The 72,089-nt window shown below is 41.8% G+C and overlaps 1 protein-coding gene across 11 annotated transcripts; it reads left to right on the top strand.

Annotated features, from left to right (window-relative positions):
* Positions 1–40,054: 40,054 nt before the first annotated feature.
* On the top strand, positions 40,055–58,317 carry NR4A2 (nuclear receptor subfamily 4 group A member 2). Of its 11 annotated transcripts, none has more exons than XM_027131090.1 (8): positions 40,055–40,363; positions 51,943–52,066; positions 52,552–53,417; positions 54,213–54,342; positions 54,738–54,901; positions 55,800–56,002; positions 56,402–56,580; positions 56,731–58,314. In XM_027131090.1, the coding sequence occupies exons 3-8, from the start codon at positions 52,554–52,556 to the stop codon at positions 56,985–56,987; spliced, it is 1,797 nt and encodes a 598-aa protein (XP_026986891.1). In that variant the 5' UTR covers positions 40,055–40,363; positions 51,943–52,066; positions 52,552–52,553; the 3' UTR covers positions 56,988–58,314. The 11 variants fall into 11 exon arrangements, 9 of the variants coding, with proteins under 9 accessions (XP_026986891.1, XP_026986918.1, XP_026986896.1 ...); XM_027131117.1 differs by having other exon boundaries at positions 40,268–40,363; positions 52,569–53,417; XM_027131095.1 differs by lacking the exon at positions 40,055–40,363 and adding an exon at positions 48,449–48,545.
* Positions 58,318–72,089: the final 13,772 nt, after the last annotated feature.

The raw sequence follows: 72,089 nt of genomic DNA on the forward strand, positions 1-72,089 counted from the left end.
GGAACCCAGAGGTGTGGGGCGGAGCGTTCAGCCCGCCGCTTTGCTGCGGGGTGGAGCCCCGCCTACAACGCCGACTGAGGGGCCAGCGGGCGGGCAGAGCCACGGACGCTGCCCAGGGACCACAAGAGACGCTCCTGAAGCAGAGCGGTGGGGACCTTCTTTGCTCACCCAAAACCCTTTTGGATTTACCTGTACACCACCACGCCCCCCCCCCCCCCCCGCCCCGTCTCAGGAAAACGACGTGTTCACGCCAAATCCCCATAAACTGGGTTTTGTAGGGATTACAGCCAACTCTTGGAGGTAAAAATGACTTCACAATGTGTTCTTTGCGTGGGGCCCAAACTGAAAGAAACTGACACCGATACCCTCTTTGTAGCTTAATCTTGTACAAATGATAAAGTCGAGGCGAAGTACCTGCTCAAGATGCACTCTGCTCGCTGTTTGATATTTACACCTTGGGCCCATCTGACTATGTTGTGATAGGAATGTAAGTCACTTAACAGCTACTTTATTGTCCTCTGAACCCTTCCTAACTAACCGCACCTAACTTAATGCACCAGCCCCAAATGAAGAAATGTACCTCGAGTCCTGTTTCCTTGGAAATTGCCTCTCCAGTTGTTTGAGTGTTGGGTCATATGATGAGCTAACTTACATTATAATGAAATGATGTGTTTGACCCTTCCCAGTGCAGTTTAAACTGATACCACCCCATGGAAGTGAAGGCTGACAGAGAGAAGCCTCAGACACCCTGATGGGAAAGAGCAGGGGAGAGATTTGGTGTCAGGGGAGCTGGGCTGCCTTTCACTTCCAGCCGACCTGTAAGGCTGACCCAGCAGCAAACGGTGAGGGCCTAGAATTTCCACTGCTTTCCGTTGCAGCAGAGCACCCCTCGTAAATGGAATAGTCAGCAGGCCAAAAGCCAGAGCAGAAAAGCAGAAGTTTCAAAATAACTCTGGGTAAACCACAAGTTTCATAATCAAGTCCTAGATGAAAAATAAATGTTACTGTTTGCTTACAGTAATTTCAACAAATAATGGCTCATAATCAGATTTTGTTTTTAATGAGAACAAGCCACATACTGATCTAATACAGCTATAATACAGAATGTTAAAAAAAAAAAAAAAAATCCACGTCAGTGGACAGTCATTAAGGAGCTCTACTCCAAACCAAAACATTTCCAAACCAACCCCTGCTTTCCATCCAGAGGCACTAGAACATGAACACCTTCAGCTGACTCTGAGTCGGGAAACAGAGACAGAACCATTTTTCATCAACCAGCGTTTTCACCAGTGCAAATTACAACTGCAGTATTCAGTTAATTGTAAAGGAAGCACGTTTGCCTTTGGTGACCTCATCTTTGACATCCTCTTTAGGATCCCTTCCTCACATTATGGCTTATTTCTCCATCACCTGAGGCACTTCTTTTCTGGGACTTTGTTCTCAGGCAAGAACCTTTGTTCTTAAGGTTCAGAGCTAAGCCTAGAGAAGGCTTCTTTTAAATTGTTCACTCCTCCTACCAGTCCAGGGCCTAACTTGGTGCATTTGATAAAGAAAATGAAGCCAAGCTCTAAAACCAACAGAGAATGTGAAATCGATTTACTGGTCTGGCATAACCCAAGAGAAAGACGGCTTTTTCAGCCATTGTGGTCGATGGGAAAGGTGAAAGAGAAGGCACATTTTTGGATTAGGGAATACTTCTTGGATCCCATCTATTCTATATGCAAATAAAACTGCCCCAGCTCTGCTTGCAGATGAAGAGAGGCTGACCAAGTGTCCAAAATTATGAAGTATTAAAAAGTTCAGTTCTATCTTCCACCCTCAGCACATCTCTCTTGGTTGGGGACAAATTTCCCCAATTCTCAGTCTCTGTCTCTGTCACACACATCGTGCACACGTGCATATGCACACACACACACACACACACACACACACACACACACCATTCACAACGATTGATCTTACTTTGAGGCAGGTAACTTTTATCTCTGGTACTGCTTCCACATTTCCTTTCACGTTCTTGCTTCAGTTCATGGCAATCTTCGTCTAGCAGGTATACAGCATCTTTCCCTCTAAGCTGGCAACGAGTTAAGATGTTTATTCCCAGTTCAAGCAGTAGTTCTTACTCCTGTCTGCACATTAGAATTACTGAGAGGGCCTTTGAAAAATGCTGATACTTGCTTGAGCCCCCTCCCAAGCCAATTAAGTCACAATCGCTAGTCACAATCGCTAGGAGTGGGTCACGGCATCAGTATCTTTTTTTTTTTTTTTTTTTTGCGGTACGCGGACCTCTCACTGTTGTGGCCTCTCCCGTTGCGGAGCACAGGCTCAGCGGCTATAGCTCAGGGGCCTAGCCGCTCCGTGGCTTGTGGGATCTTCGCGGACCAGGGCACGAACCCATGTCCCCTGCCTCGGCAAGCGGACGCTCAACCACTGCGCCACCACGGAAGCCCATGCATCGGTATGTTTTTAAACTCCCCGGTTACCCCGGTGTGCAGCTAAGCCCGAGAGCCACTGCTTGAGGGCTATTTTCATGATAACAGCAGATGTCTAGTGATGATTGTTAACTGACCTCATTGTGTTAGTCATTTCACAAAATATACATATATCAAACCATGTTGTGCACCTTAAACTAATACAATATGTTAATTATGTTGCAATAAAACTGGGGGAAAAAAAACCCAAGAGATGTCTATCACCAGTCCAGTGGTTCTCAAATGTGGAAGCACCCAGCAAGCTTTAAAAAAATTCTGATGCTTGAATCCCATCCCTAAATATACTTATTTAATTGGTCTGAGGGTGGTCTGCACATAGGAGTTTTTAAAGGCTTCCCAGGTGACTGTAATATGCAGCCAAGGTAGAGAACCTAGCGTTCCAGTAGGTACTTTCTCAAGCTCTTCACCTAGTTATGTGAGCACCCAAGCCTACCAAAATTCTGACAATGGAGGACTCACTGCCCAGGGCCCTGCACATTGGGAAATTAGCATTGCTAGAGGATGAAAGAAGCTAACGCATTCCAACTTCTCCCTATTTTCCTTCATATAAAATAAAACTGGTGGAGGCAGGTGTTCACGTGCTGAAAACAAACATTTCTTAGCTTCACATATCCTGTCTCCTCTACCCCATCCCCACATTACATTAATGGGTTCCTCCAGTGAGCTGTCCCTGCTGACTTGCTGGCCGTTAGAAGGGCTCAAAATGAGACTAGGAAAGGATGGGAGCAGGGCAATCAGCACTTGGCACCTGGGAATGCCCTGTGCTTGTGACTTCCTGGATGAAAAAGGACTGAATTGCTTTACTCAACACTTAAAGGTACAGGCAGCTCTTTGAAATACATTATTTTGCTCCTCAGGGTCATAACTATTAGTAATTCTTCATCACCACAGTTAATTATTAATAACAACCCAAGGGCCAGAAAAGCTACTGGTTACATTTAATTCAAAGAAAGTTAATAAACATGACTCCTTTCACTAGTACCCCAAAGTGAAAAATTATAGTGATCAAAATTTGACGTATTTATTGAACAGTGTTAGAGTCTACTTGGAAAGATGCAAATTCTATAATTTAGATTCTGGTTACAAATAGATGGAAACAGAAGGAGGTACATATTTAAGATGACATTGAAGAGAGAAAAGATGTTACAAAAAGCCCATACTTCTGGAAACTATCAATGGTCCGTTTAAGAAAGAGTGTTGTAAGGCTGCAAGGAGAAAAAAAAAAAATCTATCTGTATGGGGTATGAAAGATTTTTCCCAATGTAGATTAACTGCTCAATGACAGGAGTCTCTGTAGTCTTATACTGGCCCATTCACAAAAGCGGGAAATAGGATCTATTTTCTCTTGTGTGGGTCTCTGACTGAGGTCTTATTTTACCAACTAGCTAGCCCCCTTGAGATTAGGTATTGTATTTTATTCTATTCCCCATAGCACCAAGCACTCACTGAGTTCTACTGAGGCATGTAATACATCCTGGCTTTACAATTTCAAGTGGGAAATTGGCTAAAAGGGTGTTTAAGGGTAAATGGACATAAAGGATTCTACTGCAGCGATGAAGATATTCTAAAAGATATTCTAAAACTGGATTATGGTGATGGTTGCACAACTCAGTAAAATTACCCAAAATTACTTAATTCGATAGTTAAAATGGGTGAGTTTTATGGTGTGTAAATTACCCTTCAATAAAGCTTCAAAAGAGGGGGATGTAAGGAAATGGAATGTGTTAACAATGGAATAGGATTAATGTGACAGTGAGAAGTTACACATGCAGATTGCACAACTGATCTGAAAAAGAAAACAAAATGATGCACAAAAGAGGAAAAGTGGAGAATGAATGATTTCCTGTGAATGTAGAAAGAAGCAAACAGTGGTTACATAGATAGGGAAACTACTGTTTCCAATAACTGTTACAAGAATAGGGAATGAAGAGCATTTAGATAAATGTGTGGAACTTCAGAAAAAATTCCATTGCTCTGCAAATATAGATGTATATATTGCATAAATACAATAATAATATATAACATATAATACATATATGTGTTAAGGGCTCTGTACATATTTGTTAATGTAAAACATCTCTGATATTAATTCAGTAACTATTGATTGACTTACGGAAATAGCGATTACAGGAGAAGGAGGTGTCCAAGATGATTCCCAGTATTCTGACTTAAACAATTACGTGCACCGTAGTGTCATTCAATGAAACAGAAAACACTGGAGGGAGAGGGAGCTTTATAGGTGGTTATTAATTCCATTTTTATTCTGTTCAATTTAGGGTGCATTGATCTCTCCAAACGGAGATCTTAAGTAGATACTTAGATGATGAATTTGGAGACAAGAAGAGAGGTTTGGTGTTGAAATATATATTTGAGAAGCACTGGTATAGAGAAAACAAAGTCATGGATTGGATGAGACTATTTAGGGAAAGAACAGGGAATGAGACAAGAAGGGACTGAGGGTTTAGCATGGAGGAACTCTAATACTTAAAGACTGAGAAAGGAGAATGAAAAGGAACAGCCAGGGAGACAGAAGGAAAACCAGAGTAAGATTTCAGGGATCCCAACTGGAAAAGAACGTTTCAACAGGGAGATAAGTTTAAAAACACTACCATCTGAGAAATCAGGTAAAATTTCGATGATTTAAAATGTCCCTTGGATTTAGTGACATGGAAGTCATTGTTTAATTTTAATAATGGTTATTTCACCACAAAATCAAATGTTAATTCTTCTAATATATGCCATGCAATTCAGTTATTCTCTCTGGGAAGTTTTTCTATCTTTCTTCTAGTGGAAGCTCTTTCATGCTCTCTACCTTTTAATACCTACCTTAAAGAAACTATTTCTTTTGAAGCAAATTCATCTGGAAATTAGTGAGAGCCAAGGAATCAAGAAAGGACAAGAGACACAACTACCTTTAATCACAGGAGAATTTGCAAATAGGAAAGATTCTTCTTTTTTAATTTTCTTGTCTTAAAAAAGGTCACATGTATTAATTTTACTCATTCATCTATTCAGTGAAGATCTGTTGATCACCTAACACATGCTAGGCACTGTGCTTGGAACTGGGGATAAAAAAGTGACAAAGTTAGTCCTGCCCCCAGCCTGACTGTACTTAGGGGTAAGCGAGGAAGCAGTGAATATAAAGAAAGCATTGATAGTACAGTAAAGGCTATGGTAGAAGGAACTAAGAGTTCCATGTGAACACCCAAGAGGAACACATACTCCAGACTAGGGGATCAGGGAAGGTTTCTGTGGAGACCTGAAGTATGAGTAGCAGTTAGCCTACTGAGGATGAATAGGGATAAGGATGAAGAAGAGCAAACTATGCAGCAAGAACAGAATATGCAATGACCTCGAAGCCAAGAAGATCATAAACCTCTCAGGAGTAAAATATATGTAGTGGGGTGTGTGTGCTGTGTTGTGGAATATGACAAGGAAGAGAGGAAGCTGGAAAGTAGACAAGGTCCAGTTTATGCAGGGTCTTGTAAATATCGTAAAAGCATATAGAGCTGCGAGAAACCATGCAGAGTTCTACAGAGGAAAAGAACGTGAGATTTTATTTTTAGAAAAAGCATTCTGGCTGAAATTTATAGAACATATGGAAGTAGGTCCCAACAGGAAGCAAGGAGACCACTGGAAGCTTCCTTCTGGCATCAAGCAAAGAAATGATGGGCTCAGGCAAGAGATGATGATTTAGAGGTGCACTATCAAATATGGTAGCCACTAGCAACGCATGTCTACTGAAATATGGCTAATCCAAATCGAGAAGGTAAAATACCTCATTAGTAGCTTTTTTTCATGATGACTACATGTTGAAATGATAATATTTTAATATATTGGATTAAATAAAATATATCGTTAAAATTAATTTCTCTTTCTGTTTACTTAACGTTAATAGAAATTTTTTAATTTTACACATGTGGCTCACATTATAGTTCTATTGGACCACACGGATTTAGAGACTTTGCATGGGAAATGGAGGAGAAGAAAATTGAATGAATAAAGAGATATTCAGGAAATGGGTTTGGCAGAGCTTTTGTATCAGTTGGATATGGGGGATAGGAAAAGAAAGGAGTAAATGATTCCAAAGCTTCTGACTTGAGCAACTAAATGAAAGAATGGTAGATTGAAGAGGGTCCAGGGATAAGAAACGTTTTTTGTTTTGTTTTTAATTTAAGGGAGAAGAAGATTCAATATGTTTGAATAAAAATATGGAGTCAGAAGAGAGGGTGACAACAAAGATATGTGAAGAATATCTTAAAAGTCTCCCTTAAAGAAGACACGTCTACCTTCTTGAAGCAAGAGAAAAGTGTGAACAGATGGGTTCTGGCATATAGTTAATTGTATAGTTTTGGAGGTAGTAAATTTAAGACATTTCCATGAAAAAAGCTTCTATTTCCTTTGCAAAGAAGAGAGTCCATCCACATGGCCTTATTAGACAAGTTATTGTGTGTAAAGGGTTGATGAAAATGGAAAAAGTCTAAAGGAGCTGGAAGGATTTCCAGGCAGCACTGAAACCCAGATGAGGTTAAAGAGAGAAACGTGGAGAGCCAGTGGTCAGTAGTAGGCACAGAGAAAGGGGAATGCCAGATTGCCTGGGTAGAGATTCTGAAGGTGCCCATGGTGAAAGGACAATGGGGCCAGGAATTTGGGAATCGACAAGAGTACAACTGAAGAGATGAACATACAATCTAAGATTTTCCTAAACAGTAATAAAGAGAGGAATGGGTTGACCAGATGCTTGAAGAATTCCTTGAGGTCAAATGAGAGAGCTGTGGTCAGTGGGATCTTTGGAACAAATATTTCAAAGATGGGGAAGTTCAGGGTGATGACATCGCCATGGGAATGGGTATCTAAGGTAGAGTGGAGGTGGTTAATAAAGATGAGATGATCAAGGAACTGAAAGGCTTGAGATATTCACAGGGACATTAATTCACCTCAGGAAGATGGTGGGGTCTGGGTGGAGCAGGCCATGAGCCCAATGCATGTCTTTAAGGAATGGAGACAGGGAGGGGTGGGGATTGGTGAGAGGAGAGAAGTAGATTTATAGTAATTATCCAATACATGTTCGTTTCTTTTAACAGTTCACCTACAAATTGATAATTCTATTTTGTAATTTCACATTAGAATAATATTCCATTCTTTCCACAAACATATGGAAACACCATATATCTACTTCCTCTCTCTCTCTCTCTCAACATACACACACATTCACAGATGCTCCCCACTGCTGATGTACATTAATCCAGTTTTTTAGACAAAACTGTTACAGAAATTGGGGGTAAATGTGTTAAGTTGTGCATTTTCTTTTTGTGATACAGATAGAAAAAAATGATGTACAGTTTCTTAGCATCATTAATAATAGAAACTTCATAAATGTGCTCAAACAATAGCTTCTAAAGGTTAGAGGCAGGCCATGCTGGTATATGCTGAGGAAGCATCTTTAGACAGATTTTTATAGTGAAAAGAATGCTGAACTAGGAGTCAGAAGACCTGGTATCCAAGCAGATTGTCAGTTATCAGTTAGGTGTTCGGGGCAAAACATTTACCCTTGCTGAATCTCCACCTTCTCATCTGTAGAAGACAGGTGGCTTTTACAGCTCCTGCAACTCAGTAGGGTTTTTGTGAGGATTCAGTAAGAAAATGTACTGAAAATTCCTTTGTGGCCTGATAAATACTCATATAAGTTATCTGAGAGGACTCCTGACCTAGTTCCAGTAAAAATTTATCATAGTTCCTACAGTACTGATAATATTCACATTCATAATGGGGAATTATGAATTGAATCAAATTCATGATTGCTGAAGGATGGTTATACTACTTGTTTACTGATTATTGATTATTCTGAACTTTTGTGGGATTTCTTTTCTTGTTTAGAGGAAGTACCAAAATGTAGCACCTCTTTTAGATTTCCCTAAAAGTGTGGACCTTGGGTCATCTCATTGGAGTCACCTGAAATGTTTGTTTAAAACACGGTTGCCTGGACTCAGCATCTAGAGATTCAGTCCTTTGGGCTAAGACTCAAGAACTGTATCCAGGTGTGACGCTACACACTATAAAAATTTTATAACAACTTTGTTGAGATATAATTCTCCCATTTATGGCGTACAATTCACTGGTTTTTGGTATAGTCACAAAGTTGTGCAACCATCACGATAAAATTCGAAGCCTACTGGGTTAGTTAAAAGTTTCATGGAGATGGCTGCTCTGTGGTCCAGGTATAAAGAACCCTCCCCCACCCCCAAGGATAAAGACAGATAAAAGACAGAATCATCGCACACCATCAGACCTGTATGCTTTCTGAGCACTGGTGCCCTCTGCTAAACAAATGTTCTGCATTTTAAAAAAGGGTTAGGAGACAGTACAGAGAGAATGCCATTGCTGCATGGCCAAGTTGCTGAGCCTGTGGATCAGAAAGCGTTCGCAAGGGGAAAGAATCACGATTAGGCTAAGGTTCCTCAGCTCCTTTTAAGGAGAGCTCTCTGATCTAAAGGTCTTTTTCTCTTAAGGATTCAGGATCAATGCAACTTCCTAGTATCTTTTGACAGGGCATGTCTTTAACAGCTTATTGACATTTTCAGTTTGTCAGCTTCTAGAACTCCATTGTTGACTCAGTTCCATTTCTGTTTAATTAGAGGGGACAGACTTTTAAACAAAAACACTACGGTAACAAAAACGGTAACCTAAATGGTAAAGTGTGAGCCAGAAACACCCATGACTTTACAAGGAGTCACAACTCTATTTAGGCTGATGTCTTAAGAATTTTGCAAAGTACTTTTCTTACTCTATGGGGAGAAAAATGTTCTGGAGAAGCACACTGGGAAAGCTGGGTAAGTTTCTTTTCTGGTTTTTGCAGAGAGGGCTTCTTATTTAGTTTTCAGTGTGGTAAATTTCTTGAGCATCATATTCACTTCTGAGTATTATATATACATACACACATATACATGTATACGTATATGTATACACACGTATATGTATACACGTATACGTATATGTATACACATGTATACGTATACATGTATACGTATATGTATACACACGTATATGTATACGTATACACACGTATACATATGTATGTATGTGTGGGTATGTCTGATACATATACACACACACCCCTAGGCGTCTCTTCTCTTCTGTTAGAACTGATAGTCACTCTAGGGAGGTCATATCAACAACATCTGAATTTGATTACGAGGCTTAAAAACAACACCAACAAATCCCCACAAACTCTTATAGAGGGTTTAGACCAAACCTTCCTTTTCATAGATGAGAAAACTAAGGGTCCGACGGTAACTTTGAATTCAAATACACTTTCCTGTTTCCTTGGAGTAGGTAGTCATACCTCTAGAGGAAGTTTTCTTGAATTAAAGTTAAGGACTCAATGAAATGTGATTTTCAGGGTAAACTCTAAGAGCTGTAATGAAGTAAGCCCTAGTCTCAGTTAATAGCCAAGTGTTCTGTTTTCAAGATTACGACATTAAAAAAAAAAAAAAAAGATTACGACATTAAAATGAAAGAGTGGAAGTTATGTTTTAAAATTGGGTGTTTTCCTCTGCTGTATGCAAAGACTGTCAATTCAGTATAAAGTTCAGCTCAAACTATGCTAATGGTTTCCGAATTCCAGAGACCTCTCTGGAAACATTGTTCCCTCTCTGGGAACAGCTGGTGATGTGTGGCAATAACCCATCTTAGTTTAAAGCATGGGTCCCCACATTACCCTTGTTTATACGTCTTGAAGCAGCCCCTAGTTCCAGGAAATACTTTGTCATCATGCACTTGACAATTTTTGGTTGTCATCAACCACGTCACAAACTTAACACTCAGTTTTCCCAGTCAGTCTTTCCAGGGACCTAACTCACCTCTGTCTGTTTGGGTTTCCATGCTGACATTTAGAAAAACAACAGACACTCGACTCATAAAGCCCTTTCTCTATATTCATGCTAATTTTAATATTGACTTTCTCCTAAAAGCTCCAAAATATTTTAAGGATTTTTTCTCTCTTTTTTTTTTTTTTACAAGATTCAGCTTCCAGCTTGTATTTTTTAAGTGCTTCCAAATTTTTTCTTAACATATGTTGCACAAAGTCTGTCCTATTAACAGAACCACTCCTCTTCCAAATAGTATAAAAATCCAAAGATTTAGCCTTTCAGCGAGCATTTCTAGGTTGTACCATTAATTTGAGCTTTGTCTTTAGCTCAAATCAATTTGTTTAAATTAGGTTCTCCCAAGTCTCTTATCTATGATCATCAAAGATTTGGAGTTCAAATACATTTCTGGAACACCACTTTGGTGTTTTATCTGGATGGGGACACATTTCTTTGTACTCATGAGGTCAGTGAAAGATTTTTAAAAAATGAACACAGCAGGATAACATTTGCTTCTAACATTTTTGAGCAGCTCTCCTTTGCTTCCTCTTTTCACTCAGAAAACTATGTAAAATCATAGGATTTGATAATGATGTGTAACAAAGTAAGAATTTTAGAGAGGCATTATTGTGTGTGATTAAGCACTTTGATGCTGGAACCAGATTGTCTGGGATTGAATCTTAGTTCTCTTACTTCCTACATTAACAACCTTGAGACAATTGCTATCCTTCCTGTGCCTCAGTTTCTAAACAGGAATAACAAAATCTAAGTGGAGATTGAGTAGTAAATATATGCAAAGCACTTAGAACTGGACCTGCCACATAGAAGTAATAAATGTTAGATATTTCTACATAACTGAATTAAATAGAATAAAATTCATAGATTAGTTACCAGGAACACAGGAACCATAGCGTTTGGAGGCTATACACACAAGATCCCTGGGATACCTAAACAGGAAAATTCTGGGAGGAATTTGATAGAAGTTCCTTACTTTTTACTTATGGCTTTGAATTTTTACTTTATTGTTTTATTTATTTATTGCCTTGAGGAATATTAATTATTTCCTTGGATTTCAACTTGCATCATAAAGAAATAATCCTTTGGGAAGAGGTATTTAAGGACTCCTCTATGGCTGTTACTGTGATCATATTCCAGTTTGATATCCATTTCATGATAGGGTTGGGATCTGAATGAAACCTTTTCCAAATGATTTTGACGAATCAGAGCCATCATGATCTTGGAATTCTTCTGTAACAAAGGCACCAGAAAAAACTGGAGAAGTCTGCAGGGCAGAGAGGGCAGGAGGGTTGCTTTCTCCCACCCATTAGGAAGGTCATTCATAAACACTAACCAGATCTCCCATAGACTTGTGGCAAGGCTAGAAGCTGCAACAAATATTTAGAGTGTAATTTAGGAAGATTAATTCTTAGATGAAGGCAATGATCCAGCTGTTACATAGAAGTTTCTGCTTATAAGCTTACTTGACCATTGTTGAAATACTCAAGCTATTCACAAGACTTCACTTGTTCATTAAAGGAATAGTCAGAGACCATGATTTAAGAATTCTCCATTGGAGAATGGAGATTAAATAGATTTAACTCTTCAATGGGAATAAAATATAGTACAATTTACTATACAGGTATATATGCCTGTGAATATGAAGAGAATAGTGACGTTCTTAAAAATTAGGTGCCTAAATAATAATGGAGACTCATTTGGGATATATGAATTCAAATTCCATATGTCCTATGCCCAGGAATTCAGCAATTTTTCATTTGCTCTCTTCTGTCATTCTCCAGCCCTGCCATCTAGGTAAACCTCACCTTCCTGAGCAGGTTTCAGGACTTTCATTTCCTTCTCATCTCCTTCAACACTTGCATTATATCAGGCTGTTCACTCAACTGTACTACAGCTTTACAACAGTATCCTAACCCTCCACTCAACCTCTCAAGATGTCATCAGATATGCTGTTGGCAGTTCCATGGGTGGCATGGGCCATGGACCTCCCAAAGGCAAACATCCTATGTATGTTCAGCTACAATCTGTGCCTCCAGATATGTTTACAACTAAAGCCAGAGGGTGGACTATCTGTTCTGGGAGGCCCAGAGGACTATGCAGTGGTAGGAGAAAGGCCATTGTGACTCCTGGCTTAAATATACGCTCTGGTATAAATGCACAACTTGCACATCACCCGCACTCTGCATCTTTTAAACTAATTGTTGGGCTTGGCCCTGCAAATATAGAAATGGATGAGACCTGACCCTATCTTTAAGGACTGTATAGCCCATGAAATTGACACTCTGAGACAACAGGGTTAGAAAGAAACAAAACAGCACTTGTAATTTGAATAGAGAATGTCTCCAAAGTGCAAAAAACAAAAAAGTGAAAAATTGAAATGACAATTAAATCAGCTGAAGTAGTTTTTTTGCCTATAAAATGACCAAGTCAGACTGTAACAACAACCCCTCTGTAATAAAAGCTAAAGCTTCACATATATGTCAGCTCCTACAGAAAGGGTAAACACTAGCCTTTGTGGCTTTGACATTCTGAAATAAGGAGGGTTAAAGTAGTTATATAGATTTACAGAGATTTTAAAGTAAGAAATTTCCAGATAATTAAGTGATTCAGCTTTTTACTGGTCTTTAATTTATAATCCCACTTGTGACTCCATGGAAAGGCTGATTTAAAAATTAAGACAGCTTTTAATTAGGACAGATCATTAAGCAGGACCATCTGTATTTGATTCAAGGAATCCTTGATTACAACATTGTTACATATTTTACCCTAATCTCAGAAATGTGTCAATATGTATGTTAAAGCAACTTTCACTGTTTATTACTTTTAGACTATCAATAGCATATAACCCAAAATTGTCTAAATTTATGATTTTAATAACTAAAAAAAAAGAGTCTCAGAAGCACCTAGGCAGGCTGTACAGAAAGGAAAAGCCATCTTTACACCTGTACAATAACACCTTCCCAAGACAATGGAGAAACATCTGAAGAGATTTAAAGAAAAAAATAACTAAACTATTTACACCTGGACAAGCTGTCTTTTGGGCATCAGGGAACAAGGAAGAAATTCTTAGGTGTGCATTGTCTCAGAAAATAAGGTACCGTGCAGTTATAATCTGGAGAACTCAGAGATGATTCAAAATTAAGATTTCAAAAATGCAGAAGTAGTGATATGAAAGAACTTGCATAGTTTTTCTTACATAGTGTGGCCTTCTTTCATTAATCCCATTGAAAATGTGACATCAGATCAGTTCTGCAGACTTGGAACAATCTTAATCTTCAGTGCTTCCCTAATCTGTTCTTTCCTCTTTTTTCTTTCTCTTTTCCAATTACTTGAACATGAATGTTTATTTGCAAATCTGTACCTCTCAATTTATAATGAACCTCTCTCCGTGTTTAGTGACAACCTAAAATAATACCTGTTGTTCTCCAGTTTTATCACTTGTTTAAAAATGATAAACAACTTCTGGTTAATGATTATACTTGTTTATCTCTGATCCTTCCAAAATATCTCACTAAAATAAACATAAAGGAATAAAAAAGGTAAAAACTCACAGGAGGAAAAATAATGTGAGAAGAAATGAGTGAAAAAAGGAGGTCAACAAATTTGAAAGAAGGAAAGCAGATGGATGACTGCTGAGAAGGCTTAGGAATACACCAGGTACCTAAAAAGATGGGAATAGTGGCTGGAATTGAAAATGGAAAGAACAGCCATTAGCCTCTCATATCTTCATGCCACACTACCCAGTGACACAGCTACCCACACACATGACCACCCCATCTAGGGAGCTATCACCCTCCCAGGCAGGTTCCCGGTTTACGGATGGATCTCCTTCTATATTTGGCAAGAACCAGAGATTCATTTTCCAGAAGAATTAAACTATGGGGAACCCACACTGAGACAAAAGAGAATGGGAAGTGAGCCCCTGCAAAAATAGAAAACAGGGGGAATATATGAAATTCCTGTAAAATATCAAGACATCTCAGTTCTGTTCCCTGTTCTGTACCTAGAAGAGATCATCAGACAGGAAATTGGAATGTGTGGTAGGCAGAATAGTGACCCCCCCCAAGATGGTCCTAATCCCCCAAACCTGTGAATATGTTATGTTTCATGGCTAAGGGGAATTAAGGTTGCAGATGGAATGATGGTTGCTAATCAGCTGACCTTAAAGTAAGAAGATTATTCTGGATTATTTGAGTAGCCCAAAGTAGTCAGAGTGTCTTTTAAATATGGAAGATGGAGATAGAAAAGTAAAAGTCAGGGTCAGAGTTATAAGATATGAGAAAGACGTGACCAGCCATTGCTGGTTTTGAACATGGAAGGAGGCCATGAGGAAAGAAATGTGGTCAGCTGCTAGAAAGTGGAAAAGGCGAGAAAACCAATTCTCCTGTAGACCTTCTAGAAAGAAAAATAGCCTTGATTTTAGCCTATAAGACCTGTTTTAGAATTCTGAACTACAGAACTATCAAATAAATTTGTGTTGGTTTAAGTCATTGTGGCAATTTACTACGGCAGTCATAGAAAATTAACACAAAGGATCTGGCCCAAATAAAAGGCCAACGATACTGACATTTGGGCAGCTAGGTCCCTCTCCTTTTACCCTGCAGCGGTGAAGCCTCAAATCGGCCACATCCCTCTCATTTCACATCGCCTCACTCGCATACACATGCACAGAGCCTCCAATTAGCCTACAGAGCTTCCATCTAGAACCTAAGAGACAGCCCACTATCCCCAGGAACGTGAATGCCACCTCCAAAATACAAAATAGGAATACATATTTTTAAAAGATAAAATTGAATGCAGAAGAAACAGAGATGTGGAGGACAGAAAAACTGTGCTTAAAATGTATAATTAATATAATCAGAAAACTAAGTGACATATTGTGTCCATAAATCAAGAAGAATATGTTATTGAAGAAAAAGAAGCAGAGAGGAAGAAAAGAATAAAAGTTCACAGAAATTAAAAAGCATGTCAGCAGAATTTTTAAAAATTAGTAGAGTGTTTAGGACATAAAGTTGGGGAAGTCAGCCAGAGAAAATAATATAAAAGGCAAAAAGATGAGCTATAGGAGAGGAAAAATAAGAAAATCAAGCATGCCAATACAGGAGGTACAAAATCAGAACAGTAAGAATTTGAAAGAGAGAGAGGCAAATTGATAAAAAGAAATGATCAAAGAAATAATATAAGAAAATATCCTGTTACTGAAGAACATGTTTCTGCAGGGTTCTTGGTACAATGAATAGAAAAAGACAGACATCAAAGCTCACAATAAGATTTTAGAACACCTGAGACAGAGGTAAGAACTTCCAGAGAGAAAGCGGAGACCACATTCAAGGAAGGGTAACTGCAAACCCAGGATGCCAGAAGAGTGGAGAAATGCCTTTGTTGCACCGAGAGAAAATGTTTAGTCTTGAATTACCTACCCACCCCAACTATCAATTGAATGTGAATGAATAAAAATTTGTCAGACAAGCAAGCTCTCAAAAAATGGCCTTCCAGTGCATGATTTGCTCTACTAAATGAAGGAGTACAGTGAAAGAGGGAAAAATCTTTAGAAAATAGTCAACACAGGGTAGTGAGGGGAATCCCAGGACAACAGCTATGCAGAGGACCTGGAAAGCAGTTAGTCTGTGTCCCTGGAACAGGAGGACAGTTGGGATGAGGTGATAGCACAAAAAAAGTAAGCAAGCCAGCAAGCAAGAGGAACTTGACATGTTTGACTCTATTGATATGTTTTTCATTTCAGTGGGAGAGTTTAATTTTTAAAAGTTAATATTAAAATTTTGGGGGGGTTAAGTAATGTTAGATGTATAGAAAATAAAGAAAACTTATAATAACAACAACCAAGTCAGACAGTAATTAGCTCTGGAAGGCAAAGTTATAGAAGAAAGGAAGTATCATCATAATAAATTACATACTCATCTATAAACAATATTTATATGGACACAGCAACACAAACAATTTATGTTTATTTAACCAAAAATTGTGATATAATATTTGGAGGATGAGAGGAGGAGTGGAAGATTGCTAAGTACTCATATTCTAGAGTTGAGAGGTAGCAGTTAAAGTTTAAAATCAATAACTATAAATGGCACTAAAAGCATTAGGACACATGCCAGTACAGTCTCTAGAAGATACAGCAAAAAGAACTGAAAGTGGTTATCTCTGGGACGATGGACTAGAAGTGGATCCACTAGGAGAGGTGGAGCAGAGGACTTCTGTGTTTGTATTTATCTTTTAAAATTATGTGCATATACTACTTTGATTTTAAAAATTAAAATAAAAAATGGCTAAACTATTTACTAAGTTGTGAGCCACACTGAGAGAATTATTACATGTTAAGCCCCTACCCTCCCTTCCATAAAACAGAGCTACCTATAGTAACAGTGGTCACTTTTATTGCTAGGAAGCTTTAGTTATGAGTTTCACATCTTTAAAACTCATATCGATTACGAGTTATTTTTTTTAATTGGGAAAGACTAATAAACCATCCAGTGGTAAATATCATCTGTCATCTAGGACAAATGAGCATTTTTTTGTTAATTATGCTTAAAACATAAGTATAAATACCTTTCCTCAACTATATAAAACAAATATTTGATGCATACTAAAAATGAGAGATGGTATTTCAATGAAATTTCTATTTTTGTCTTACTTTCTGCCATCCATCCTTTCTTTTTATTTTACACTTCTGTATTTTCCCATTTTAAAAACTTGACTAGGGCTTCCCAGGCTTCCCTGGTGGCGCAGTGGTTGAGAGTCCACCTGCCAATGCAGGGGACACGGGTTCGTGCCCCGGTCCGGGAAGATCCCACATGCCACGGAGCGGTTGGGCCCGTGAGCCATGGCCGCTGAGCCTGCACATCCGGAGCCTGTGCTCCGCAGCGGGAGAGGCCACAACAGTGAGAGGTCTGCATACCGCAAAAAAATAAATAAATAAATAACTTGACTAGAGACTTCTCTTATAATCAAGAAAGGTATATATTAGCTTAAAACTCAATTTAAAATGACATACAAAATTTGGTATATAACAATATACACACACATAGGAGAAAGACAATGATGATAACGCTAAATTTTAATGATGGTTATCTTCGCTGGTGGCATAAGAGCCTTTTCTCCCTTCTCATTTTCTATATTTTTCAATCTTCAATAACAACAATTTAGTACTTTTAAGTATTAAGTAAGTAACATAAATAACATTTAATGCTGGAAGCTTCTTTCATTTTAACCCAAACTACTTTAATGTAGGCAGTAAGGGTATGTATAGGAGGCTCCTGTATGCAGGTAGCCAATAGCAAGTATATTTAGGAATAAAGCTATGGAAGGGCCTGTGGCAATTCCTCCAACTTCAATTCTCCTCCAGCCCATTGGGTGGCAGCCTTTTGGTTTTGTTGGGATTTACAACATCTCCAGCTTTGGGGACTAGTCCTGGCACGTTAAATTGATTCGGGTAATCCCATTTCCCTTAGCACCGGCGTTGGTTCAGGAACAGATGCATCATGGCTGAGCCAGTCAATGCACGGCATTCTCTGGTCATAGTCACTGGCTCAGGGGTGGTCCAAACTCCTTAGGACTGGAATTTGGCTCCTGGTTTTAGGAACTGCATTCTTTCTCACTGTGTGGATCTCTCACTATGTGCAGCCACATTGAAGAGGTAGCCCAGAGACAAAACCAAAACGGAGAGGAGGGTAGAACAGAAAGAATCATAGAAAATTAGAGCCAGGTCTCTTTAAATAATACCCTATGCCCAAGAAAAGATCTAGACTTTTCACTTACCTGAAACAATAAATCACCTTTATTGTCTAAGCAGGAGTTATCAAACTTTGCAAACTAAAGTATTTTACCCAACAGCATAGGAAGAGAAAATTTTGAGAGTTTCATATATACCAGGCACATTACACATGTTATCTCACTTAATCTGCACAAAACCACTCTGTTACATTTTAAGGTCAGGAAACTAGTGATAGTAATGATAGTAAATTACCCAAGGTCAAAACCCACAATAGTTTTGCTAACTTTGATTTTGCTAAGAACATTGTTTAAAAGTACCATGTTTTATCACAACAATTTCATAAAAGGAAGAACATTCCAGTAAAAAATTAAAATAGCCATGGTCTGAGAACAAAAGACAGTCCTTCTCAAGAAAGGACTGTTGCTATCACGACACAAATATTTTCACTTCAGCAGGTGAAAGCTCCGTCATGGGTGGGTGCTGGGCCAGCTGCATAAAATGTCATGTTCTGATTCAGCAGGACTTAAGGTCTGGAAATGGAGTTTTTCGATAGTCCTCCAGGCAATTCTGATGAGTAGCCATGGTGAAGAACTACTCTTCTGGGAGACATAGGTATACTTCAACTGGAACAGGTCCCTATTGCCTGCTTTCCCCACAAGTCTCTTTCCTGTTCTCCAATCTGCTTCTATTTGCACTTCAGGCTGTACACCTCAGCCTGGCAGATCCACGAATCATGTCTCCTCTGGCCCTCAGTTTCTAATAACTAAACATCATTTCTCTTTCTCTTGTTGCCTCAGAGATTACCTCATTCCATTTTGATAATTGCTTTCTTATCCAAAACTACTCAGGGAAGAAAGGAAGTCTTCTCTATGAGCCGTCAACCACAAGCTCACAGAAAGGAAACAGTGACATGCCTATTCCCAGAGACCTCACACCTCAGGTACTTACCTTGGAAGGTGAACAGCTGTTCAACCTGATCCAAAATAATTTATGATTGCAACCTGCATCAATAATTTTATCTGACTATGTCATATTCTTTGGAGGAATGGGATTATATTGCATTTTGAAAATAAATTTAATGATTCATATGGTCTGATGATAATACAATTCAGGTCACTAAAGAATTGTTCAACAATTGATGCTTTCTCTGTTCTTTTTCCCACAGTTTCCAAGATCAAAGACTTATTGTGTTCATTTCTAGAGCTCAGCTATTGTTCCCTTTCCCTTTCTCTCATTCTCTCTCTAGCCCTTTTTCTCCCTTCTCCCTCCTCTGCACCTTGCCTCTGCTACTGATATTTCTGGCATCTGTCCCTCACTCTGTTAACCTTCCCAAAGTGAGAAGATCTGATTATGTTCGTCTGTCATTACCTAATAAGTTGCATTCCTACTGGGCAGCTTTTGGCTCAGGTACTGATCCCTTGGTCTAATCAATAATGATCACGGTAGCAGGACTGGTTTCATTCTAAACACTCAGCTTCTTTTCTCCGAAGGTTTTAGTAGAGGAAGTGTAGCTGGCAAGTCCTCTGAGGCTCCATAACCCACTGAGTACAGTCTGGCTTAGCAAACACCTGAAAACTTCCCAAGCAAGATTTGGCTAAGAAGAGAAGGAGAGAGCAAGTAATCATGCGTAATGACTGCTCTATCTTTCTTCTTTAAAATGGGGAAATGGAAGTATTGTCTAGATCTTCTCAGCCACATTTGGGGGGGAAGCCCAGACAGGTATTTATTTGCAAATTTAACAACCTCAGAATGAACTCCTGAAGGTGTGAGAACTTGACTCCCTGCTTTCACTTGTCTTCATAGCGTGATGTGACTCCCGTCAACCTCTGCAGTCTCTTCCCTCACTCTTCCACACATACAGAATGCCCAACTCTAATTATTTGCAGTTCTCTGATTGTTCCATACACTTGCAGAAGCAGCTCCCTCTGCCTTTTCAACCTTTCCAAACTTTATTCACCTGGCCAACTTCTACTTGAATTCCAGATTCAACATAAGCATGATCTCCATGAAGTCTCATGAGTGTTCTTGGTAGCTTCTGTGGGAGACACCATTCCTTGCCAACGAAAGGTCATTCCTCTTTTTATTCTTTCAAATGGAGCCCCAGGTTTGTTCAGAAATCAGGCAACAGTCTCTAGTTCTCAGGAAATATGGCTTCAGCAGCTGGTCCAAGGACTGTCATGGGACCAATTTGGAGCCAAGAAGATGTTAAGAGAAGTCTGTTGAAGAGTTTTCTCTCCTTGATGAGAAGACAATGTTCAAGGATATTGCCCACACACCTCCTGCTTCCTGCATTTGTAACATGCTTTTGCTGAGACAAGGGTGCCAGAACACTTTTATGCTGCAGCCATCATTGGACATTGAGGAGAAGGCCAGTGGCATTGCAGAGATAGCAGCCTTAATGTCATTAAGCCACTGAGCGAAAATTTGTTGATGCCACTTCTAGTTGATTTTTTTGTCACTTGCAGCTAAGAGCATTCCTAACTGCTACCTCCTCTGTGCACATATGCAATCACTGAAGTGGCCCCGTCACCGCCTTAGAATCAGTTCTGCCTGAGAGTGAAAACACCTTCGCTCTTAAGGAGTATTATATCAATGATGACAGGAAAGCATCTGTAATTGGGTATACGTGGGCACACGCTTACAAGGCCAATAAAAATAAGGCAGCTACACTGGCAAAAAGACCTCAAGCTATCATTAAGTGGTAGAGTTTAGTATAAATCCAAATTGACCAGGCAAATTATCTTTGCAGTATGCCTGCATACAGAAATATGAGAAAGAAAATTTTTAGCTGAGTAGAAATAAAAAAAAAAAATTCTGGTCTAATGATTTTCAAAGTCTCACAATAAGAAGACCAAACCTCACATTATGGGAGCCAAAAATCATCCATCATCAGCTATATATGTTTCTTGGTCTATATTATTTCTGTCCCAGACATTGTAAGTCTGGACTTCTCCCAGAGAAGAGAACTGTCATCCTGTCACATGATTGCAATTGGCAAGTCTTACCAAGAAAGTTTGGCAGATTCTTAGAACAGGACTAACATATGTTTTATATATGTGTGGGTAGGTGTATATATAGCCATCCATCTACATACATATATGTACACTTATTTATTTATAAGTCTTAGTTAAAGTTAGAAAAATTAATTTAGATGCATATGGATAAGTCACACAAATTAGCACTAGTTTAAAAGGAATTAGTGTAAATCTAAAAGAAATCATTCTGATTTTTTAAAGTAAAAATGCCAATGCCAATTTTAAAAGTAGAACATCATGTTAATAACTTTTATCTTTAGGTTATTGCTCATTTATATCAATGATTCATTCACTCATTCAACAAGTGCTTATGAAATCAACTACAAAGACACATACAAGACACAAAGTCCTTGCCCTTGAGAATCCTATGGTCTAGCAATAGACAGAAAAAGAAAAGGAAATAGTTCATTCATTCAATCATCTGAGAAATCATTATTGAGGATCCTCTATGTCTGTCACATGTACTGATAATATGAAGGTGAAAAGACAGAGAAGACACCTGCTTTCACAGAGCTTATGTAATACTGGGGAGAGAAAAACAGTAAACACACACCATCAACATATATACACATAATGGAGTGATAAATGCAACGTAGAGACTTCAAATAGAATAAGATAAAGAGTACCTGTGTGACTACTTTTAAATATGTGGACAGGGAATACTCCTCTTAGAAAACATTTTAGTGGAGGTCCAAGAGACCACTGGAAGAGGATGTAAGGTGAAGCGAGGGTCTTTTTGCTGCTATTGTTGCTACTGTTGCTGTATTAGAAGAGTAGTAGTTGTTGTTGTGTGTGTGTGTGTGTGTGTGTGTGTTTGAGAAAGGAGTTACCAGAGGTGGTTTATGACAATGGGAGTAATTGAGTGAAGACTGATGATTCAGGAGAGGATGATAGAGAGATAATTGAGAAATCGAGACCCTGATAAGGAGAGGGGGAATGGATCCAGAGCACAACTAGAGGGGTGTTGCAGTTGTGGCAGCAGAGATGATTGCTCTGTCATAAAACAAAGCAGGCAGAGGTCAGGCACAGAGTGAGGTGAGTAAACAGTTTTAGGTTGGAAAGTTAAAGGAATTCTTATCGAATTACTTCCATTTTCTCAATGATTTATGAAGCAGTGTTATATGCTGAGAGCATGGAGAGTAAAAGGGGTTAGGAGATTCAAGGAGTAAAGACAAGATATTAAATTATCATTTTGAAAAGTGGGAATGTTAAAGTCCTATAAAAGTAATGTGATAGAACTTGACTACCTCAATAGTTAATTTTATGTGTCAATTTGACTGGTGCCCAGATAGTTAGTTAAATATTATTCTGGGTGCATCTGTGAGGGTGTTTCTGGATGAGACTAACATTTGAATCCGTAGACTGAGTAAAACAGACTGTCCTCCTCAGTGTAGTGGGCGTCATCCAATCCACTGAAGGCCTGAATGGAACAAAAAGGTGAGGAAAGGAGAATTCACTCTCCTACTGTCTTGGAACTGGGACATTGGTCTTCTGCCTTTGGACTCTGGACTCAGTCTTGGACTAGAACTTATATCATTGACTTTCCTGGTTCTCAGGCGTCTGGACATGTATTGGAACTACACCATTCACTCTCCAGGGTTTCTAGCCTGCCAACTATAGGTCTTGGGACTTCTCAGACTCCATGATCACCCTATCTATCTACTATCTATCTATCTATCTATCATCTGTCTACCATTGGTCTCTTTCCCTGGAAAATCCTAATACAACTACCGGTCTGAGATTTATAGCCAGCATTTAAGGTGATACTGGCTGACATAGCTATTGTGTCTTCATCAATGTTCAGTTGTTTAGGTGTATGGGGACTATTGGGTGAAACCAGGGTTGCAGCTCGGCCAGGTGAGAGAGGGTGGCAGAAAAGAGTGAAGGGTGTTGTCAAAGAGTGGCTTTAATATTGTATTATATGAATGTATTATATAATTTAAGCTGGGTACAGAAGGAAGAGAGGATCTGGGGAGGGCACATTGATAGTGATACAGTCACAAACCCAACAGCTTGGAACATCTTAATGAAGTCAAAATGTTGCTGTGTACGTGTACCTGGTTTATTGAGCTGTTTAGGAGAGATTGGCATGCTTGAACTTGAAATTTTGGAGATGATGGATTTACTGATGATCACAAGGTCAAAAGTATGACCACAGGATAAAGTGGCTGAGGATGGCTGAAGAATAACATCATTCTGTCATAAGGTGGGGAGGTCCAGAAACTGAGAATTGAAGGTACTGGATGTATCATCCACGTGGATGCTGAAGTCAGTAAGAAGGAAGTCTAGGAGAATAATGGTAGAATAATAAAAAGACTGTGATCGAGGCGCTAACTTTATCAAATAACGAAGGCAACTGAGTTCTCTAGAACTCAACAAAGCGGGGGAGAAGGTGACAAAGTCTGATGGCACAAACTTCACAGAGCTGAGGGTTTGGAAGGATGAGGCAAGGAGAGCACTGACTCCAGGATCAGACCTGTAGTTAGGTAGGATGTAAAAGAAAAACAGCCCATGCTGACTACAATGCATCAGAAGTGATTTCAGCAGAGCACATCCAGGTTTTACTTGGAGTAAGAAAGCCAAGAGCTGAAGCTGAGGATGCACACAGGTCTGGTGCTGCTGGACTCTTAGCTCCAGGTGGCAGAGTAGACGTGATGGCAGAGAAGTGAAAGAGCAGACGTGATGGCAGCAGAAGTGAAAGAGCAGGTCAGGTGAGTGGATGTACAGAGTCAGATGAGGATGAAGCTCTAGGCTAGGGGTCAGCAAACTTTCTCTATAAGGAGCCATCTAGTAAATATTTTAAGCTTTGCAGGCCAGATGGCCTCTGTCACAACCACTCAACTCTTTTTTGTGTGACAGCAGCCACAGACAATATGTAAAGAAATGGGCTTGGTTGTGCTCCAGTAAAACTCTATTCACAAAAACAGGCAGTGGGCTGGATTTGGCCCATGGATTAAAAAAAAAAAAAAAGAGTCGGTAATTAAAGTGAGCTTGAGTTCCTGATGATGTTTGAGGTAAGAGGCAGAAATGCGGGTCAAAACAGGTGTTTGACACCTTCCTAAAGAAGGAGGATAGCCACTTTAAGATGGGAGGTGTGAAGCTACCAAGCATCTGTTGGCATCTGCAGCTCCCAGGTGTGTCAGCTAGGGATAAGAGAAGACCTTGACATGCAACTGCTGAGATGGGCAAGAAGCATTAGTTTTGGTGGGGAATCTGCTTTTGAGTGGCCCCAGTGTAATCCAAGATGGTAAATGGGTCTCATCTGGAGCTAAAAGCTTGAGACTACCTCTTCTCCAGGATGTTCAGTGCTGTTGACTCCAGTGAGCTGACTCCAGTTCAAGGAGAAAGGGCAAAGCAAGCCTTCATGTAGGTAGAAACACATTGAGTTTCTAAAGAACGAAGATACAATCATTGGTAAATATGGGAATGGGCAAGGTTTTCTTACTCCACTCATGTCTGTATCCCCAAACTCAATCACTAAGTAGTCAATTCAGGTTCTCCAATGTTCAAAGATGATCCAGCAGCTTCCAAAAATCAAGCAGACTTTTAGATTTTGTTAGACATCAAATTGTAGTTTTGAGGGCCTGGTGTTTTGCATCAGACTCATTTAGAGTCACTCACCAGTCACTCATTATGACAGTACCTTGAACTCAATCTATAGAAACAATTTTAAAAGGTATCTGGCCTGACAAAAAAAGAATGAAATATTGTCATTTACAGCAACATGGAATATCATACTAAGTGAAGACAGTGAAAGACTAATATTGTATTATATCACTTATATGTGGAATCTAAAAAACAGTACAAATGAGTTTATTTACAAAACAGAAACAGACTCATAGAATAGAAAACAAACTTATGGTAACCAAAGGGGAAAGGGGGGGAGGGATAAATTAGGAGTATAGGATTAACAAATAAACACTACTATATATAAAATATATAATGAATAAGGATTTACTATATAGCACAGGGAACTATATTTAGTATCATGTAGTAACCTCTAATGGAAAATAATCTGAAAAAAATATATATATATGTATGTATACTGACTCACTTTGCTGTATACCTGAAACTAATACAATATTGTAAATCAGCTATACTTCAAAAAAAAAAATTCCTGGATTGAAGTTCACTGCAAATACTAAGTAAACTCTCTACCTAGAGATGGTCTCTTGGATGTTCTTGTTTTTTTTGTGTGTGGTTTATTTTTTTGCGGTACGCGGGCCTCTCACTGTTGTGGCCTCTTCCGTTACGGAGCACAGGCTCCGGACGCGCAGGCTCAGCGGCCGTGGCTCACGGGCCCAGTCGCTCCGCGGCATGTGGGATCTTTCCGGACCGGGGCACGAACCCGCGTCCCCTGCCTCGGCAGGCGGACTCTCAACCACTGCGCCACCAGAGAAGCCCCAGGACTGTGTTTTAAGAGCGTACTTCATTTGATCTTACTGAAGAAAACCACAAAAAATGGTTTGATTCAATTAAAGTACATTAGTGTGAAAACCTTTTTCCTTTATTTAAGCCATCTCTTCCATATAGGAAATATATATTGTAATCAAAGACATTTCATGGTGGATTAAATAAAATTTGATATTCATTTAGCAATTATTATATGCAGAGTCTTGGGAAAACAAAGCCTTACGTATTCTTGGTTCACTTAGGCATATTTATATAGAACCTATATTTGAGACCAAGAAAAAATCAACAATGAAGAAATAATACTTGAATATATATTGATATAAATTATGTAAATAATAATAGCAGTTCTCAATTAATGAACCTTTACTATTTCTCAGCATTATAGCAATAATTTTACATGCATTCATTTATTTACTTCTCACTACAACCCTATAGGGTGGATAATGGTATCCCATCTTAAAGATAAGTAAATTGTGACCAACAGCTAGTAAGTGTCAGAGCTGAGTTTCTAAACTAGATCCATTTGACTGCAAAGCCCTTGATCTTACTCTGTTTCTCATTTTGCTTCCGCAACACACATTTTAAGCTGGGTAGAATCAATAAGTAAAAGCCTGTTATTGTTGGATATGGATTTTTGCCACTTTTGACAGACAGAAAGATATGACATTTCTACTGCTGGCAATAGGTCTTCAAGAGTTCCTCTTAAAAATGCAAATCTGTACTATTAGAATAACATATTAAAAAAATAAACATTTTTAAGCTCTTAACACGTGTGTCCTTACAAAATCATAAAGGAATGGGACAAGGGCAGATACGTTTTGATAAGGTTAAGGAGTGACAGGTATGGAGTAAGGGAGGAGCAACCCCAAGCAGGGGTAGCAAGCACTACCACCAGGAAACAGGCAGCATGAAAGAACTGGTATGTATGGTAGGACTCCTAACAAGGGACAAGATGAGAGAACATCTAAGACAAGATTTTATAGCTCCATAATTTGCACAAGGCCAATATTGCTGCTTCTATTAAAAAATTCAACGGTATGCCATTAGCAAGTATGATAAAATTGATTTGTATGAATTCAAAAACTATAGTAGCTGCTCTAAGCAATGACTGAGTTATAATCGCTATTGTCAAAGTGCTTATAATCAAAGAAGCATTTTTTCCCTCTTTCACACCTATTTGCTCCACCATTCTTTACACTATGTCAGATTTTACCCATGATCTCTTGCAACATGATTCTGAATTAGCCTTATACCCAGAACAGGGATGCTAAAAGAATTGATTACTAATTAGTTCTGCTGCTCCTTTTCATTACAGTTACATTCTTAAGTTAGTATACTCGTCGATATATGACTCATTCGCAAAACTTAACTGCAATTTTAGTTAAATACTTAGTTACCATCATTGTAATGCTAATAATTATAAGGATGATGATGATGACAATAATAATAAACTGAAGTGGTTTTAGGGTTAGAAATGTGAGTCTAAAAATGCTATCTTCATGATCTGTGTTTATCCTACATCAATAATTTTGCATCAAATTTGCTCAATTTACAAATCAAAAATAGATTTTTCTGTCAGCAAAGACTAGTCTTGTATCTGAAAATCAAGCACAGCTTGTACATCATCATTAACCATAAAGGCTCTGAAATCAGAACTTAGCTGCCAATTTTGTTGATGATGCATAAGACGAAATCGAGTACAGCTGGCTCTTCTGTCCTATGCTAGCTCTGCAGTACTGACATTAGTGAAAAATCTGTTTGTTTTTTGTTTCAGGAAATTAAATAGCTATGACTAAAATGCAGCAGAGGGAACAGATATATCTGGGTAATAAACAGGTTCTATTTTTATTTTTATTTTTTCCCTTGAAAATTCACTTCGATTACCGCAACACTAATTTGACCAACTGCAATGACCTCAAAGAAAACATGTGAAACTTAAAAAAAAAAAACCAAAAAACCTAGAGGAACGCTTTTTTTAATAAATGGGGACCAAATTACAGAAATCATTTATAATTTAAAATCTGCTGAGTAAATATAATTTTCTCAATGATTATTCCTCCTAATAGAGTGTCTATAGGAAGATTACACCTTTAAAAAAATAGATTTATTTGCTGACATGTCAACTGCCTTATCAGAATAGGCACTTCATATGATTTAGGCCCAACTTTAGTACCTTAGTGGTGGAGAAATAAACCAATTTCTAAATATTTCCTTAAAATGAGGAAATGAGAGAATTTTCAATAAGGCAATATTAAGTTAATGGCATAAAACTAAATTCTAGATCCCTAGATCCCTAAATTTATTGGAAGTTGTTGAATCAACGAGATCCTCCAGGCAAGCATTGAATATGGTATGCCAGCGTGGGGTTGAAGTAAGGACTGAACACACACACGTTAACTGCCACTACTTCAGGAAATCCTGTGAAAGAAATCTTAAGGACATGTTTTTTAAGACACACACCCACAAAAAAAAAAAAAAAAAAAAAGGAGGAAGATAGGAGATAACAGCAACATACTTTTGAAAACTGGAAAATAAGTGAATGAAACCTGAGGGACTTAGCAGAACTCAGAGAGGGGAAACTAAGCTAGTAATGGGGAAAGCTGAGAAACACCTCCATTAATACAACAGAATTCTCCTAAGGTTCAGGAAATAATAGCCCAGGTACTTCCAAAACTGAAAGTGAAGGAGGGAAGGTCAGTGCTACAGGAGTATTCGGTGAAAGCTGACTGAGAAGCAATCATCTCCTTTGATCTCCTTCCCAGCCTGATGCCAGTGGGAGACTAACTCTCCTCACCTTGGAATAAGGCCCCGTGGTTATTTTGGACTAATAAAGGCCAGGCACAGTTGAAGACTTGAATATTCTATTGAAAACACCACCTCAAGCACCTTCCCCACTCAGCTCCCAGGACACTGGCAGCCAAATCTTGACCCACCACGAAGGAGACAGGTGGACTTTTCTCTAGTACCTGGCCATGCCACCTAGGAAGACCTAAAAGTATTGCTAACGAGGATGCCCAACAAACAGCCTTCCCAGATCACCTTGCAGTAAAGCTCAAGATGAGTGAGCTCCATATGCATGTATGCATTCGGAGCTCCCAATCAGCCTGTAGTTTTTCATTCTTAATCGAAAGCAGAAAATCAAGGATTATAAGACATCTGAGAAAACCTCTAATATGGAGGAGCTGGGGGCTTAGGGAAGGAAGGAATAGGAGTTGTTATTAAATGGATACATATTTTTAGTTTAGGAAGATGAAAAAGTTCTGGAGGTGGATGGTGGCGATGGCTGCACTACAATGTAAACGTACTTAATGCCACTGCACTGTACATCTAAAATTGGTTAAAACAGTAAATTTATGTTATATATATTTTGCCACCATAAAAATAAATAGAAAAATAAAATATATAAGAATGTCAGTTGGAAAATAAAGGTGAGGAATTTTCTCAAAAAATATAGCAGAAACGAAATAAAAACAAGTAGAAAAGCGATAGGAAATTGAAGGACCAGTCCAGGAGGTCTAATATATAATATATAATGAATATATCTTCAGAAATGGAGATAAAAGAAAGCATACAAGAGGAAATCATTAGTGAAATAATTCAAGAAAAGTCTCCATAACTGTAAGACATTAATTTCCAAAATGAAAGGCCTATTCAGTGCTCAATATAACAGATGAAAATAAAATCACATCAGGGCATATCATTGGAAAATTTTAGAACAATGAGGACAAAGAGAAGATCACCAAAGTTTCCAGAGAGGAAAAAATTGGGTCAGAAATCTCAATGGCACCGTATTTCTTAACAGTAAGACCGGAGCAATGCCTTTAAATGTCTGAAAAAAAGTATTTCCCACCTAAAACTGTATTATCAGCCAAACTGTTAATTAGATTAAATAATTTAAAGAGATTTTCAGAAACGTAGGATCTTTAAGAAATTACCTCCTAGACACTCTTGTTCTGGAGCTATTGGAAGATATATTCTTTTTTTTTTTTTTTGCGGTACGCTGGGCCTCTCACTGTTGTGGCCTCTCCCGCTGCGGAGCACAGGCTCCGGACGCGCAGGCTCAGCGGCCATGGCTCACGGGCCCAGCCGCTCCGCGGCATGTGGGATCTTTCTGGACCGGGGCACAAACCCGTGTCCCCTGCATCGGCAGGCAGACTCTCAACCACTGCGCCACCAGGAAAGCCCAAAAGATATATTCTGCGAGAAAGAGAATGTGTGTTGGCAGGGAGGAGGAGTTGGGGGGAACACTAAGAAAAAGAGGATTACATGTGCCAGAGGGAACAGGGACTCCAACACAAGAGAAAGGGGAAGAGAAGCCCTAGATAAAGAGGACAGCATTACAGGCTAACTGTGGTTCACCTTGCATACAGGCCAAACTCCATACTGGACCTCCTTAGACAATTTTTGGTGAGGACAGGGCAAGGCTCTTTATCCACAGCCTTCCTTCCCTCCACACAGAACAGCTAGCTGTGCATAGAGAAAAGTGGTAGAATTACTTTAAACGATAATGGTATATGAGGCAATAAAAGAGTATATTCCTGACTTAAATTGTTACACTGAATGCTGTCAGCCGTATTTGCAAGAGCCTTCTGATCCCTGCAGACTACAAGGCAGAAGAAAATACAAATCTGCCTAAATACATTAAATTCTCTCATATGGACATTCTCCTGCATAGGCGTCTGTACGTGTGTGTGCTTGGTGTGTGTGTAAAATCTCTGAAGGGATATACAAGAAGTTGATGACATATTTGCTTCTGGGGGAAAAAAGTGGGGGGCAGGGCAAAGGGAGATGAAGAAAGCTTACTTTTCAAGATTCATCCTTTTGTTCCTTTTGAATTTTTATCACAATTCAAAAATGAATAAATTACATTCTTTTAAAAAGTATAGTTTTAAGCAAGAAATTCAATTTCTAGGAGTTTATACGAGAGAAATATCTATCCTTAAACCAAATGATGTAGGTGCAGGGATATCTTTGTGTTAGCAAAACTTTGGAAACAACTTAAATACTCATTCACTTGGTACTGATGAAATAAACTATGTATATCCCTGCAAGGGAACAGTATGCAACTAGAAAAAATAATTTAAAAGCCCTTTATGTACTGATACAAAACTGTCTCCGAAATAAGTGGTTAAGGAAAAATAGACAAGATACAGACTTAAAAATGTGTGTGAGCTCACATCTGCTTGTATACATGTAGACTATCTCTGGGAGAAAATACAAACATTTTATAACATTAGTTTAGCCTGAACTGCATGGCAGGGGAACAGGGATATGACAGAAATTATTCTCTGTACATAATTTTGTACCTTTTGAACTTTGAGCCATTTTAATATATTACCTTTGAAAACCAAATTGAATTACAATTTTGAAAATGTGGGGCATTTTTAAATAGCCTAGATTATTTTCATCGCGATCCTTTCTTTTTTCTCTCTTGCAAAACCAGTATGAGATCTTTCATCTAATGATAACACTCTGGTTGTAGTTCTGCAATGCTTAAGAAATAAAATCTGTTACTCCTGCTGGGATCAGATCAGAACAGTTGTCAGCATATGTGGGCAGCAGTGGGTGAAGAGCTTTTGGATTTAAGGCATATAAACGAAATACCAAAGTTGAATGTATTATAACAACATTGTTGATATAGGAGAAATCTTATACTAGTGTCACTTATGAAGACATCAGTGATGTACTTCTCTATGACACAGATGAGGACAAGACTCTATATATCAGCTTCATGCTATCCATTCAATCAAGATAGACCAAAGATATGAAAAGAGAGGGATAACTGGAGCTCCAGACTGGATTTCAAAGCTATGTCTGGGTCCCTTTTCAATAGCATGACTTACTGGGAGAGAGGAGCGTATTTTCTGTTTCCCCCTTTCTCTTCTACATATTTATAAACCATCACGCATATTAGAAATGTGGGTATGAACTTAACTCTATAGAAGACTTTTTAAAATGCTAAAAAGAACTAACTTTCAGGAAATTAAGTGAGCTTTGTGTGTAAAAAAGCCCCCCATGTAATGTGATAAAGATAAGGTGCAGTGGTAAAGATCCTTGCCCAAGAATTGGTCCATTTGTATCCAATGGTTCAGAGACCCCACCATGCTCTCTATCATATCCCACGTTACTCTCTCTGGATTCATCTAGGATCAGAAATATTTGATGAGATCACGGAATTATTAAAAAAGCATATCTCACAAGCCTTTAACTATATGAACATTTAATTTCCCAAACAAAACTGACAGATTTTCCAGGACATCACTGCTTCCACTGTGTTGCCATCTGTCTCAATACTGAAAACTTGAGTAATCTTTAAGTGGGTAAATCTTTAAGTGGAATCCTCTTAGCATGATAAATGACTTTAATCGCACCTCTTAATGACTTTAGTGGCACCCCTGCTAGCTTTGAATACCTACGTCTTCAGATGAAAGGTGCAACTTTCAATAGAAATCCCAAGGACAGTAAACAAGCAGAAAGAAGGTTTTTACAGGAGGTTTTGGCCAAGCACTGGGGAAGGTCAAGGGCCAGAGCTCTTTAGAAACACAACCACGGCAGTTGTGTGGCGTAGGGCCAGGCCACGGCAAGGAAGCGACTGGTGACAGGAGACGACATAGTCAGCTGTTGCCGAAATCCAAGTAAAAAGTGACGAAAGGTGAAAGAGCAGCAAGGAAATAGATTTTGAGGGGAAGGGAGTGTGGGTATACAGTGTTTAGAGTTAAAATGGACCGGAAGCTCTGACACCTCTGGCAAAGAAAGTTTTTGCCCCACTCTCCTGAGTTATCTGCTCATCCATAGCTCTTTCAGGGCCTTGGTCTCCTCCACGAGCCTTCAGAGGCCACCACTCACTTCCCTGCTGCTTGTCAGAAGTAGGGACCACAACCCTGGTCTCAGGGAGATGCCATGTGCAGAAGGTTATACTTCCCGAAGCTGTTCTTCTTTTCCTTGATTGTCTCATACACCCACCACTCAAGTCTGTGCAGGTGTTAATAACGACTGAAGGTTAGAAACAAATGAAGGAAACCACAACATAGAGGACAGATTACAAACTGTTCACTAAATAAAACTTCCCAACTGGTCAAAGGAAAAGAGCAACAAAAAAACTTCCTACTTACACAGAGATCCCCTTAAGAGCATATCCCGAACTCCTAGCCTTTCTTCCTTGTCTCAAGTCCCCCGTCTCAAGGTCCACTGTTATTGACTCTCCCCTTAGAAAATACCTTGCTTCATATCTCTACAGTACATATCTTTACCACCTTACACCCTACTCATGGTGTTTAATCTCATGGAGGGTCCAGCCCCTTTCCCAGTCAGTGCAACCACAGGATATTATTTGTAGCAACACCTTTCCCAAAGCCTGAATTAGGCAGTATGAAATAATACTACAGAGGTCTCTAACAGCACAGCCCCTGTGGAATTTGCATTTCAATCTGTACCTATTGGTAGCAGTGAAGATTTCGCACCTCGTTCTCCTTGCTCATCCACTGGATTCTACACATGCATATCTCCCAAAGGCAAATAATAATTATCAAAGACAATTCACATTAAGGAAGAGAAAAATTTTCCTAAAAACATAATCTGCACTGAGTCTACCCTAAATGGAGATAACTGGCTACATTTGTATTCAGAGCTATGTTGATTCTCACTTTGTTCATCCTCCTGCTTCTAACCTTGCCCAGATTCCTATAGGTCTGTAAGAAACAGGATGCATTACATAACCTTTTCAAGTGACAGCAACTCCCTTCCTACACAAAGATGTTGAAATCATGGAATTATTAAAGAGTATAGATATAAATGTCGTGTGTGTGTGTGTGTGTGTGTGTGTGTGTGTGTGTGTGTGTGTGTGTGTAAGTTGGTGGAGGGTCTTTTTCCAATTAGCTTGGCTCTTTCAAGCATCTGATTTCATTTGCTATTTGAACTCATATTTTGGTTCTTGGCTATAATAAAATATTCTGTAATCACAAATATTGCATAGTTCTGGGGAGCAAACAGACTTGCACAGGAAATAAAATACTTAAAGGAAAAGAAGGTCTTAAATTTGCAAAAGAGAAATTTAAGGTAGCCAAATTAAAAAAATGAGAATTCTTAAACTTTGTAATATAAGGTTATAGTTTGTGCAAGAATAAAATAAAGAATGCTATCATATGATGCGTTCTGATAAAATTTAACCTTTGACTCTCTTAAAATTTATCACTTTGCTCTTCCTGTTACTGTGGTAAATATTTTAATTCACAAGGATTAGGTGGACTCTAAGATTCCAGCTCTAAAAATGTATGACCCCTTCTGCTTCCACATTCATTTATTTCATGTATTCAATAATTTCCACCATTCACAAATAATTGTAGATAGCCTAATGGCCAGGTCCTAAAAATTCCAAGATAAATTAGAGAGAATTCTTGCCCTCATGGAGCTTGGTTTAATACGGGAGACAGAGAAATGAACAAAAAATTGCATATGGGTCACAACAGAAGGATGTACACAGTGTGACAAGTGATCAATTTTAGACTATGTGGGTGGGAGGTATAATAAGCAGGGTAGTGTTGGTGTCAGGCAAAATTTCACAGAAGCTAAAGCCCTTAACTGGGGATTGAAAGGTAGACAGTATGGGAAGTTCATTCCAGCCTGAGGAAAGAGCTAGTACAAAGGTACTGATACATGAAGCAACACAGGTAATCTGGGATTAGTCTAACTAATCCTGTTAGTTGACTAGGACTGGAAACTGAGGCTGAGTGAATCAAGAAATAAAGAGGTGAGAGATGTACAGGGACCAAAAAGGCTGCTGTGTTTCATGTCTCCAGCTTTTACCACTAAACTTTCTGTTGTGGTGGTAGAGGGTTTAATGTCTCTGTGGCAAGAAGAGTCTCATCCTCCCTGAAGGTTTAACCCAAAATGGGCATTCCCATTTGATTTTGACATGCCACTTCCTATGTGATAATATGAATGCTCTCTCCCCCTGACCAGTAGTAGGAGCATAATAAATTATATCCTAAGTGTATGCATCAGTATTAGTCTTCAGGTAAGTTCTGTACTTACTATGCCCCAGCACTAAGGCCTTGAACAGGTAGGTATTAGGGATAAGTGTATCAATTAGGAGTCTTTCCAATGCAAATGACAGAAAATTCAATCCCAATTGACTTTAGCTAAAAGAGATCTGATTTACTCACATAACTTGAGAGTCTGATAGGTCTCACTCCAGAAACAGCTTGATCCAGGCTCAAATGTCTTCAACACCCGACTCCCCTCCATCTCTTGGATCCATTTTCTCTGTGTTAGCTGCATTCTCTCGCAGACTCTTGCCTGTGGTGGCGGTTTACATCTTTCCATGCTCAAGCACAGAGAACAAAGAAAGGGAGAAATCGTTCCTGGTGGCTCCCACACATGTCCTGACCAGTCACTGTGGCTACTTGGGGTGCTGACTGGTCAATGGGAGGAAGAACTAACGTAATCGCTGGTACAGATGAAGGAGGTCCAGGTAGTATTTGTGTGATGATTAATCTGCCATGACACACCTGCATGCTAGAACCATGATCTCAGGGGACTCCTTTGCTAAGTCTACCCTGGATTCTGTATTTCAGCAACTCCTCCAGTATCAGCTCCCAGCTCCTTGCTTCTTCCTCAGGAATCATTGAACATGCAGTGTTTCTCTCTCCCCTTCTACGTGCCTGTGGGTATCCTCTTCCAAGATTCAGGAAAACCCTTTTCCCTCTGAAGGTCCTTCAAGATACTTAGTCTGTGTCCTGAAACCCTCTTCCCTGAGAATTCAGGATTCTATAAAACAAAGCCAGAAATACACATAGATTACTTTTGTTTCCCTTTCTTTTTGCCTTTTCTTGGGACAATGAATACCTAGCAGGAGACCTGCTTACAGAGGTGGGAAGGGAGGAGAGAAGCAATAGCAGAAAATACAGGGAGAAAAAAAAGTGCAGACATAATTTAGATTTCAAAATATTATCCCAAGGACTCACAAACATGGCACTTCAAAATACAGAAGGTTTTGGTAATACAGAAATACAAGTTTTGGTAATACAGAAAGTTTCAGGGTTTTTTTCTTTTCTTCTCTATTTTCCCTTTCTCTCTCTCTCTCTTTGATATGAGAAAACAGAGAGACCACTGGCAAATAAGCTGGTGAATGAGTACCCCTTATACAGGATGTGTGATGTAATTGTCTTGACAAGTATTATATGCTACTCCTCTTTTTAGAATGGAATTTATATATCAGTCACAGCTAAGTATAGCCCTGTTCTGACTAATGAACCGTAAAGCTTATAATATTTTGTGTTTATAGTTTTGAATATTATGACCATGGCAAACTGATTTTTAAAAATGTGTTGGGTTTCTTTCTGCTTTTTTGAGGACTGAACCCTTTATTAGCACTTCTAAATAGCACATTTAAAGTAAAGAATTTCTAGCAAAAGAAAATCAAGGAATAATAGAGTTTTCCATGTATATCATCCAATAATGCCTTTCAATAGGATGTATAGAGTCAGGCTCCAAGCAGAAAAACAGAAACTGCTCTAAGTAGTCAACAGAGGGGGAATTTAATTCAAGGAATTTGTAAAAGCAGGTGACAGAAGGGAGAAGGGAACCCCCAAAGAGGACATTGATTCTGAATAGGATAAAGCCACTATGATTCTTAAGCGGGAGGAATAAAGGGAAAAGGCAACGTTACTGGAGCCCAGGGTCAAGTCACAGGGCATTTGGCAGGAGCTAGAGCAGGGAGGCTGAGTGAGGAATATCCTGACGTTGCCCATCCTCCAGCTCTCTCCTTTCCTGCTCTTGCTTCCCACTGGTCCCACCCAGCTGGCAGCCAGCTCCTAAGGGAAGGCAGTGCAACGCTGCTTGCAGGATCAGCTCCCCTGTGATATAGACCAGAGAGGGGGCGAGAAGAGCCAGGAATGGATCAGAGAGCAAACAGCCCTGGGATCCTGAAGACTCACAAAGAAGTTTTTAAATTCACTGTTAACAAATCCTGGTTTGCTGTTGTAATTTATACAGGAGGAACAAAGCTGTTTATAATGGATCTCATCAAGGAGTTACCAAAGGCTGTACAGCTTGGGGATAAACCATTATAACCAGGAAAAGAAAATAGAGGGCCAGTTATGTATGTACGTTCATAGTTTGAACTGATGTTGGAAGCCCTGTTAATTTTGCTGAATTTAGCCAACCTTCTTTTTAAGAACACTGCCTGCCTTAATTTCTTGGCTTTTTAAATGCAGAAAGCTCCTAGCTCTAAAACTTTGGTTACCCCTTTCTTTTCATTTGAAATACTGAGAATCCATTATCACTTTGTTGGTAGCTTTCTGTTTATCTATTTAAAGGTTACTGAATTTGCTTATACTATAACTTCAATGATATTTTCCAAATGAATTTTCTATCACCAAAACTATACTGCATAGGAAAGGGTAAATGTTTGTGCTCATTTCTTTGAGGCCTCGACCTGGCTGGCACAACTCTCTAAACATAGATCAAGATTAAATGAGTAATAAGGCAAGAGTGCACAATAGTTTCTTTAATACATTCTTCAATACTGTTACCGTAGAGGAGTCTTTTCAAAGGATTTAACGTCAGGTAGACAGAAACTTTGGAAATATTAATATCCACATTCTAAAACATTCACTGTTTAAAAAATTGTAACAAGTTTTATGGTGTCAAGGAGATCCAAATAAAAGATTTCCATATTTTCAGTCTCCTATTTTCACAAATTTCAGCATGATTGTTCTGGATTTTTTTTTTTCTTTTGCTTTGAGAAAACTGGTTGTTTCACTGTACTTCTACTGGTCCTAGAACTAAGCCTTCTTTCATCTCTCTAAAATTGGTCATGTTTCAATTTTAGCCTGGATATTCTAATTCTCATTCTGTTAAACTTTTAAGGGTAAGGATAATGGAGTATGGAATCGGTCACATGAAAAAAAGATAAGAAATAAGCGAAAGAGTTTCAATTTAAAACTATGTGACTTTTTTCCTGTCCTGTGGCATGGACATATATACACTACCAAATGTAAAACAGATAGCTAGTGGGAAGCAGCCGAATAGCACAGGGAGTTCAGCTCAGTGCTTTGTGTCCACCTAGAGGGGTGGGATAGGGAGGGTGGGAGGGAGACGCAAGAGGGAGGAGATATGGGGATATACGTATACATATAGCTAATTCACTTTGTTATACAGCAGAAACTAACACACCATTGTAAAGCAATTATACTCCAATAAAGATGCTTAAAAAAAAAACATGTGAGAAGTTGGAAGTTTCAGGAAAGTAGCAGTGAAAGAAAAATACCTCTTTATAAGCTACAGAAGAAAGAACTTTAAGACAAAATTAAATTAAATCAGAGATACAGAACATTTTATGGGAAAGGGAGACAGATGTGCTTTTGGAACCGGGAAAATACTGGTTAACTTTTAGTTGTGATCACACTTTGGTGGTGTCTATGTGAAGCAAATGCTTTGGCTCTAAACTTGTTTCTGCTGCTTTTATGTTTTCTCCCTTCACCAACCTGGAGACAGGAGAATAAGGCAAATTCTGACTCTCTGATGAGGGTCAATCAGATGACTTTTGCTTGTCTCATAAATACTGCTCATCGATAAACAATTCAGTGTCTTTCAATTGAAAACTTCCTCCTAAAGACCATACAAGCCAGGTTTGGGGGCAAAATTGGAGAAAGTGGTCCTAGTACATTTTGCTACTCATAATTTATTCACTCACATGGTGAATATGATGTTGGAAAGGGCCTAAGACATCATCAGACTGTAATTGTGTTTGCTGTCATGTGAATGGAGCAAAAAGTGACAACTATTTTTCCCTCTTAATATAGTTGTAATCGTGCAGGTGAATTCATTCTTTTTCTGAAGTGGCCTCAATATATTTTCTTTCTGAAAAAATGTACAAAATAAGAAACTGCAAGAAGACTGAATTAATTATTCTACATTTGGTTATCCTTTTCCCATGAGACACTGGGTATTCACATTAGTAACTTTATACCTGAACACAGTTATATCCTTTAAAGTCCTAGAATGCTAGTGTTGAGAGGGGCTTAGAAACCACTGGTCCTTCATTTTGAAGACGAGGAAACTGAAGCAGAGACAGACTGCGATTTCTGCAAGGTGGCACAGAGAGATACAATGAATATAGAATTAAAACCTGAAAACCGGCCCAGTGAACCCTTCATTACACTACTTTGTCTTGTGAGCCAAGAACCACTTCCTCAGCCCTTTTAACTCACTCTATCCATGCCTGGTCACTTCAAAACTTTGCTTGCTTCTGCAAACTATGTATATCAGCATCCCAGAAAACGTGGAGTTCATATATCTGAGATCTTCTGCTCAAGAGGAACTCCTGTCTTACTACTAGTCCATTAATTGATGGTTCCAGGAAGACAGACTGCCTCCAGTTGTACCTGGGCACCTTAATAGGGAGGAGTGTCCGGGTGTGGGACAGAATGGCCTAAATATGCAAGCAAGACAGAAAGGCCTCAGAAAAAAATTTACCTATAGAAAAAGCTCCTTTTAAATGGCAGCCTTGATGAAAGTCTAAGACATTGAAATATTATAGACTTTGGAAAATTCAAATGTTCTACGTTCAAGGCCTATGGTATGTTCAAGGCTAAAAAGACATGCAAAAAGGCTCTGGGACTGAGAGCATGAGTCCTGGAACCCATGCCCAAGCTGCTTCTACTGGGCACCCTTTATACAACTCCCCAAATGAAAACAGTAACGTAGGCCTGGCCCGACAAAAACCTAGATAAATAATTCCGGTGGATTTTAGGAAAGGAAGAATATAATCCTGATACAGGGTAGGATGTAGGCAGAACCCTATGAGATGCAAACACAGGCATATACTTTAAAATACGCTAGATCAGAACGTTTAAGAGGGAAGTGTTGTGTTTTGTTTTGAAGTGAGCGTTTACTGCCACAAACACACCCGACCTGTATTAGAATGGGTGTGGGAAAGCGTCGGAGCAAGCATCAAGTTGTTTAAATCAGTCTGGGAGTAAGTAACACAGCGACCCATTCGCTAAACTCGCCGCCAAGTTCCCTCCCCCGGCCCGTTCCCCGGTGTGTAAGCAGCAGCCCTCCCGCCCCGGGGGAGAGCGATGGGTCCCAACCCCCGAGTCTCCTGGCGGGCTCGGGGGACGCAGGCTCTGCGAGGTCCTTCCCACACGCGCGCTCTGCTCCGGGCAGGGCGGGCCGGGGCGGGGACAGGGGAGCGCGGCGAGAAGCTCCCAGGGCGGCCGGGGAGGAGGGCGGCGGGCGGTTTCATTGTTTCCTTTCGCCCTCCTCCTCCCGCGCCTCGCCCCGGCGTCACTGGAAAGCCGCCCGAACCGCCCGGCGGCTGGTTATTTATAGCGCGGGCTGCGCGCGCGTCACGGAGCCCGGCCTGGCTGACGGGGCCGCTGACGCGCTTGGCCGCGGGGCCGAGTCCGCGGGGCTGCACGCCGGGCGCCGGCGACAATGGGCTTCTGTGTGTGCAGCTGCCGTCGCCGCTGGGGACCGGGGGGAGGGGGGCGGGCGGCCGCTCCCCCACCACCCCTCCCTCTCGCCCGAGACCCCCGAAACGTAACCGGCCTCTTCTGCCCCTGGCCGGGCCCCGCCGGCTGCTGCTTTTTTCTTTCCTTTTTTTAAAAAATTTTATCAGTCAGTTCTCCTTGCCCCAACCTCCGCTTCCACCTCCCCCGCTCCCCCTTCTTGGCCCCCAACATGACGAGAGAGTGGGATTTAGCCGGCCGGGGGCGACCACTTTGTGCGTCCCGGGGAGCGGGACCCGCCCAAGGCGCGCCCAGCGGGGGACGCGGTGACCGAGGGGCCGGGAGCGCCAGGCAGGTAACGTATCCTGGACCTGGAGTGGGGGCTTTGTTTGGGGTCGGGGGAGGGGACCTGGGGTGGGTGTGGACGCCGGGCAGCTCTTCCGGGTCTCCTGTCTCCTCCCCCGCTCTCCGGACCCCTGGCCTGCCCGCAGGAAGCCAACCTGGGTGTGTAGCGCGAAGAGCGAAAGAGAAACTTCTGCGTGACTAGCTGAGGCTCCTCCGGAGAGGCCCGGATACTAGAGGACCCCCGCCCCCTCCGCGCAGGCCCCCCCCTCCGCGTAGGCCCCCCCCCGTCGCCCCTCCCCCGCCCACTCCCACCCCTTGCTTCCCTCCCAACGCCCGGGACATCTGAGTCCTCCCCCCGCCCCCTCGCCGCGGGTTTGGTCCTCGCCCGCCCCCGCCCCGCGGAAGGAGGGGCTGGCGAGGATTTTAGGGACTTCCTGGGATGCGGAGAGCAGCTCTGAACCGTCCCCTTTCTGCAGCCGGTAGCTGGGGAAGCTGGCTCCGGAGCCTCTCGCACGTGGCAGGCAGGCAGAGAACTTGCTGTGCCTTCTAGGAAATTGCAGTCGATTTGTAATGCAGTTTCGCTAATTGGGAGTTCAAAATTAAACTTTAATAAAGCATTTGTGTCGTCTCGTCTAATTGTGAAAGCTTCCATCCGTCCTGGTACATAGACTCTAAGTCTCAAGTTAATGGCGCTAAGCTAGATTTCCCCCCCAAGTACAATTCCGTCAGCCGGCGTCGGCGCAGCTGGATTTCAGTTAGGTACAGATGTTGCTAATGGCAGCTTAAGCACGGATGGGCAGATAGCATACGGAATGCAACATGTTGCCATATGGTTCCTTTAGCCTTTCACCTCCAGGGGTATCAATCACGTATATTCTGGGAGGAACTTAATGGCTCTCTGAACGGCAAAATGAATTACCTGGTACAATTTATATCCCTTGACCTGATACGTTATAACAACAGGAAGGTAGCATCTCACAGTTTCTGTGGTATAAATTGAACTACAGAGCTACGTTTCAGATTTCGTAACGTCTATTTGTAGTTTGAGGGGCTCTGTCACACCATTCTGGCTGTAAAATCCGTTTCTGTCTTGCCCCCCTCCCCCCCACCTCTGGCTGATAAAGTTTATAAAGTTTAGCAAAACTGTTGTCTTGGCAACTGCCAATCAGCTGACCAAATACTAATCGATGAGGGTATGGAGAAATGGAAAATATGATTTCCAGAGCTAGGTACTTAAGAGCAGTCTTTAGGACCACCGTACTTTCTGAATCAGAAAATTAAAGGACTCCTAAGAAAATTATGTATTCTGTGAGTCGTTTCAATGTAACTCCTAAAGCCATTTATTAACTATTTGAAATTCTGCTTTTTTATACTTCAGTCATTCTTAAACTTAGGAAAGTAACTTATGGAAAAGTAGTTAGAAATATGAAATATAAGAAAGATAAGAAGGACCTCCTTAGTAAACTAGTTTCTATACCCTTCCCTCCCCGCCTCCACGCCCTCAACTATGTGTATACTTTGACTTGAATCCTGGATGTGGTAATACTGATCGTTTGTTTTTTTCCCCCCCAAAATGTCAGTGACAGCATACTGAGGTTACTGTTAGATCCTAGTGGAATGATTCTGTAATATTTCACAGGTCTTCTAAAAAAATATCCTGGTGATTAATAAAATATTTAATTGATTGGCTCTAATTTCAGATTATAAACGTGGTTGTCTTTTACTGTATCCCTCCTTTTTCCTTCACTAATGAGGAGAGGCAACACTGAAAAAAAAGAAATAAGGGTAAAAAAAAAGTAAAATAATTTACGATAACTTTGTTTTTAAACTTTTACCTATTAAGGGATATCTAAAAGCTATAGACATACTATCTTTTAAAAGATTTTGCATCCAACAATATGTGAACCACATTAATTCATGTGAACTGATAAACTAGCGAAATACACAAAATAGACATAGTCTGAAAATATACATATTTTCAGTCATGCAAGTTTCATATTCATTTTTAAATTACAAGATAATATTTCTCCTTTTTTTCCTCTTTTTGTAACTCTTTTGATGATTTGTTACCTAGTGCTTGAGTTAGGGCAATAATTTTGATAATGATTATCAAATAATATAAGATCTTTTGTGTACATAAATAGCAGAAAATTTTATACAGAACAAAATAAGATATATCTGAGTTATGGCAACCCTTACTGGAGACTCTTTTTGGTAATCTTTTAACGGCTGAGGTTGTATTTCTCTCTGTAGCGTCGGCATTCAATGGGTTTTAACCTTGATCAGTAGTGAGGTTGTCAATAATGACTCCATCTCCATGACTTCTGAATAGACAGTGAGTGTGTCCTTTAACCAGTCACACAGAACTCGCCTTATAAAGCTGTTATTGTCATGAGCAGATATTGCAGGCTTCTGTCAAGCCCCATGATTATTAACATGTTCTTCAAAAGCCAGGCTGAAAGTCCTGCTGTGCTTTATTTCAGAATTCAAGTCCATTAGTACATAAAATCCTAAGCAGCAATATTTGCTTTTTCTGAAGTTGTATTACATACATGGTGAATAATTTCAGGCCCATTTGTAGACAAAAACTATGTATATTTGGTATACATATATAGTAGCAAAAATAAGATATGTATCTTGCATCATGACTTATTTTAAACAAAGATTTCATGGTTGTCCATTGTTACTCTAGATGAGGTGGCCGGCTGCCAAGGCGATCCCTATAGCTGGAAAGTAGTGGTATTGTTATTGTCTACCAGGGAATCACTTCCTGTTTTTTGAGCTCCCAACTTCACCTCCCTCTTTCAATATGGCCCTTCCATATTGCTGATCTGAGAATTTGTTTGAATGTGAAAACTTTTGAAAATGTGTTTGTATTGGTCAAGATTTTCACCAGAGTTTTTGGTTGCCTGCTGGTGTTTACAGTCTTAATCTTGAGCCGGAAGGTATATTTTCATTGAAAATTAAGAAATACTATTAGGACAAGGTATATTGCCCATGCTCTAAGTAATTTTAATTGTGATGTAACCCTAGATGCTTTCTATTTTTTTTTAACCTATGAATGTATTTTAAAATATTTAAGATAGGACAGATTTATGCCTTTCTCAAGGTAATATAGGACAAGTTATGGGTAGGCATGAGACCTCTAATGGTACACTTCATTTGAGTGAGTGAGTGTGGGGAGGAGAGCCATCAGGAGAGAGTATATAGTCCCACTGCACTGGCCCTGTTTGCTTTTCAAACTTAAAACCACGTTGCTGCATTGGAAACTTGTTTCTCTCTTGTGTAGCCTTTCATTTAAACATGTTTTTAAAAAACCTGTCAATCTGTAAATATTTAACCAGCCAAGCAGGAAACAATCTTTTATTCTCGACTATATGCAGCTTTGTTTTCACCTGGGTTAGTGTGGTGGCCACGTAAATAACACATAAAATTTTGATTTGGTGTTCCTTACTTTGAAGATGGACAGAGGCTTCTTTAATTAATCTTGCTCTATTTCATGTTCTGTATTCAGATATTGAAATACAGTATTTTTATACATTTATAAGATTGTGTTTGCATTTATTTAATTTATGTTTCTTTTTTTAAAGCATGTAGCCTTGAATGTTTGTTCTGCTTTTTTTTTTCTTCACATCATTACTCTGGTACTGCTTGATGTAACTTGATTAGCTCCCTCCCCAGTCATGATTGGTAATTAAAATAGGCATTAAAATTAGTCACTTAGCAATTTTGCTGTTCAATTGGCAATTAAATTACTTAATTGCAATTAAAGTCCTAATTTTAATTGGCAAAATGATAGATGTAGATTTAAGATAATATGTATAAATACTTTAATAAGTGTCTATATAAGGATTACTTAATTACTCAACTTCAAGTTTATGCTGTTAACTTTAGAACTTTTAAGTGAGTGATGAAATTTATATTACATCTATTCAAAGGATATGGTAATTAGATTTATTACTTATCACTATAAGGGTCCTTGCTATAAGTTACTTTTGTAGTGTTAAAATTGTAGGCTTGATAATTGCAGAATTATGATAAAAAAGGGCATATATGTCTGTCATAATATATCAATAACATGTCTTCATTTTTTATTAAATTGAGAAGTTCCTATACGCCAGTTAGTCTGAGGAAAAAAATAAAAAATGGTTATTTTATAATTAAAGGTAAAACAAAAACTAACCAACTATGATATACATATGAAAACTGTTGCAAAGTGTATGTACTTTATCTACTAAAAGAAAATCCTGTGTAATACTGTGGTGGTTACTAACGTTATCAGCTACTTCTAGAATTCCAAGTGTCCGCAATATATTCTTAGCATATAGCAACTTATTTTCAGAATCTTTAAAGTGTCTTTCAGGACTCTGTACATTTTAATGACTCCCATGTTTAGTGAAATCAGCAAGGAAATCTAAAACCAAAGTAACCCTTCCTTGCTTAATCAAGAAGAATTTTTACATAAGAAAATATTGGTGATTGCCAGGGGCTGGGAGGAGGGGAGAATGGAGAGTTATTGTTTAATGGTTATAGAGTTAGAGTTTTATAAGATGAAGAGTTATGGGGGTGGATGGTGATGATTGGTGCACAACAGCATGACTGTATATAACATCACTGAACTGTACACTTACAAATGTAAGATGGTAAATTTTATGTTATGTGTCTTTTACCACAACAACAAAAAGAAAATTTTAAGTGGTTAATTTAAAGTAAATATTTAGGAGATAGTTACTGAGAGTCAAGAGTTAGAGAAAAGATGAAGGATTTTTATTATGCAAAATACTTTTTGAGTGGCATGAGGTTTTACCATATGTTCAGTTTTAGAATTTTAATTTATAAGTAGATGCTTCTAGAAAAAAACAGTGCTGTTTTCTTCTGCACATCTTTCCACATTTCTAGAACTGAGTACTGTATCAAAGCAAGAAACAATTTTTAAAGTCTTTGCATTAAGTGGTTTGGAGTGAAAAATGGGCTGGGTAAAACTGAGCAAAAGCCACAACTACCCAAAATGTGAATTACCAGCTGAGTATTTGACTTATTCTCTAGGCATCTCATAAAAGAGGAAGAAATGATTGGTTGATTAATATCTTATTAATGCAAGTGAAATGGCAAAGCAAATAACCAAAAACCGTCCATATTAAAAAATGATTTTGTATTTTCAGAAACTGAGTTTTTTTCAAAGTGAAAATTTCTTTCTTCTATCACTAATGTAAAACTTCCTGCTGAATGGCAACAAATGCCATGAAAATTGTCCAAATATAACTTAAAATATGTCTCATTTTATGCTTAACATAGGTTCCATTAATTAATATTATTGTGAAATGTCTTCAAGTTACCTTGATTCTTATAGCATAACAGGTATATCTGTTTACTACATTTGAATTGTAAGAGCTAAGAGCTACTCTGAGTACATTTTGGGAGAATAGTAAAATAAATCCCTAAAGACCCCTTTCCCATGCATTAAGATACAAAATCCTATGGAATTAAATCCATGTTTGCTTTCTAAATTATACCAAAATCTCAATTTTATTAAGTATAATCAGCCTAGGCTTGCATAAAGTAAATACTTTGGTTTAGATGTGAGTATGCATTATTTACACTGTTTTTTTATGAAAATATTTTTTCCATATATGTACAAATATGTTCTGCTTAATATTGGCTAATATCATAAAAGATAACATAGTAACATTATTTTCCTATATGCTTTTTCTGAGGTCATCTAATACTGTATATTGATAGAAATAATAATTTTGTAATTTGTTTTAGTTGGTTTCAAAAGAAGGACCGACTTATGGATAGGATCAATTTTATTCCCATTTATTGTAAATTGTTAAGAACACCGACCTTCATTTGGGGTAACTTTATGTATTTATACATGGCAATAATTTAAAGTTATATCAGATTCTGGGCCCTGAAAGAAACATTATTGTCATTTTAATCGAGTTATAAAATAGTTTATATTCAAGAATCTATTTATGTTCAAGAATCTTGCAGGATTGCAGTCATATAAATGCAGAATTTCAGTTTCTTTTAGCCTAGAGCATCATTTGAACATTTTCTAAAAGGTTGTTCAATTCTACATTTTGATTCCATTATATGTGTAATTAAACCTCTATTCACAAAAGCATTCTCTTATGTACTAGCAAATACACCCACAGGAATCCTCTTCTAAACTATAATTTATTTAAACATGTAATCATAGGATTTTAAAACATGTTTTCATTTTTCCAAACTAAATGCCAAATTTGAACTGCTTGGTGATAAAATGAAAGATTTTATTACCATTTTGACTTTTTTTTTCTCCCTGTGAGCTAACAATGAGTTAAACATGGACAGGAGGAAATAAAGAAAATCTGTTGTGAACCTAATTCCAGTGTTAAAACTGTTTCCCTTTTTGAGAAATACAGAAGAGAATCAAAGATTTGTAGTTATTTATGAATTCCAGCAGAATATGAATATTTTGGCCTGCAGCAAGCTCTCCTGGGGCTTGGCCTAAGTAGTAAATAGCTAGTTGTGTGTGTGTGTATGTGCCTGTGTGTGTGTGTGTGTGTGTGTGTGTGTGTGTGTGTGATGTATCTTCCTGAACGTTGTGGAGTCAGGCCCCCTACTGACAGGATCAGTGAATTACAGACATTGGCCCTTCTACTGAGACTGTTCCATCAGAATCTGGTGGGGACACAGGAGTCTGGAGCTTTGAGCGAGGTCATTCTTTACACTTTCTAATGTCTGCTGGATCCTTTCCACCCCGAGCACATCTGAGCCCTACCAAAAGTACCAACCCAAGAAATAGCTTACCCAATAATGTCTTTAAGTGAGTTTATCCGCCTTGCATCCGGTGTGTCTTCCTAAGAAGACACACTTCCTAGGAGCTAGAATAGGAATTTGAGGAAAGAGAAAATTCATACGGATTGTAGAATGTTATCAGCTACTTCTAGAAGGCAAAAAAAGCCACCTTTTTTTCTCATTTTGATGTTGTATTTATTCAATCCATTTCCGGTTACTAATAATTGTTATAATAAGCTGCTGTGAAAACTGCGTCTCGATCTTGGGTGCCTTAAGACTTGAGTAAAGGCTCTGTTATCAAGAAGCCAGACTCGACAGGTTGCTGTTATAGAATAACCCATCACATTACAATGTTTGTCTTCCTTGGAGCTCACTTTAAGGACTCCAGCACATTTTCCCACTTACTAGGAGAGAATTTTCAAATTGCCCGCAGACTCAACCCAGGCTAAAGCCAAGTGTTTTTTTAAATGGTTTAAGGGAGGAGGAGCATGTGGAGGGAATGTACCTACTTAGATCTGAGTATTGGTGTTTGGAGAAGGATGGTTACAACCTTAAAGTTCTCCTGGCCCCCGCCTTCCGAGGAATATATTAAAAAACAATAACTGCCACCCCAGCATGGCTGCGCTTGAATTTCCGACGGCCTGAAAATAGCTGCTGGGAGCCTGGCCCACCCCTGGGATCAAGGAAAGCTCCCCGAGGCCGCGCGTCCTGCTCCCTTGTGGAAGGGGAAGGGAACCCGGGAGGGCGCCACCGAGCTAGAGCTGCTGCTATTTTGGGCCCAGCCCGGCGGGTGCGTCAATGCCTGAGCCCCTGCGTCACCGCCACCCCCACCGCTTTCCTTCTCCCCTGCTCTCCAAACTCTCACTTTTTCCCTTTCGTTCGCGTGGAATCGTTTCTGCCCACAGGGCGCTGACGCTACACAGCTCATGCTAATAAGCTATTCTTCGCCCTCCTCCTCTCATCCCCCTACTTACACACCTTCACCCGCCACCGCAACATTCCCCCCCCCCCCACCCACCACACACACACACACACACACACACACACACACACGCACGCACACGCGCGCGCGCTCTCACACACACTTCCTGGTTTTATTTTTTCTCGCGCCCGCTAGGGCACCGCTGAGCCGCCGCGGTGGCTGCAGCAGCAGCAGCAGCGGCAGTCGCAACATCTGGGGGAAACTTAAGGTGGTCACGTAGGTTTTCCCGAGGATGCGGTGCAGAAGAGCCTGCAGCTTCTCGGGGCAGCCTCGGGGCACCTGATGGCAACGCCTCTCCAGCCGCCGGGGAGCAGGAGGCGGCGGGAGAGGGCAAAGGCTGGGGTGCAGATTAGAGCTGAGTGGCACCGTAAGGCGGAGAGCTCCACGGCGATTTCGGCCCGCCTGTACTGGGAACACCAGGATGTGGGTGTGCAAAGGGGCCCCGAGCCTGGAAGCGAGCTACGCCGAGAGGGAGGGGCGGCTGGAAGTCTTCTTGGGCGGAGGAGGGGGACACCTCCGAACCCTCCCTCCCCCGTTAACTCTCCAGCCCCATGGGAGAAGCCCCGAGGCCCGTCCAGCTCTAGCCCAGGAACCCGGAAGGGGGCTTGCTCCCGGGAGAAGCGGCGTTTCTTTGCTAGAAAGCGCCTTGCGCCCTCAGCTTGGAGGTGGATTGACTTGCGAAGCGGAGTCTGCGGCGGCTGGGGCGGCTGGGGCGGCTGCAGGGGTGCGGCGAGCTCCGGTCGCCCGCCGGGCCCCACTCCTGGGAAGGCTGAACGCACACACCGTACGCCTCGCAGAGATCTAGACGCCCCCCTCTCCCCGCCGCTTCCCCCATGCTTAGTCTTTCCCTCTTGGCTCTCAGATTGAAGCTTCGAGAGCCCTTGTGCTTCAGAGGAGGGTAGATTTATTTCCCTAAAACTTGTGGAAAGACACGAGTTGATGGGCACCCAGGAGTGTCAAAGTATGAGAGTTGGTAAAAGGTGAGGCTGGGGCACCTTTCTGCAGAACACACCTGTTGCCCGGCGCTCGGCTGCATTGTCTGAGAAAGGAAAGTGGGTGACGCCTCACTTTGACTTTTGGGGTCCCTGAAGGGCTGGGTCACTGGCTACCCTCTCCTTTCCGCTTCCCTCCCCACGCACCACGTCTTCCCTCGCACGTGAGCACTGCAAGGAAAGAAGGGAACATAGAAAATAGGCCATACCTACTCTCTTCCACCTTGGAGTGTGTGTGTGTGTGTGTGTGTGTGTGTGTGTGTGTGTATGAGAGAGAGAGAGGGGGAGAATATGCTAGAAGAGAAGGCCGGGGACAGGAAAAAAGAGAAAAGGGGGGTGCACTGGACAAGGGAAATCCCACCCCAATTGCCTGAGCCCTCCGAGCGTCTCGTGTCATGGGACATCTGTACTCGCTTCCGCTAACGGGGGTGGCAATTGTGGGTGGGCGAGGTTAGCGTGCTGCCAGGCACGCCCCGTCTCGTGCGATTCCAGGTGCTGGCTACCTGGCCCACGCCTGGGTCCCCTCCCGCTCGGGCTTTTGTTGCACCCTCCCCCACCTGTGAGCTGCCGGACCCCTTCGGCGGCGCGGGGATTAGCCGGGGGTGGGGTGGTGGGGGGTTGGGGGGAGGGGAGGGGAGATGTCGAGGCTCTGTGGGCTGCGCAGACCTGAGTGGAGAGGTCACACCTCTTTCGGAAAAGGGAAAAAAAAAAAAAAACCTCGCTGGCTACCAAGGTGAACCCTGAACGGTTCCCACCTTAAAATCGGCCCTGCTCGTGACGTCAGGTCGGAAATATACCAAAGCGAGCGCCGGCCAGGAGTCTGGGGAGCGCGGCGGCTCGGCGATTGGGCGGCAGGCCGCTGACGCGCGCTGACGCGCGGAGACTTTAGGTGAATGTTGGCAGCGGCAGCGCGAGCCACATAAACAAAGGCACATTGGCGGCCAGGGCCAGTCCGCCCGGTGGCTCGCGCTAGGCTCCGCGGTCCCGCTCGCCTGCCCAGCCGCCGCCTTCCCCTGCTCCCTCCCCGCTCTCGGCGCCTCCGTTCCCTTCGCCCCTCTCGCCCACCCCTCCCCGACCCTGCCACCCCGACTCCCGAAGGGAACTACACTTTGGCCGAGTTGAATGAATGAAGAGAGACACGGAGAACTCCTAAGTGAGTAGGTGCAGCCCGTACAGCTCGCGTTCTTTTATCCTTCTTTCTGTTTTTGCACGTCTCTTCTTCCCGCTTGTGTGGTGCAGGTTCTCTGGAGGTGGGCGCCGAAGGCGCGGAGCGCGAGTGGGGCCGGAGGATGGGGAGTAGGTGTGCGCAGCTACAGAGGGCATTTGTCGGAACTCCTGCTTTGCCACCCAACAGAGGCTTCCAGGCTCCTCATTGGTGGACGTGAAAGGGAGGCTTGCACAGTTTCGGGAGCTGCGGACTTAACACGCGGAAATGTGCGCAAAGTTTGCTCTTGGTGCGGAATTGATTGTGGTCTTTGGACACGTAGACTCCAAGTCCTGTGTATACGAGGGACCTGGACGCTGCCCACAAAGTGACAGGGAGAGTGAAAGTTCTTCAGTTTATGTGTTGCTTGGGAACTGTATCACCGCGGCTGGCCAGCGTGCCCGTGTCTCTTGGGTATTGTTGAGTGAGGAGGGGCGGTTGGTAGAGTGACCTGTTACTAAGTTGCTTGAAATTTCTGGTTTTGACATGTGCCGCGCTTGTGTTAGTGAGTTTGTCAGAGAGGCAGAGACAGAGGGACAGACTATTTAGAGTAGTTATGAAGCTGCGAAGTTACCAGAGGGTTAATATCCAGCACAGGCATATCTGTCAAGGGCTGTGAGGGTCAAGAGTCTCCTTTCTTTACTTTTTCTGGTTACCCTCCCTCCTCCATGAAGCAAGATTATGAAGGGGGGTGGGGGAGGAGAACAGAATTGGATGTTTGGCTTTCTTTTTCATTAGTAATAAAGTCGTCTATGCTCTAGAATGCCTTCCAAGTGGGAAGATCTGAAAAGCACTAGGACACAAGAATGCCTTGTTCCAGCAAGAGGGCAGATTGTGGAAGGCTGGATAGGAAAGGTGCTCAGCTTGCTATGTTGAGAGGTGCTTCTAACACCGGTGCCACTATTGGATATGCAGCATTTCCCTCTCCCTGCAACTGACTAAGATGCTTCTGAAAAAATAGGGTCCCCTGTTTCCACCTCTTGGCCATTAAAGATGAAAGACAAATTTCTTGGAGAAGTGAATGCCCATTCACCTGGATCTCCAAACCCAGTGCTCCGTCAAAAGCTCTTAGGAAATCCAGATGCTGCCATTAAGATTGCCTTCAGGGCTACCTGGGCCCTGCTAACATTTTGTAACTCCTAGGGGGTGAAGGAAGAGATTGTTTTCACATTTTATATTCTTGACTTATACTTCCTTCCCTGCTTCCTAGATGAAAAGCCAGTTTCACCACAGGAAAAAAAAAAATTCAAGAGAAGGTTCCTATGCTGTATTTTATTAAACCCCAGTTTCTTCTAATTTAGTTTTGAATTAAACTAACATGGAAATGACACTCCCCTTGCACTGCCCCTAAATGCCCAGTAAAGGGGCCAACTTATTTCATCATAAATAAGTACATGGAATACCTTTCCTTCTTCAGAGGTATTCTCTGCAAGGATCGACACAGTCAATGGGTGAAATTTTCTGTTGTTTCCAGCCATCTCTTTTAGACATTCATTTTAAATGGTGTTTGATAAAGGCTACACACTAATTTCCAATTAAACAATCAAGAAGGGCCTGCCTGGTGATACAGATGCCCAGGCAGATCTGTCCGGAAAGTCACCCTAAGGCTTCCTGTGTCTTTATTTCAGGGAGGAGAACTGCCAGGCTGGGCTCTCCACTGCTTTTCTAAAAATCTTGGAAACTTTGTCCTTCATTGAATTACGACACTGTCCACCTTTAATTTTCTCGAAAACGCCTGTAACTCAGCTGAAGGTTAGTGCAACTTCATTTTTTTTCTTTCCCTCCCCCGAGTTCCGTAAACATCAAGAAACAGGGCAATGCGATCTTTCCCAGCAAACCCTGTAACTTAAGTTTTTCCCCCGACCCATCGCCTTCGGGAACAAGTTTCTCATTGTGCAATTCAACTTGATTTCTGGATTGAGCTTGCTGAACCCGAGCTTCAGAGGAAAGGCTCATTGAAGAGGGATTACCCATGAAAGGGGGCGGAGGGGGAGGCGCTGGAAATATCCGGGAATGGAGACTGTAATAGCTTTCTAGTTCTGGGTCTTTATTGGATCAGTCTTTCCTTGTCCTGCACTGTTTCGCTCCTCAGTATTCGCACTCTCCGCCCTTCCTCTCGCGCCCCTACGTGCTCTCTGACCGCCGCGGGCTGCCGGTGTAGCTCCAGGTGTACCCGAGCCCGGGAGAAAGTGTTCAGTTGACCAGGCTGAGTGTATATTACCCTGTTTCATTTCCAGCCATGCCTTGTGTTCAGGCGCAGTATGGGTCCTCGCCTCAAGGAGCCAGCCCCGCTTCTCAGAGCTACAGTTACCACTCTTCGGGAGAATACAGCTCCGATTTCTTAACTCCAGAGTTTGTCAAGTTTAGCATGGACCTCACCAACACTGAAATCACTGCCACCACTTCTCTCCCCAGCTTCAGTACCTTTATGGACAACTACAGCACAGGCTACGACGTCAAGCCACCTTGCTTGTACCAAATGCCCCTGTCCGGACAGCAGTCCTCCATTAAGGTAGAAGACATTCAGATGCACAACTACCAGCAACACAGCCACCTGCCCCCCCAGTCCGAGGAGATGATGCCGCACTCCGGGTCGGTTTACTACAAGCCCTCCTCTCCCCCGACGCCCACCACCCCGGGCTTCCAGGTGCAGCACAGCCCCATGTGGGACGACCCAGGCTCCCTCCACAACTTCCACCAGAACTACGTGGCCACCACGCACATGATTGAGCAGAGGAAAACGCCGGTCTCCCGCCTCTCCCTCTTCTCCTTTAAGCAGTCGCCCCCCGGCACCCCCGTGTCTAGCTGCCAGATGCGCTTCGACGGGCCCCTGCACGTCCCCATGAACCCGGAGCCGGCGAGCAGCCACCACGTGGTGGACGGGCAGACCTTCGCTGTGCCCAACCCCATCCGAAAGCCCGCGTCCATGGGCTTCCCCGGCCTGCAGATCGGTCACGCGTCGCAGCTGCTCGACACGCAGGTGCCCTCGCCGCCGTCGCGGGGCTCCCCTTCCAACGAGGGGCTGTGCGCCGTGTGCGGCGACAACGCGGCCTGCCAGCACTACGGCGTGCGCACCTGTGAGGGCTGCAAAGGGTTCTTTAAGGTGAGCCAGGACGGGGGCGGAGGAGGCAGGTAGGGGCCCCCTAGTGCCCGGAGCCTCAGAGTGCTGGTTCCACCGGGGTGCAGGCGCCCGGCGCCAACTGGCCCCTGACCGTCCGACTCCCGGGGTCCACGGGGGCTGCCCTGCAGCCGCCCCTGGGCTGCGGTGGAGGCTTCTGGGTGCCTTGGAAAGGGAAGTAGGAAGACCGGGAGACCCGGGGTCGCATCCCCCGCACGCAGCCGACCCGGCGAGCCCCCGCCCGAAGTTGCCGGAGCTGAGTTGGAAGAGGGTCATTTGCATGTGCTAGGAGCTGTCTTCTCTGTTCAGATTGAAATTGGTTAGGACAGAGAACCGTGTCTGAGCTAACCAAGTGGAACAGAATTCCCTATGGTCAAATTAAGTGATCTCTTTATTTCGCCATCCTGATTGAATAATCTTATCATTTTAAATAGAGAAGGTCTCTAAGGAATGTAAATAATATGAATGCCCACGGATTTGTATTTACTGAGCGTCTCCTTCTTCTCTTGGCATATAAAACACAGCAAGGAGCGGCAAGGTTAGCTCAAATGTTAACGCTATCAATTTTCTTCTGTTAAATGCCCTGGGGGAGGAAAAAGAGAAGAGAGAGAAAGAAAAGGAAAAAGAAAAAAATAAAAAGGAGTTGTGTATGTGTTTGTTTATGGGGAGGGTGTGTGGATCCCGGCCGTTCAGAAATTGTGTCTGGATTCCCTGAATTGTGTTGGATTTTCAAGAGAAAAAAAAATTTTTTTTTCCGGCCTGTATTGTCTCCTTTTGCAGCGCACGGTGCAAAAAAACGCGAAATACGTGTGTTTAGCAAATAAAAACTGCCCAGTGGACAAGCGGCGCCGGAATCGCTGTCAGTACTGCAGATTTCAGAAGTGCCTGGCTGTTGGGATGGTGAAAGAAGGTAGGTTGGGGCCAGCAGCCCACTCCCCAGTCTGCCTCTTTGGGAAGCTTCTGCTCCTGCCCCAAACCCACTTCCCAGAGCCGGGGCGGGGGCTGGGGGAGGTCTCCTGCTTCCCCCGCACCGGCCTCTGGCCTCTACGACTCGGCAGCTGCCTGCTAGCCCATCCTGCCCTAGAGAAAGCCGCCAGGCCCTTCCCACCTTTAACTATACGACCCATTGGGAAGACGACATGAAACAACCCCCCCCCTTTTTACGCTTCTTGTCAGTATAAGGCTTTACAAGCGGTGGGGCGCTGCCCCGCCCCGCCGGGCGCCCCGCGGCTGCGGCCTTCCCCCGGGGAGGGGCCCAGGCAGCAGCTGGATCTTGCTTGCCCTCACCCGGCGATTCCTTTGCAGTGGTTCGCACAGACAGTTTAAAAGGCCGGAGAGGTCGTTTACCTTCGAAACCGAAGAGCCCACAGGAGCCCTCTCCCCCCTCGCCCCCGGTGAGTCTGATCAGTGCCCTCGTCAGGGCCCATGTCGACTCCAACCCGGCTATGACCAGCCTGGACTATTCCAGGGTAAGAAGCTGGCGCGGGGGGGGATCCTTCGGACAACTGACAGATGGGCAGGACCCCTTCCCCACACCCATCACTAACCCCCAGGCCCAAGGGATAAAGGAAGCATGCGAGGCTGTGGCTTCACAGCTCTGGGCAGGGCCACAGAAGACAGATGGCGTTGCTAGGGCTGCAGACGTGAGGACAGGGCAGAGGAAGGAAGAGAGGGTAGGCCACAGTGGTCAAACCTCTGTGAGGCCCCTTCCCAGCACACACACACACACACACCAGTGCCTCTGATGCCTAAACCAGAGGCAGTGGAAAAGCCCCCGCTTGGGTTCTATCACCAGTCCTCCATGGAGATGATTTAATCCTCATTCTCTCTGGTGCTGTCAGGGTGAGGGATGCCTCCTCCCGGGTCAGGGAAGGGGAAGAGAAGGGGGTATAAGGAATGGCAGTGGGCGGGGAAATCAAGTGGTCAGATTCCTCTTTTACCCCAGCCATGAGAAATGTGTGCGCTTTAAATGGAGGAAGTGTGCCAGGCAAACCTAGAAGCAAACCTAGAAGCCACTGCAATTTTATTGAGATTTGCAAAGGGCGTCTCTGCTCGAGACCCACTCTGGGACTGGCATGAATACTAACGTGTCAATTGTTTTGTGGAGATAAGAGGGAACGTTTCCCAGGGCTGGTTGGCACCGTATTTAGTCTGTATGGAAATGGTAATTTACATATTTAAAGCAGCGACCTCATAGCACCATCCCTAATTGAATTAATTGCCCCGGAACATCTAATTTCCTTACTGGTCAGAGAGAGGTTTAATTGTTATAAAAACCTGGCTCCCCTACTAGAAACGAGGTTAGCAATTTCACGGGTTATATATTTTAGAGAACCTCATTAAGTGCTTTTTAAAATGAAATTCCAGTTCCAGGCGAACCCTGACTATCAGATGAGTGGAGATGACACCCAGCATATCCAGCAATTCTATGATCTCCTGACTGGCTCCATGGAGATCATCAGGGGCTGGGCGGAGAAGATCCCCGGCTTCGCTGACCTGCCCAAAGCCGACCAGGACCTGCTTTTCGAGTCGGCTTTCCTAGAACTATTTGTGCTGAGATTAGCATACAGGTAAATGGAGAGGGCGATCCAGGAAGGCTGGGAATGGAGGAAGAGAGGAATCAAGAAAGGAAAAGAAAGAGGAAGAGGGAAAGAAAAGGGGGAAAGAGAGGAGAACAGAACGGGAAATAAATGAGGGGGAAAGGAAGGAAAGGAGAGTAGATAAAAGGAAGAGAAGGGAAGGAGTGAGGGCAGAAGCCTTAGATGAATGGAATGGAGGTGGGATAGGGGGCATTCTTGATTGTTATGAAATTAAACCCTTTCAAGGTCCACTGGCCTACGTTTTATTAACTCTTTGGTAATTAGGTGCCTCTTAAATCCCTCATTTATTGCTCTTCAAGTAATTAGTTGTTTAGCTTTTCTCTCTCTCTCTTTTTCTCCCCCTCCCCCTCTCTTTGGTATTAATTGCAGGTCCAACCCAGTGGAGGGTAAACTCATCTTTTGCAATGGGGTGGTCTTGCACAGGTTGCAATGCGTTCGTGGCTTTGGGGAATGGATTGATTCCATTGTTGAATTCTCCTCCAACTTGCAGAATATGAACATCGACATTTCTGCCTTCTCCTGCATTGCTGCCCTGGCTATGGTCACAGGTCAGTACCACAGGCACAGGGCACTTCTCCAGAACTGCCCAGTGGGATTCGTCCCGGTTTTCCCTTGCTGCCTGCCGACCCTCCCTGGTCCTGTCAGCTAGCTAACTGCTCGGTGCATTCCTCTTTTGTTTCTGGTTGTGTTTTCTGCAGAGAGACACGGTCTCAAGGAACCCAAGAGAGTGGAGGAGCTGCAAAACAAGATTGTAAATTGTCTCAAAGACCATGTGACTTTCAATAATGGGGGCTTGAACCGCCCCAACTATTTGTCCAAACTGTTGGGGAAGCTTCCAGAACTCCGTACGCTTTGCACGCAGGGGCTACAGCGCATTTTCTACCTGAAACTGGAAGATTTGGTACCACCACCAGCAATAATTGACAAACTTTTCCTGGACACTTTACCTTTCTAAGACCTCCTTCCATGCACTTCAAAGAAACTGGAAAGAAACCTAAAACTGTCCAGAGGGGGCAAGTCACAAGGGCACAGAGATACCCCTGAGCTGCCTCAGCTCTAGCCGGCCCCCACCCCTTCCATACACCTTGGCCCTTGATCTCTAAAGAAAACAAACAAACAAACAACAACAAAAGCAAAAACTGTTACTATTTCCTAACCTGCAGGCAGAACCTGAAAGGGCATTTTGGCTCCGGGGCATCCTGGATTTAGAACACGGACTACACACAATACAGTGGTATAAACTTTTTATTATCAGTTTAAAAATCATTTTATTGTTCAGAAGGAAGCTTCTTAATGTATGACGGAAAACATTTGGCCATGTTTGGTTGTTGCAGTTAAGACAAATGTAATACACATAGACACATACACACACACCCACATTGTAAGGGGACCCACAAGTATTGCCCTTTAAAAGACTTCAAAGTTTTCTGCTGTAAAGAAAGCTGTAATATATAGTAAAACTAAATGTTGCGTGGGTGGCATGAGTTGAAGAAGGCAAAGGCTTGTAAATTTACCCAATGCAGTTTGGCTTTTTAAATTATTTTGTGCCTATTTATGAATAAATATTACAAATTCTAAAAGATAAGTGTGTTTGCAAAAAAAAAAAAGAAAAAAGAAATAACCACAAAAAAGGGACAAGCATGTTGATTCTAGGTTGAAAATGTTATAGGCACTTGCTACTTCAGTAATGTCTATATTATATAAATAGTATTTCAGACACTATGTAGTCTGTTAGATTTTATAAAGATTGGTAGTTACCTGAGCTTAAACATTTTCTCAATTGTAAAATAGGTGGGCACAAGTATTACACATCAGAAAATCCTGACAAAAGGGACACATAGTGTTTGTAACACCGTCCAACATTCCTTGTTTGTAAGTGTTGTATGTACCGTTGATGTTGATAAAAGAAAGTTTATATCTTGATTATTTTGTTGTCTAAAGCTAAACAGAACTTGCATGCAGCAGCTTTTGACCGTTTCCAGAGTGCTTATAATATACATAACTCCCTGGAAATTACTGAGCACTTTGAATTTTTTTGTTTTTTGTTTTAATGTCTAAGATTGTCAGTTAATATATTATTTTATGTTTGAGTAAGAATTTTAATATTGCCATATTCTGTAGTATTTTTCTTTGTATATTTCCAGTATGGCACACGATATGAGTCACTGCCTTTTTTTCTATGGTGTATGACAGTTAGAGACGCTGATTTTTTTTTCCTGATAAATTCTTTCTTTGAGAAAGACAATTTTAATGTTTACAACAATAAACTATGTAAATGAACAGAATTTTGTCTTCTTTCTGGGTTAGGAACAATGATGACTAAACAGCAATATACAATAGACAGAGTTGGAGATTGATCTGGGATAGGTCACTTATTCAAAATCTGAGTTTCTGACAGTTTAGACCTATTCTGGCAAAAGGAACTGGGAAATTGAAGTCATTATCCAGAGAATTCTGTACAGTATTTTTCCTTAACCGGAATTTTCCAGTGTGGCAACCTACATTTATCAGAATCAGATGAGAATATCTCAACTCTTCTGATAACTTTGCCAGTCAGTGCAGCTTTCAGAAGAGAAGTTCAGGAGACCTAACAGCTTTTGAAATTTTGCAAGGTTCGAAGTCCTATCAAGTTTTTGTCTTGCACAATGTTTAGAAAGTATCTTTTTAAGACTCAGAAAGTCAACATGGATTTGGAGTGTATTAAATATAATCTCTGATTTCTCCCACCCCTTGTAAAGGATCTTGGAGGAAGAACCAAGCATTTTGGTCCCTTTGGGCCTTGGGTCAGTGGTCTTTGGCATAGAGCAGAACAGTAGAGGCATTTCTTACAACTTTTTGTTTTCCTCCTTCAGTGAATAGTGATGAGGTTCAATTTGCAGTTTTAGAATAATATTTACGTCTTAAAAGTTTTTCAGGTAAAGGACAAAATATCCATTTGTCAGGTCCTGGGTCTTGTCAGATACAAACAAGTTATACCAAAGTCTCTAGGATTCCACCCAGCACCAACTTTTAGCAAAGAAAGTAACTAACACTGTAGAAGCCACTTCTGGTACCAGCTTCCTCTCAGCGACCTGGTCCTTGCGGGGTGGAGGTCCAGCCAGTTTCGCCTCTGGACAGCTGTGAATTCATAGAAAGTGCAGGATGGGGGTGGTTTTCTTCGTTGGCCCTGGTGGATTTCAACTGGCCTCCGGGTCATTGAAATTTACAGAAAGTGTTATTATTTTTAAAATGCAGAGTTAGAACAGTAAATTTCCAGGAGAGTTCTCAGGTTATTTTTACTTTGCCTTTTCTTCCTTAAAAAAAAAAAAAAAAAAAAAAAAAGACATGTTTTGCGGGTCGGGCAATAGAGATAAGGCAGGTCTCCGTGGTAATTTAAGGTTATTTTCAAGAGATGCGTTTCTCTACAGGTAACTCAGGGGCAAAAGTGTGTGGCCGCATAAGAGATTAAATAATAAGCAAAATGTCCGATGTCCTAGCTTCCTTGAAAAGATGGGGCCTGCCATTTCCTTTTATTTTCACAACTTCTGCTCAACTAAAGCCGAACACTAATAAGCAGAGAGAAAGAGAAAGCTCTTTAGAAATGCTGGGAGTCTGCAGAGCCGTCAGCAGTCGTCTCCCAGGTGTCTGCAGCCCCGAGACAATTACATTCCGACTCAGAATCCTCGAGAGTTGAACCCAGAAACGAACTCTGTTGCAGGTTCTCCCTTAAGGAAGCCGCTGTGCATCACCCGAGGCCAATGGGGTGTCAGGTAGTGCGCCTCCCGAGAATTTGGGGTGAAAGGAGGGAGGGATGACTCTCTCCCATGCCTGCATGCAGACTGCACCGGCTCCGCGTATATTTAGTTGTAATTCCTAAATTGAAAAGTGGCTAGTCCATTTTCTGCTTCACAGTTGCCGAGTCAATTTCCAACTCCCGGCTGCTCACCGGGTTGCGCGGGGAAAGAGCCTCGCACGCATCTATCCTGCAGCTTCCGGTATCCGTAAGGCTGAGGACTTTTCCGGTCCCGGTCTTTCTAGGAGTAAAGCCCAAGAAAAGCAACAGACACGATGCGTTGCAAAAGACAGAAGTTTCATGGAACTCCTATAGAAATAGATTAAAACTTTATAATGGGGACTTCATATAGCCCTCCTCTCCCCAAGTCCTCTTAAGAATTTCAGTTATTGCGTGTTGTTTCAGCAATGGAAATATTTTATCATTGTTCAGAAGACATGACCATACACTTCTCAGCTCTGAAAGAGGGCCTAATTTTAAGTCTTCACGGTGTCTAGACCCACGTCGAGTGGTTACTTAGAACGCCCTGAATTTATGGAGAGTTGCCCTTAATACAAAGCACGGGTGAGCAGCGCTCCCGCCAGTACTTGGTGGGCTCCGCTTCTTTACCGTCCAGGCGACTGCCACAGTGTCTCCAAGAACCCAGGCGGCCCTCGCTCTGACCTTCCGCTTTCGGAGAGAAAGAGAGAGAGAGAGAGAGAGAGAGAGAGAGAGAGAGAGAGAGAGATTGAATTTCTGGTCCTGATTCTAACGAGAGAGATAGCCTGGTCCAGAGAGCTGATAGCACCCTGCGGTGACAGCGGCACCCAACGACCTTACCTTGTGTATTTCATTTTGGTGCTCAACTCCATCCCTAGAGAGTTGGTATGCCCCCTCCAATAAAAATACCGGTCATAAGTCTTATGGGACACTGGTTCTCAGAGTGCAAGGAGCCGGACAAGGAGAAGCAGATATTCCTGCCAACTTAAGAATGTCGCTTGAAGGTTCCATTTCACTTTGCCATGAGAATCTCTCGGCATTATCTGCGCTTCAAAGCTAATAGTCAATTACCTAATTGTATGTTAAACCTAGGCGTGGGCAGTGAATACTTCCAAGATACAAACACGTCTGTGAGGGAAAAGTTTTATTTCATTGCAATATTTTGATCACAGAGTTTTCCGGTACAGGATACATTACCATCGCGCCAGGCCCTATCCAGGGTAGCGATACCAGGGCCCTTCCAGGCATGTCGCGGGATGCGCATCTTTGCGCCACCATCTCCCTGCCTAACTCCGCACTTGCGCCCGTTTCCTTTTTTATCCGCCGCGCGGCAGCGCGGAGGTGGCTGCGGGGAGTGAGGGCTGGGGTCTCCCGGGCCGGCATCGCTTCTCTCGGTGAGGGGGCTCCTGGTTCTGTCTCGAAGCCGTGCTGCTCGCCGCCACCTCAAAAATGGAGACAGGTTCTATCGAGGTGGGAGGGGAAAAGAGGGTATCTTGTCCCGCGGATTTAAAAACTTTGTTTTTCAGTATTATTTCGACGGTTGAACAAGAGGTCTGGGAGTGAGTATCTCTAAAACATCCTCCTCCAAATGGGGTTTTAAGGCTTCCCCCCACCCCCGCCTGTGCCTGCTATTCGGGAACAGGAACTGTCGCTACGTGGGCGCGCCCGGAAATTCCTCAGTAGTCCAAGCCTCCTGTGCGCCCCGCGAGTTTTAGAGTCCCACCGGGGAGGGATGGAGTTTGGGGTCCCAGCCTAAGCCCAGTCAACGGATCCTCCCCATGGTTCTCAGCCAGGACTAAAAAGAGCGCACCCGGTAGCAACAGTCTTCGGGAAAGGTTCGGCCAAGATCTGTGCATCTGGCAGAACTCAGCCGGGGGATCGCGTTTAGCAAAGCTGCATGTTTTGGGGTTCAGTTGATACTGGCTGACTTTACTAGTAAAGCAAGATAAGAACTCCAAACAGGGCCGTCATTGTTTTGTAATTCGTTTTTAATAATAAAACAAACACGCACAAATCCACGTTTCATTTTTACTTTTGAATTTTACTAGAAACTCCAAATTGGGTATTACGCATAGCCATTTAGGATGGTGAGGCTGTCGTTTAAATCCATCTTCCCTCAGTCTTTCTGTTTCCTGAGCACGACTGGAGACGACCGCTGGGGCCGCAGGGTCTTTGCTCCGACTTTAATTTTGCGCTTCTTTAGGCAAAGTCCCACTTCCGTCGGAGGGCGCTTCCCGGAGCGGGACAGCGGGGCCCCACCCAACGCTAGGGGCGTAAGGAGGTGGCCGCACCCCTGGTTCTTAGCCGCGACGTGCGCTCCCTGCCCAACAGACAGTGGCGGGAGAACTCCGGAGAGCGAGGCTCCGGCAGCTCACTCCCTATCCCACGCCCTCCTACTAGGCACCCCCCACCACACTTCCTGCGTGGTCTGGTTTTGAGGCCCCAGAATTACTGGAGAGGACGTGGCTCCGTTTGTGGTTCGGGGGTGCGAATGCGGGGATGCACGCGCTCCAGCTCTGCCCGAGGCGTTTTGGAGACTTAGAATTTGACTCTGCAGGTTGCAGCAGGAGACTTTGCCCAGGGAGCCCTGGACCAATTAGGACGAACTCGCCCGGGTTAACTCTGTTTCCTCCGTTTCCTGCCCTGCCCTCCCCAGCTGCTCCTTGCTTCTTTCCCAGCTGTTCCACGTCCCCCAGGGCCGGAGGCCGCAACAGGTTCCAGTCGCCGCGTGGCCAGGTCCGGTGCGACAGGGCGCGAGCACGTGCGGCCGAGCGCGCCCCTGGCTTCCCCTGCACCCACAGATCAGTGGTCAGTCTTGTGTCTCCCCTAGTTGTGAGTCGAGCTGGAGCGTCCATCCACTCCAAGCTGGGGAAAATCTTTTCCCCCTGGTTGTGGGCTCACAAATAGGAGGGGCAGAGGCGCCGGGGCGCGAGTCGGAGGCGCATCCGCCCTGCGGAAAGGGGCCCCAGCACCCCCCGCACACGTGTGCCCCGCAAGTGTGCTCCCAACCCCGAAGCTCCGAGGAGGCATCGTGCGCGTCCGGCTCTGCTTTCAGGTCTCGCACCACGGGTTGTGAGCCCTAGGCCCGCGCGCCGGGGGATGCGACTCGTCAGGTGGCCAGATGAGTGCAGTGCCTGGAGGGGCCTCGGGACATCCAGTCCGCCTATCCGCCTGCCGCGGGCGCGCTCCTTCCTCCCCTAAAGACGCCGCCGACTGCGGGCTGCTGGCTGTCCTCTTCTCTGCTTAGCCGAGCTCTGTAGTCCTCAGCTGGACCTGACAGAGCACCGAGCAGGGACCCGGATCCTTGGAGAGATCGGCTTCCACGCTTTCCTCCGCGTTTCTTCTTCCTCCAGTTGATCTTTCTTACTCCCATTTCTCTATATTTCTAGCTAAAGTTGTGCTTAGAGAAACTAGGATTTCCAGGACACGTGCCGCCAGTCCTAACAAATAGTCTCCGAGTTTCTGTTAGAGGCTTCCCTGGGGCAGTAGAGGGTGGTCGAGGGGCAGCTGCGCACGTGAGAACTCCGTTGGATACTAGAAGGGCTTCTAGAGGGACTGCTCCTGCTAAGAGAAGCTCGGGTTAACTAGCTCAAATTAACTTGGACTTCTGAAGAAGGTACGAGGTAGAGAGGGAGAGAGGACTCTCCATCAGTAAGCTGCAAGTAGGCCAGTGGTTTTCAAACTGAGGGTCCTGACCCATTCGTGGTGTGTAAAATCCATATAATGGGTTACGATCAGAATTCTCTTTCAAAGAAATAAATGAATAACAGAATAGAAATCACGAGTGCTTTGTACAGAATAGCCGAAGTATAAAAAGTCTAAGCATTGTTAGTTGAAACTTTTCTTGGCCCACAGTATAGAACATATTTATGAGTGTGGGTCTCAGGTAAAAAGTTTGAGAGCCATTGCTGACCGAACGGACTGTGCCGGAAGTGAAGGAGGGGGGTTGCCTGTACTGAGAGATGCTGATAAGGGAATTTCAGCACTGTGGTTTTGTGGTCAGTCTTCTCTTTTCTGTATGTTTTATTTATTTTTTTGTCCCCCGTCTCCTCCGTGTTCCTCCCCAACTCCAACGAAATTCCACCTCTCTTTATCCTCTGGCCCGTTGAGTGCTTGGAGCCCGGCTGGCCATTGTGAGTAAGGACCAGGGGACAAGCACACAAAGCCACTCCCTTTGCCTTCTCCTCAGCAACCTAGCACCTGGGAAGAGAGTAAACAGTGAAGCAAGTCGTGGGGGAGGCTAGAGAGAGGGTAGGGGAGTGACCATTACATTGTCCATTCACCACGTGCCTGGCCTTTTCATGTATTGCCCAACACTGGGAAAGAAGCAAAAGCTTTTGAGGGAAATAGGTAGAGACAGGGATGGGTAAAGATAATGAACCTTACTGAGAAAGATCAGATGAGTGGGGACTGAGGAGATGGAAGAGGAAGGGGAAATTTGAGGATTTATTTAATCGAAGTGCTAGAATTGAAGGTAAGGAGAGATGGGAAAGAGGACTAAAATGCCCTAGAAATACAGGATGCCAAGGTACCAGCAATAATATGGATGGGCTTCAAGAAAAAAGAAGAGACCAGTAAGAGCAAACAGAAGGGGCACATAAAGGATGCTGGGTGTGGGTGGGCAGATGTAAGATGGAAGTTGGATGTGGAGGCCATAGTAAAACGATTATGTAAGGAGAGGGTGGCTTTAGGTGTGGGAAACCTTGGGTTAATGGGGACCATACAGAGGTTTCAAGTTATGTCATAAAGGAATTAAAAGGAACAAAACCATTGACATGGAAAAGTACTTCCCCTGTCATTCCATTCTAACTAAGGGGTATTGAAAGCAGGCTTGTTTCTTAAGGGGTGCTGCAGTCTCCAGTCTGGGGTAATGTGGATTCTTTTCAAGATTCCGGCCAATGTGAAAGCCAGTACCAAACGGCAGATGAGGCCATGGTTTCTGAGATTGTGCCATCACAATAACTCTAGCTGCCATGTTGCAAGGCTAGATCTCATCTCATGTAATCCTCTCAGCTCCAGCCTGTGAGGTTCGCATTGTTGCTTCCATTTCACAAATGAGATGAGGCTCAAAGGTACTGTTAAATATCTTGGCTTCTAAGTACATGGAATAGCTGGAATTTGAACTCAGAACCAGGACGACAATTCCAACTGCCTTGCTTTTGTGCGACCTGGCACAGAAGGATTGTACCCTTTTCTCCCATAACTTCTGCCAAAACTGACTATGAGTTTCTGCTGAGAGTTGAGAATGTTGTATTCAGATTTCTAGAGGGGAGAACTAACATGAAATCATAGTGGGTAGTGATAATAGTACTTTGCTCTTCTCTCTTATTTATGAGAATAATCCCTTCTCTCAGAAGGGATTATTTTGATTGTGTTTTGATTGCTTTCACAGTTAATGCGTGAAGGAGTTTTGGGCTGCTTGCTTTGCTGCCCAAGAGAAGAATGGGAATGATTGCTGTATTTGTTTTTGTCACCAAGAAAGTCGTATTGAAGGTAATATGAGGAAAAATGTTTTTCCTCCTCAAGCTGTTTGAATTTCCTTTTATTAATCATCTGATTTTTAGCCAGCTTCTACATTTCCTATCAGGAAAACCAAATTGTACATCAGTAAGTTCATTTTAGTCACAGCCCCAAGGAGACCACTTGGTAAAAACTGGCTGTGCACGAGCCATTCACTCTTTCTCCGACTTCTCCTGTATTTGTGGTCTGCAATGTTTAACTGTTATGAACATTTTCTTAAAAGCTACTCTCACAGTCCACCAAATGGCATACATGGATTTTGCTTAGAGTGTCAAGTGGGGAGTAATATTTCTCTGGGAGGCTCTCTGCATCCAAGTTGGCATGGTCAAAGGGCTGCAAAACTAGTCTTATTATGTTGCACAATTTATTAAAATATAGCACTCGACAAACAAAATATCGTGGATTTAGGTCAGCTGTTTGTTTATACAATAGATTTTGTTCGTCTTTGACATTTAATTTAAGCTTCGCTTATCTGAGGGCTGGGAATAGGATAAGTATGTTCTGCACGTGTTATGCTTCTTGTTTTATAAAACATACTTGTCTGCAGCTATCCGGAAATAATTCACAATCAGTGACTTAGGACAAGGAAGCCTTGTGACATGTTCTGAAAGTGCCTTTCTGAAATGAAGTTCTGAAAAGTTGAATTATGGAGACCCTAACAGGGGTTTTTATTTTTGAGGAATGAAGACGGCTACATTTGCCTTCTTGGTTTTTTGCTGAATTATCCTCCCTGTATAGTGAATTGATACAGCTATAAACAAGCTTCCAGAAATCCATAATGAAATCTATGTGATGCCAAGAATCCGTGTTCTGTGTAATTGTCCCACTCTCAGCAGTGCTGGGCAGAATGTGGCTGGGCCACATGTGTGGAAACAACATCAAAAACATTTGACACTTCAGTGACTTATTTTTAATATATCTGAGAAAAATGAAGTCTGTTGCTGTAAAATCTGCACTTGCAGATGTGTTAGCCCTAAATAACCTTTAAAATTGGTCATGGTGTGGTGGGAGATCTTGGTATTCATGAGTGTTTTGACATGTTTGACATTTTATGTATGGTGTACTGCTCTGTCTTGCATTTTTTCCCCCAATAGCACATGTTTTCCTACTAAAATGCAGCTCTTGGTGTTTATATTTGGGGTCTATAAGTCTCCTTATTGGATGAATGATTTGTTATTATTTATGCAAATAATGTTTTAAATGAATTAAATTATTACTGGTTTCTATGCTATGGCCAGAAAAAGAGAGCTATATAAAGAAGAGATCATTTGATTTTTAGTTTTAAAAGAAAAAATATATTTGATATATGTCAAACATACCAAATTTGCTACAGTCCTGGATTAGCACATAAGGAAAAGCAATTCTATGGGATGATTATGCTTTCAGAAGCTGAGGAATTTGTGTGCCAGAATCTGGTGTCATGAATAGAGGTTTTGAAATCTGTCTGAGTAGCATTTAAAATTGTCCTGTATTCATTTATTTTTGGAAGGGATGTAAAGTATCTCTAGTAGGGAATTGCCAATTGAACTGAGAAATTTAGGTGGCCTTGAGGTAAGTATACTGTAAAAAATCTACATACCTAAATATAGATAGAATCAGAGATTTCGACAGCAATCTCTGAATAAGACATAGGTTTGATACTTTGGTCATCTTTCCCTGTACCATCTTCTATGTTAGTTCTACAGGTAGAGCTGAGTTAAATGAGTTCAAAAGATTCAGTGAATGTTTGGTGAGGAATTTTTTTCAAATTTATGAATAACGTATTACAAAAAGGATTACCATTTGTTTTCTGAGTGTTGGAAAAGGCAACAACTTTGACTGAAAATCTTTTGCTATCACTTTTACCTTGTGTGATAAACATGGGTGCTACACAAAGTCTGTTCTAACGTCTATTCAGACTTGTCTAAGGATGGATGAATTTGGCTGAAAGTTTTGTAATTCAGAACTAGTAATTTGCTAATTACTTTTTCCCCTTTAAGGTTGATGTTGCTAATAATGTGACTTCCCTTTAAATGTTATTCTCTTTAAGACTGTAGCTGACTCTAAGGCTTTGACATTTTTTTTGTCCCAGATATTTCTCCTGTTTTTAATCTCCACCTGTTGTCACATGCCAGGACCGTACCCGTACCTCCAGGTGGGAGGACAAAGGGGCAACTTTCTGTGTCCAGGGTGTCAGTGCCGCTTTTCCTCTGGAGTGGAAGTTTTATGTGCACTTTCCTATGTACCCTCTCCCTGGGGACTAACACATCACCTCCATGACACACACGGCAGTTGTGGCCCGGGGTTTGACAAGAATACCATAAGTTTACTTTCAGTTAGCACAAGTATTTAATGTCGCATCTTGCAATTCAAATGGTATCAAGAGACCAATTTGCACGCTATCGGCTACCTACTGGTATCCTCCAGTTTCTCTTCTGGACTCACAAGGCCTTACGTCTTTCACATCCCTTTGAGGATCTTTCTGAGCAGAATTTCTTTCATAAAACACAAAACAACAGAAAACTTTAACATGAAAGGTGCAGTGCTGTTCTTTTAAAAATAGTATTTTGATTTGTAGATCAATGTGAATCATGAGAGTCTAACACTAACAAGATTGTGAATCTCATTTCCAGTGTTATGAGTTAGGAAAAATGCAAGGCTTCTCTTCAATGTGCAGTGTGTTGTATGTTTAACGTTGCTTTCATCAAAATATGTACTGTTGATTCATTCATTACATATCTTGTATGTACTTAACAGAAAAGCAAGAAAAAGAAAATCAAGTGCTTGTCTTTCCTTGAGTTAATTTCCCTTAACATGTATTCAAAATAAGCGTTCCAATGTACCATCATATAAAACAGTTATGGAATTTGATGACTATAGGAAAGTTGGTGTGGGTGAGAAATGCATCATTCATTAGATTGCAAGTAGCAATGTATGATACAGAAAAGGCAAGGTACTATAAACAGGAAGCTGTAAATAAGCATTTTTTTCCTTTCTGTAACTAGAATACAAATACTTGCATTATGTAGACATATTCATAAATTTTGATGATAACTTAGTGAAACAGGACCATAAATAGGGAAAGCAAGCATATTATTAAACGTATATGATTTTGCAATGAATGCTTGTTATTTTTAAAAGTCTATGTTCCTATGGCTTTCACTTAGAGAAATCAGTCTCCCGCTACTATGGACAACCTAATCATTTTTTTTTCCTCCAGCTAATAACGGTAACTTCCAAAATTGAAGACTGAACTGCAGCAAACTTAACAACCCTCTGATCAAATTACAAAACTGGTGACTGAAAAGAACATGAAACCTGTGATAACAGTTTCACAAAACCTTTTTTGAAATCTTATGCAGATTAACATGAGCACTGTCACATGTGCTGAAAATTGGTTGAAAGAGCATAAATAAAATGAACTGTTGTCTGGCAGTAAAGCTGGCTTGTGTGGAGTGACTCACTGGGGGTGCTGTTATAAGGCTTGTATTTAACCTTATTATTAATAATCCTTATAATGGGCAAAGATCACATTAATTACACTCACAAATGGTACAGAATGGAGAACTTGGTGAGACCAGAGAAATACAGAGGCACAAAGAGAGGTCAGGCATACACAGAGAAAATGAAGCACTTCTCAGCTGAGAAAGATGAAAGTAAATATGTCAATACATGTCTCAGCATAATGGATTTGAAATACAGAGTATGAGTGCAAGCGAAAAATTTGTAAAATGCTAATGCTCGGAGTGAAGGCTACGTAAAAAGTTCGGTAGAAATTGTCCACGTAAAATTAGAGCCAAAAAGATAAAAAGTTTGTATGCTTTTAAAGCTGCATGCCCAAGGACTTCTCCCCATCAGAACAAGAGAGGTGAAAATCCTTTTCTGAAGAAAGCATTGAGGAGGCAGTGCCAGAATCCCGCGTGCAGTCTTGAACTTCCCAGCACCAGAGGGATGTTGACAAATTGGACAGATTTCAGAGAACCACAACAAAAAATGATTAAGGGCTGGAGCAATTGACTTAGGAGAAAAGATTAAAAGAACCAATTATGTATTGCTTATCCAAACAAGACAAGCAGTAGAGTAGGGAGGAGACAAGAAAACCATGTATGATTGTTTGAGGAGTGTAAATACCAAGGTAGGAGTTGAATTGCTTAGATGGGTCCAAGGTGGTGATAACTTGGAGGTAAGGGGAAGAAAATAAGTAAAGAGGGATTTGGTAGATTATCAGAAAAATAATTTGCATGATGTTGCTTGTAAAATAATGGAGGCAATTTTGAGGAATTAGTAAACTGTATTGCATTATTATTATTATTTTAATGCAAAAAGGACCACTTATTCACTACTAGAAAAACTTTGAGAGGAGAAAGAGGAAAACAAAGAAAAAACAATAGTTTACTTCAATTTAGAATGTGAAGAATTTTATATGTAGTTTAAATTGAATATGACACATTCAAATAAAGGTCAGAGTGAATCTTAAATGAAGCTATCCTAAAAATAGAACCTTTCCTACTTTCAGAGGTCTTCTTCGCAGTAGATCTATTCTTGACCACATATTCTATAGTAAGCTAACCCTACCTTGGTTAATGTAATAAGAGAATTTTAACGTTTTCTTTTAGTAAAATATTCCTCTCATGGAATTGTTCTCCTCATAATGGAAGTGATGCTGATGGAACACAGCCCAGTATCAAACATGTAAAAGAAGCAAGACGTGCTCTCATTTATCTTTTATTAGTATTTTTTCTGGCATGCCCCTCTGAAACTTGGAGCAGCTTGCAAGGGAAAAGTACAAATGGAATGAAGTGGCCACTTTAAATGATAATAAGCAAGGAGGTGAGGGAAAGGATATTACAAAGCATCCTGCTCTAGAAGCCAAGCAAAGGAAAATATTTCTTCCAGTGTCAATGAGAAATAGAAACAGACCTAAAAATATTAATGGCAAAAAGAAGTAAGTGAACTCAAGGCTCATAAGGATCTCCTGCTTTCCCTGTCGTAGTAAGAGAGTGATTTTTCTGTGCTAGAAGATGCAGCATGTGAGGCAGAGAGATGCAGAAAGAGAATCTCATTAACATGAGCTCTCCACTCCCCATGCACTTTGAAACTGCCTGCTGTCAGGCTGCTGAGAAGCCAACATATGCAGGCTTCTAGGGGTGCCTGCTGCAAAAGGCTGCGTGTAATTATTTCTGGATAGGATCCTATGTATGATTCCACGATAATACTAACTTATAGTCTGTCTCTATTTGAACTGATATTTCCTATATGCCTAATTTAAACTTCTAACAGTAAGGTATCATATTGGGAGCACACAGGTATTTTCTCTTAAGCCGCGTAGTAAACGTTGATGTCTGGACTCTGGTGGATTTACTGTGCTGATTGGAGAAAAAAAAAAAAAAAGCCAACATTTGTTTGTACCTTTTTTTGATACGTTGTTATAGCTTGTGTCAATTATGGCCAGTTGGTTTTATCTGGAGTATCTTTACATTTCTAATGGGTGTGTTTTATACCAAAACTCACCAGATAATTTTAGTTTCAAGATGACATATAAAGTGTCTGTGTGGTGCCTTCTTAGTGTGCTGCAGCAGATCCCAACTGTTCTTCTTTATTATTATTATTTGTTAAAAAATGTTTTAAAAAATGCATTACCCTAATAAAAGTCAATGAACTATATTTACTAGACAGTTTTATTAAGTGAAAAGGATGCTATAAGATTTCAGTAGATTTCTTTTTCATTTTGTAAATGGTTATAATTTCTGATTTTATTTTAGAAAACTCTTCATCCTGCAGATTTAATCATTTTTGCATTAAAAAGCGATAGAAAAGAGATTACACAGGTAGACTATGCTGTAAGCAAACATTTATAATTGCTAAACTGCTTTACTTTTGTTACTGTTAATGATTTAGTGGAAAAATGACCTTACTTTTGCACAAAAAATTAAAGTAAACAAAGCTGCTATCATTGACTTTTTCTTGTAAAACTAATGATAAACTTTTCTAATGAGGAACGTTTCTGCTGTAACTGCGCATTTAAAAATACCATTGTTGGGCTTCCCTGGTGGCGCAGTGGTTGAGAGTCCGCCTGCCGATGCAGGCGACACGGGTTTGTGCCCTGATCCGGGAAGATCCCACATGCCGCGGAGCGGCTGGGCCCGTGAGCCATGGCCGCTGAGCCTGCGCGTCCGGAGCCTGTGCTCCGCAACGGAAGAGGCCACAACACTGAGAGGCCCGCGTACCGCAAAAAAAAAACAACAACAAAAAAACACTGTGGATAAAGGAGGGGTTGATTTTTATTTTCAGTTTTATGATTAGCTTATTTCAAACACTCTTAATTCTTCTGATCATTTAAAGGAATGTTGAATTTTAGATTATTCTATTTAACCTAGGTTCTACAACTAATGGCAAAGTCTTTTTATTATTCTAATTTATTTAATAATCAGGAATTTGTTGTAAGTGATATTAAGGTTTTTTTTTAAATTAATCACTCTTTTTCCTTTTTAATCTCGTCATGGCTCCACAGTGGAATCTTAGTCCTAACCCTCCCATTTGCATGCTAAACCTTTTATTTAGTTTAATCTTTATATTATTTTGAGCTCAGGTTTTTGACCACAAGACTTCCTGACATGATTATGCTTTTCTTTTTCTTTCTGTGCTGTTTGTGTTTCCTTTCAGTCTCTTGTTTGAAAGCATAGGACAAGTCCAACCGGGGCAGAGTGGTCATGTTAAGGAAGCTGAGAGTTAGACGATGACAATGCATAAATGAGTTGTCTAGATCCTTGCAAATTCACCAGATCATTGCACAGCATGTGAATTTTC

The sequence above is a fragment of the Aethalodelphis obliquidens genome, unplaced genomic scaffold (assembly GCF_003676395.1).
Source record: "Aethalodelphis obliquidens isolate GAN/ISIS:26980383/991018 unplaced genomic scaffold, ASM367639v1 scaffold2, whole genome shotgun sequence".
Lineage (NCBI taxonomy): Eukaryota > Metazoa > Chordata > Mammalia > Artiodactyla > Delphinidae > Aethalodelphis > Aethalodelphis obliquidens.

What these genes read in the sequence shown, in the direction of transcription:
- NR4A2 (XM_027131061.1), top strand. Translation starts at nt 50,233, where the DNA reads ATGAATGAAGAGAGACACGGAGAACTCCTAAGTGA. An exon ending in CGCCTGTAACTCAGCTGAAG is followed by an intron (nt 52,067 to 52,568) that starts GTTAGTGCAACT and finishes CCTTGTGTTCAG; the next exon opens with GCGCAGTATGGGTCCTCGCC. An exon ending in CCAGCCTGGACTATTCCAGG is followed by an intron (nt 54,902 to 55,799) that starts GTAAGAAGCTGG and finishes ATGAAATTCCAG; the next exon opens with TTCCAGGCGAACCCTGACTA.